Source organism: Euphorbia lathyris, chromosome 1, assembly GCF_963576675.1.
Source record: "Euphorbia lathyris chromosome 1, ddEupLath1.1, whole genome shotgun sequence".
NCBI classification, from domain to species: Eukaryota; Viridiplantae; Streptophyta; class Magnoliopsida; order Malpighiales; family Euphorbiaceae; genus Euphorbia; species Euphorbia lathyris.
This window is the reverse complement of record NC_088910.1, coordinates 15,764,850-15,836,938: the sequence shown is the minus strand read 5'-3', so window position 1 is coordinate 15,836,938 and position 72,089 is coordinate 15,764,850. Positions and strand designations below refer to the sequence as shown.

Here is a 72,089-nt window from a genome sequence, read left to right as displayed (position 1 = left end):
GTGATTATTAGTATTAGGGATAATGCGTCAAAATACCCTAACGTTTACGGTCAGAAATAATTTTATTTTTAATATTTAAAATGATGTAATTTTACTCATAATGTTGGTAGTTAAAAGCAATTTTATTCCTAACATTAGCAAGTTGTGTCAATTTCAGACATTATTATAAAACAAATATTTGTTCTTATTCTGCACCAATTACATATCAGTTTGTTTTGAAAAAAAGATTTCATATTTTCTGTGATTTAATAATAGAATTAGAGATTAATATTTATAAATTTGGTGAAATTTTTGATTTTTTTTCCAACTCGTACAAAAAAATAGTATTTTTTTATATTTTTTTCATGTCTAGTTATATGTTTATAATTTGTTACTACTGAGTGATAAAATGACTCATATATGAAGTGTAGATGGCAAGATTCACGACCGATGAGATAATTTGATGAATTATTTCTCGAATTGACTCAACTTGACAATGTTAGCGGTAAAATTGCTCTTGACTGCCAATATTAGGGTAAAACTACACCATTTTAGACGTTAGGAGTAAAATTACTTTAGACTTTAAACGTTAAGGGTATTCTTACACTTTATCTCTTAGTATTATTATTTGCAAAATGATATATATATATATATATATATGTATATATATATATATATATATAGTAGCTGTTTTGGCCTTGTACACCGTACAATAGTTCATGATGAAATTTACGGTGTATAAGGCCAAAACGATAAAATTTTACGATGTAGAAGGTCAAAATATTTTTTCCCAAGTCTAACGGGTTTGACTTTAAAAAAGCGCACCCAACTCCATAAAATTGACTCATCACTAGTCGTAGGACTAGAATTAGCCCCCATGTATTGATTCTTGGCTTCCCTATTGGGCTGAACGATTGTACATCTCTTTCATCTTCATTTGGGACTCTCGTGCTCGCTCCTTCATCTATAGGTTCAAATAAGAGTCTCGATTTATGGATTCTATTATTTGGTCTGAAGATTGATCAATATATCGTTTTTTGAACTCACAATTACTTCAAGTTAGAAATGTTAAGGATAAAATTTTATATTGGACAGATAAGTTTACAATTTCAGGAACAAATTTTGATCTTATCCGTATATTAATTATATATAGGTATAGCATGAAATTTGAAGAGGAAGAATTTGATTGCATGGAATGGGAGGTAGATATATATTATATAAATATAAAAGAGGGACACATGATGAAACATGGTGTGGGATAGCAAGATTTGTATAATACGAGAATTTATGCACTTTATTGTTCCCCTTCTATCCATTGTTCTCTTCCCTTCTCTTGCATTGAAACTCTGCGTTTTGCGTGATTTGGGAACTTCCAAATCAATGCTTACACACTCCAACAATCCCCAACACTTTTAACCGAATATATATATAATAGGTAATTGAATAATTAGCATTACTCACATATTAAAAACAATTAATGTGAATATATCACCAATCTACTTCAACTTGATAAAAAAAAACTAATTCAACCTCGAAACTAAGATGTTTTATTAATCCTCTGAATTCACTTAAAAATGACACGATTAGTGCTACGTGGTAGAGTAAGAGACGATTTTGTCGCTTATAACGCATGCATTGCGCGGTGAATGTGAAGAAGTAAACCATTATCTCGGCAATAATGAGCCAAGCTAGTATTTGCCGTGAATCCTCCTGTTGTGCAAAATTCCCACAGTTAAGTGTCCGAACTTCTGCTTAGTGAGATCCGGATATGTGTTCGTAACTGGGACAATCTTGGGTGATCAAATGTGCTAAGAGTTGTCTTCTTCGTTTAACCTGCAAAATAGAGTTTAGCCAGATCCTTGCACGAACTCTCTAATGCTGAAATCAGTTCTGGTCTAAGAGATATTAAAGGAGAAAATAAGAGAGTGTGGTTGCGTCATCTATATCTTTATGGAAGGAGTTGACAGTCTTTATCTATAAATGGGACCCCTAGTATAATTAGGATAAAAATGACTTTGATTCTATTAAGGAAGGAACTTTAGAAGAGGTAAACTTCCTTGTTTGGGTGACACTATCTATACGCATAAGGACTCCTACATAAGATAAAACAAAGTCTTCTTATATTCACAAAGGAAGAAGTTTCTGAAGCACATACTGACCATTCAGATGAAGGAGGAGAATTCAGTTAAGCCTCTGAGGCCGGATCTCCAAAATATTCACATTCATTAGTAGAAACCCCAAAATTCGAATCTAGCCTTTTAAGGCTAGAGCAGGATTCTCGATTCCCAAGATAGGGCACCATTTCGAGAAGGCTCTTCCTTCTATGAGAACAAAAGATTGTGTGCAAAAGGTATTTGGAAGTACGAAACATTCCCCGGACACTCTTTAAAACGATAGAACATGTAGGTGTATTTTCACATTTAGCCTTTTAATCTTCAACCTCTGGACTCTCAATTCTTTTGCGATTTTCTTCAGACTTCCATTTTCTGAAAAATAATGAGTCCTTTTATTTTCATTTCTTCACTCCACTCTCTTTATGAAATGGCTTCTTCCTCCTCAAAGACGAAGAACATTACCCCATGGGATCAAAACTATGGCTTCTGTAGTAACCCCGAGATTAATTGGACAAATTGAAAGAGAGACATCTTTAGTTGAATGACGGAAAATACATCATTCCTAAATGATGAGGGCATCTTAATGATCAACCCAACTAAAGGCTGAAACTGGACTATATGGCGTGTCACCTATTTAGTACGTCGTGTGAGCAATTGAGAGAAGGAAGAATTGTGAGGGAACATGCCACACGATGTGTGAGCCTCCCACACGTCGTGTGAAATGGCACTAGAGTATCTGCTTCTTTTTGGCCAATTCATATGACATGTCATTTAATCCACACATCGTGTGAGTTAAAACAAGGGCAACCCATAACTCTTATAGTAAGTGAGAAGAGCTTAGTCAGAGACGTGCCTCCAAATTTTTCCTTCAAAGAATCACAGAGATCTTTAGTCTGATACTCTTTTGAGAGATCATCATCCATAGCACTAACAAGGATGAGCCTAGCTTGAGAGTTTTTCTTCTTCCAGCCACATAAAGATCTCTGTCCTTCCTATGTCGAGCAATAGGTTCCTTCCTTAGGTTTGGCCATAACCGTCGCTAAGGTACTGAGAACATCATTGTCCTCAAGAAAATACTCAATCTTGATGCTCATCGCATCATAGTTCTCTCCATTAAGTTTGAGGTCCTTATTCAGTTCAACCACTAAGGTAGCTGAAGTCATTGTGATACAGATCTACACTGAAGTGAAAGTTGCACGACTTATTAAGAAGTTCTTATAATACACATTTAAGTCTAATATACAACCTATATCTAATCAATATCAACTTCACACTACCGTTCAATTCAAAAAAGAGACCTAGGTAGGCTCTAATCACCATTTAATTCTAATGTTCGGCTTTGATTAACTAGGTAACATGCATAGAGAACACTCATTATTTGTTTGGAATTAGCTTAACGTGTGTTAAGCTAATAATTGAAAGATTAATGGTTTATGTAGTGCTTTCATTTCTATCGTAAACAGTTATAATATATATATAACAGATAACATAATACATCAAACCATAATAGGAAGAACAAATTCTCACATTTCAATCAATCAATGAAACCAATAATCTCTATAGAAAACATGTATGGAAATAATATAAAAATAAAGACATATATCCAATTCATTTTTCTTTCTTTCCTTTTTTTTATATTAATATTTTCTGTGAATTTCAAATTTAGACCATTAAATGGACTTTTTTTATTTTATCATATTATAGAATATAAAATCTTTTGTCTACTGAATCAAAATGTTACATTTTGTTTGAAAAAAAATGCAAAATTCACCCTTCTTTTTTACTTTTTATTGTTAGGATTGGCATTTATATACACACATAAATATTTTTACCATATGAGAAAGAGACAGCCCCACAAACTCTTTTAAACATTATAATTTTCTGGAGTATAATTGGCTCATGAATAATAAAGTAAGTTATTAAAAATTCATTACTTTTAAAGTTTATAATCATTTCCTCACTATCATTATATATGTTTGGCTGTGAAATGATTTCATCATGCATATATATTATATTATAATTATACGAATAAAAATAAGATTTTAATATTTGCTAGTGACATGCCTTTATGAGTTAGATCTGTGTACGCATAAAATTAAATGTTCATTTTAAAAAGTCACATCTAATAAAAAAAAAATTGATCAAACCTTAAATTGATCAATAGGATTAAAAAAATATCAACTTCATATATATTGTCAGGATCTGATTATTAAATTTTCTTGTTAGCATGTTTATATTGACAAAATCTATCTAAATTCCATAGACTGGCAATATAAACATGTTCATATTTAAATAGATTTATCTAATTTTTTTTGGAAGTATTAGATAGTGTAACATATAAAAATTCACGGATTAATAAATTACTGAATGTCTTTAGTATAAAAGCAAATTTATAATATGTAGTTAACTAACATAATTAGGATGATTTTAAAATTGAGAGATTAATTTTTTTTGACAAATATAAAATTTAGGAACTATAAATATAAATATAGTAAGTTTTAAAAATTTGAGAACTCTGATTAGTAGTGTAACAATAAATTACTTACCTTTGAATATACATTTATCTAGCTAGCTTGTTTGAGTGTAATAGGTAGATATTAGTTGATTTTTTCAAAATAGCTAGTATATAAATATTTCTCAATTCTACTTAAACAGTTTATATTTACTGTTTCTAATAAAAAAAAATTACACAAAGGAGATCCAAACAACCAATAAACAAAAATAAGTACTAGTAATATCAGACAGATATAAACTCGTTACGTGGCACTTGAGAAACCTAGATTATCATCCGGGAAAAGAAAACACGTGTCACTATAACAAAACTGATCACTATGACTCCGTATCGAGGACCTTGGCTTGGGAAGTCTCAAAAGATTCAACCAAGGATTCACCCTTACAGCAATCACGGCCTAGTGGGCTTATGGGATACCTGGCATCGATATCCGAATGCATGCCCACCTATAATAGGTGACATGTAGCACGTCCCGCTCCTAAACTCCTAACCATTTTTTTACCGCTCATAGCTCAAAGTACAGTACTTCAGTCATTCATTAAACTTACATCTTAGATTTGGTTTACTGTTGTGTTCATCATCAAGTCTTACCTCAAACTGATTTATGCATCAAAGCTGGTCAGCCGGACAACGGCCCCCCTTTGACATTGTTTCTGTCCAATTGCAAATTTTCAAGTGGACTTACTGATTCAACCATATCAACTAGCAAGATAAATATTTGTTAATTCTAACTAAACACTTTATATTCACCGTTGGTAACAAAGATAAAAAAAACTACAGAAAGGAGAACCAAACACGCACGCGATAAGAAGGTTTGGTTGGATGTCTTTTTCTCTCATTAAAAGAAGCAGGAAGTAGAATTAGGACAGTGAGAAAGGATATGGGCAATTATTTAGAGGCAGATAGATGTTTGAAAGTAGATAGAAAGTACTTGTGTTAGTGTTACTATCTCATAATACACAAAAATCAAAATTTCTATTCACTTTGCAATTATATCTCTCAAGAAAACAGCTGTAAGGATAGCTACAGAAAGAAAGAAAGAGGCAGTACATACATACAGAAGCTAAGCTGCTCTTTCTTTCTTTAATATGTTGAATGGTCCACTTACTCAGATATGAAATCTCTGTATCAGACTCTTCAATATTCTTTGTTCCCATTACCTTAATTATGTCAAACATATTTAGATATTACCACTTTGATTCATATGTATAACCAAAATCGTCTTCCTGTTCAGATTAGTTGATGTTAAGTGTTTTGATAAAAAGAAAGAAAATAAAATTCGGCTATTGTCTCATAATATAAGTAAAGGGGTATTTACTTATTTATTTATTTATTTGTATTGCCATTAGAATATATTGTTAACAAAGCCTAATCCAAAAAAGTACTTCAAATGATTATGATTACATTACATATATAGTAGATTAGTAGATATTTAAAACATTTCAACTCATTTGAAGCGTGAAACTAATATTAATAGAGGAGAATTGCCTCATATATTTAAGGAACTGTAGAGTTTACTAATTACGTTACGTGAGATACTTACGCCTTTCATGTCCAATCTGTTTGGAGTGTGAAACTAATATTAGAGGACCCAAATATTGAACCATGATTTTGATATCTATCAATGAACAATTTGAAACAAAAGTTTAAGGTGATATAGTTAATGTCAAATAATAGTTTTTATTGTAATCTCTAACACAGCTCGTCCTAAAATGTGTTGAAATTCCGGTAATAATTGGAATTGTGATCAAGATTCGAACCATCGTCCACTTGATATAAAAGACACTGATACCATGTTAAGAAACCATTTGAATAAAAAGTTTAAATTTATAGTTAATATCTAATAATAGATTTTATATTAATATCTTACACGCCCCGCATGTGAATTTTCCTCAGCTTGAAGTGTACAAAACAAACTCATCTTACTATTATTAGACACTACGCCATTTTCCCTTTCACATAACACAAGATACATGACAGACATTTGTTTTCGTGTCGTCTGAATATTTTTCGTGACAGTATTTTAACTGTATGTCATCTGAAAGCGAAATAAAAAATGCGCTCAATTCTCAAATGACATTACGATTACAGAATCCTGTCATCCAAAGAAAATGCGCGTTTTCGTTAAATTTGATGCGCTCAACAGATGACACTTCTAATAAATGAATGTCATTGTATGCCGAAAACAAAAAAGCGGCAAATGAAATTTCACTTATGCGGTCATACCAAATTTTAGGCGCTCTATTGTTTGACTGAAATTTCAGCTGATATATAAACCCTCTCTCTAATCCCAAACCCCAGTTTAGGTTACACAAGAGCTTCACCCCTCTCATCACTCTCTATCTCCATGGCTGATTTGAACATGCAATCGCTAGGTGAGCTAGAAACACGGTACTGGTAAGTATCTATTGATTTTCATTGTTCCTTACTCTCTCTTTTCCTCATCCGATTTACTTTTGTGTATGTCGATTTCAGCAGCTGGAATAAGGATCTATTGATTTTCAGAGCTATGATTTAAAGGGTTAGATCTCTCGCTTAGATACTGATTTTATTGTATTCATTGTTAGATTCACCGCTGAAATTCTTGGGTCTTTATCTTTTTTAACCTAGGGCAATACAGTGCCGGTTGCTGAAGATGTTCTGATTTATTTTTATTTGAACATAATATTTACAGGGATAGTAAGAATGCTACATGCGAAGGCTGACTGAAGAGATTGTCAATCAGTTCTTGCGTTTAGCATATAGGAAGATTTCTTTAACTTATTAAGTATATATTGTTGTTATGTTGGTTTGAACTGATTGGTTGCATGTATGATGTTGTTGTGGGTGGTGCTGCTGAGATATGTTTGCAATATATCTTCCACTTGGATTGTTATCTGAATGAGTATGTGTATGTATATGAACATAGAACTCATTGATTTAGTAAAAACTAGCCTGATTTTGAGTATATATGCATTGTTATGTGGGTTTGAACTAAACGATTACATATATGCATGATGTTGTGGGTGATGATAAAATGAATGGTATGAACTGATTGGTTAGATATAACTGTTTAGGAAGCTAGGACTCATAGAGTTTGTGTATGAATGATCATTAAGCATGTGGCTGATTAGGCATACTCTAAAGCTTTGAATGTTCATTGTGATTGACAATACTCTTACACCTATGAGTTATACTGATAGAAGTGATTGAGTATGTGTACGTGTATGAAACATGTTTATGTTTGATGTTATGTTGATGTTTATGTTTGAGGTTCTGTATGAGTATGTGTACGATTGTTCATTTGGGCATGTAGCTTATTAATCATGCATCAAGTATTAGAGGAACATTGTAAAAGGGTCATTGAGCATATGTATGAAGCATGTATTAAAGGGTAAATGTAGGCTAATTGCATGTACTGATATGGCTTGCAAATGATAAGATATCACCATACTCTTTTTTATTTGAACATGACTTATGATGATAAGTAAGGAATAAGTTGTCTTGAATAAGTAAGGAATAGACATGCACGAATAAGTTGTCTACTTGTTATAGCATGTTCACTTGAATATACATGTCTACTTGAATAAGTTGTCTACTTGTTATAGCATGTTAGGCATACTCCTAAATCTCCATTATTATGTATCATATCACTTGGCTTGTTATGCTTATGGAAAAGTGTTTAACACGGTGATGAAGTTGTATGATTCTAACAACAGAAGTTTATGACTAAGCTTGTGGTGACAGTATCATACACTTCATCACCATGCTAACTTCATCATGAACTGTACAATCTAAGTGGCAGGTACATAATGGTGGCTTTATGATGCTATGAGAACAAGTTTTAGACATGCACGAATAAGTTGTCTATTTGTTATAACATGTTAGGCATACTCTTAAAGCTGAAAATGTTATGAAACCATTCAGGATGGTGATGAGATAAGTTTACAATATACCTTCCACTTGGCTTGTTATCTGATTGAAACCATTCAGGATGGTGATGGGTTTTCGATGCTATCAGCATAAGTTATGAACTTGATATTATGTTTAGGAAGGTAGCTGATCATGCATACTCTTAAAGCTGAAAATGATGAACTTGCCTGATTCTTTTCTATTTTAAAATGAGTTATGCTGATGAGACATATGTTTCATGTCAATTTAGCATGTTATGTGTTATGTGTCTATGTATAAAGCATGTTGACTTGTTTTATGTTCTGTTTATGAAGTAACTGATTCAGGAATAGACATATTTGTTAGGAAGTAGAACTGATTCAATTTAATAGACATAAACGAATAAGTTGACTACTTTGTTATAGCATGTTATGATCCACTTGAATATACATATATATGTCTACTTGAATAAGTTGTCTACTTTGTATTGCCTATCAAAAAAGGATAGTGTGCAAGGGGGGGCATTATGATGTGACGTGCGAATAACGTACAGAGGGGGCACGATGCGCGAATAGAAAGGAGATTTGGATGCTAAAGAAACACTAGAGCTGGATGGATGGAGTGGAGTACTGGAGGGGCATGGAGCCAACATTGAAGATCAGATTGATTACCAAGTGCATTTGTAATCAGTAATCATTCTGTTCTTCAAGAATGGCTTTATGCCCATCCAGTAGTCCACATAATCCAGCTCAGTGTTTTTTGGCATCCAAATCTCCTTTCTTCAAGAATGTGCAGATGGTAACCAAGGATATCGGGATGATGGGGAACCATTAGAGTTAAATGGCGTCGAATACTGGAGGGGCATGGAGCCAACATTGAAGATCAGATTGATTACCAAGTACATTTGTAATCAGTAATCATTCTGTTCTGCAAGATTGGCTCTATGCCCATCCAATAGTCCACACCATCTAACTTAATAGTTGCCCAGCATCCAAATTTCCTTGCTATTCGCACATCACGCCCCCTAGTACGGTATTCGTACGTCACATCATAATGCCCCCCTTGCTTCCTATTTGCACATCATATATCCACTGCATGCTCTTCAGTCCATCTCCTGGCAGTTGCTACATAACATGCCCTGTTGCTGATGTATCGTTCAGCAATTCGCTCTCGGCCAGGAAATGGCCCCTCAATGAAGGGCTCTACCAGCAGTCCATAAATATTCCACAGTAGCTATAAAATGCATAGATAAATTAAATTAGACCCCAAACATGAGTAGATAAACTACAACCCAAACATGAATAGATAAATTTACAGGTAAAAAATACATAGATTTATAGCATCATCTTACGGTGGCAATACTATGGGTAGGGCGATCAAGTAGCTGGGGCATAGAAACATGCCCCAAGGGACCGATATTAGGATGGTAAATTTTGGTCCTGAATATGACCTGCGAACAATAGTAATATCATGAGTGTATTTACAAATATATGAACTGATTTATGTGTGTTAACAAGTTTATGCATGTTCTTACAACTGGAGGTGTGGAGGGGAAATCGACAGGGAAGTCCATGTGGACTATGAATACACCTCCTTCATAAGGGGTGTTTGGAGGGCCTTTCATCACGACAGTCCATTGCCGCCGGTCAGGACCATATATATTGACAAGCCACTTGGGTGCCTCATATCGGAGTAGGGCAATCTGAAACTCAACATTACGATAAAGGTTCCTTACAAGTATATCCATGCTCGAAATAACAAACTGTAAATATAGTGTTAGGTTGCCCTGGGTGACTATTGAGAATTGGTAAACGCTTCCTATTTATAATGTGGGTGGGTAAGTGAAGGGTCTCAGGATGGGGAAAGGGTAAAAGGAGATTAATTAGGTCTATCTGTATACGGTACGTAATTAATGAGCATCATCAATTAGTTTTGCAGATATCAAGACTTTGGGGATTCTAGGAGATGATGACTTAGATATGCTTCAGTTCAAGTTAGATTTGGCTTTCCAATCAACACCACCACGCCTCTGAAAGATTGACTACATATTGAGAGATTTGGAGATGTACATTAATTGCTTATTTTTTTTTTACCTTACTACATTCAGAAATTTGTGTAGTTCAAATGTAAACAGATTATGAGCATTAGTCTCCAATAAAATTAAAATCATTGATATACAGAAATTCTTGTTCATTTGATTATTGTTCATTTCCAGAATCATTCGAAGAAGAAGGCAAGGAGTGACATTCGTTTAAAAAAAATATCATCTAAACAATAATAAAAAAACATTAAAATAAAAGAATCTGTCATCTAAAATAAATCTATTGACATGATTGATTAAGACCCATGCCATCTAATACAAGTTACTACGACAGAAATTATTATAAAAACTGTCACCGCGAATACCAATATGCCAATTTCCCATATAGCGACTTGACATTTTTAATTATTAGTATGTCATGTGATGACATTAAAAGTGACGTTAATAAATAAAAAGATGCATCGTAACAATGTTCATATGATAGTACGAAACTAGGCTGATGTCATGTATAGTATCTTCAAATGACAGAACCTACCCGTCGTCTGAAGGTGCAATAGACGGCAGTGAGTCTTGTGACAGATTTATATCTCGCGAGACGACGGTTTCTAACCGTCATCCGAAGGGGGTTTTAGCGTAGTGAGAGATAATAACAAAAGCTATTCTTAGGCCTAACTATCAACTTAAGCTTTTGGTTTCATTATTTTATTTGACATGGTATCAAAGTTTCTTAGACCAAGTGGTCAAGTGTTCGAATATCGGCAATCCAATTCCTTAATTTTACAACACATGGTAAGATAAGCAATTAGTTCAATTGGCTCTTTGACAACCATGTATTGAAAATCTTTTTATGAAAATAACTATACTTATAAATTTTTTTTGTAAATTTTTTTGGAAAAGTAGAGAAAAAGAAATACATACTTGATGAGGACATCCTTCACGGATCCCCCATTCAAACGTTACCTCGTGGATGCTCCACTTAAGGTAACTAGGGTCATAGGGCGAAGCTTGCAACTTAAGGGGCAGATGCAAAGTGTCGAAGCTTACACATGTGAATCCTTTCTTACCGGACACAGTGGTTTACTTCCTTGTGAAGGAGTCCAGCATTACTTCCTCTCTAAGCGAGACAAATCTGACAACCAGCCGGTTATGTCCTATTTACTGCTTCTGCCATTTAGTCATATTTTCCTTTTATGCCACTTACCATCTCTTCTCCATCTTACCCTTATTACACTCTTGTGTTGTAACCCTAGTAAGGGCATTTATGTCTATAGTCTTTGTTTTAGAGGAAGTATTTAAACACACTAGTTGTAAGGATGGTTAAATTTTATCAATCAAACACTATTTCTCTTTGAGAGCAAGGTTTTCATACATATATCCTTGATTAACTCCTACCAGTTTAGCTAGTGAAGAAACTTTTTGTTGATTTACAATCAAAATCATCAAGTTCGTCTTTAATCTCTATAGTTGGTATCGGAGCCAATCGTTTCCTGACACGAAACTTCTTTTGGAAATGGTTCAACCAAAGGCAACCTCAAAACTCTATGGAAGCTACTCGTCGAAAGTTTGAAGAAATGAGGGAGCTCATCATGGAACAGAATCGAGCTGAGATCGAATGACATAGGCATACAGGAGAGAAGCTTAGAAAAGTGAGAACCTCCATGGAAAGTTTCAAGCTCGACGTGTTAACCATGATGCGACCACCCGCTAGAGGTCCTAATTAGAGGGGAGAAGATATTCAAGAGCCCCAACCATGAAGACAACCCACATCACCACATTCGTCTCCACCAAGGCTGGACTTAGCGTATCCGCATCTTCCTCAAACGAATCTTAGGGATCATAAGGTAAGGAGACAGAACTATGTTTTTGTTCACATGATGTTAGCGATAGTGACGATTTTGATGATATTGCAGATGATGGAACCCTTAAAAATATTCGGAATGTGAGCAATGTTGGTCACTGTTAAGCCCAAAATATACCTAAAATATCATTAATATTTACATCAGTTTTGCTATGAATTTGTGCTGTTTATATCTATTTAGAGTACTTTTACGTCCGAATATGTTTCTTTCATGCAAGGTACGTAAATATTTGATAAAATCCAAATAGGAACGAAAAGAGGTCAAAAACGAAGGAAACCCCCTAAGTTAGGAGCCAAAAGACGAAGAAATCAGCACACCGATACGAGGAAGACGAGAACGAAGTCAGAAACGGGAGAATAATTCCTATTCTCGGTAGAGAATTGTGGGCCGCAACCGAGAATCCCAAATTCTCGGTCGGGACACGCTAAAGTCCAGCGCCTCTCTCCTTCGCTTCGAAGACCAAAAACTGCTCCCTCATTATCGGCCGAGAATTTTGACGCGGCCTCACGTGAATGAGGCCGTTCTTAGGGATAAGTGTACCTCGTCGTTATCAAGTAATAAATTTCTGGAAAGTCTAGGTATCGTCCACATGATTTATTTCTGCAAGTATCGAGCTACTTGGTTTCAGGTGTTATCTAGGCTTAGGGGGGATTTGAGTTTGTTTTTCTTAAATTAATCTACTCCTAGGTTGAATTATACTATTCCTAGCTAAGTTATCTGATTCTAACTGAGTTATTCTACGCCTAATTAAGTTACTCTACCCCTAATTAAGTTAAACTACTCCTAAATGATCTTTTACTAGTGCAATTACCCGAAGGAACATGAAAGGATACGATGATAATGAAAATAGGTTGTTTAGACAACGGATTTAAAACCTAATCTAAGTCACTTGTGTCCGAGGCGATTAACCCGACCTATCCTCCTAAAGTCCCTAGTTCGTGATTCCCTTGTAAGTCCGAAACTAGCTCTAAGGCTCAACAATTTGGGCTTAATCTTCTATAGGGTCGTCAATCCTATAGGCACTGACTAGGTCAGATTCAGCTCGCAATATGTGCCAACTTAATTTTGGGATTATCGAATGAGTTAAACCAATCAGACAAAGCGTAAGACAAAGATTAAAGCAATAAAACAATTGAAGAAACAAAACTATAATATATATCAAAGATGAAAAGTATTGTCACGAAGTTACAATGAGCCTAGGATTCATAACATGTATCAGAGGCTAGACAGAATATAAAAGAAGAAAAATCCCTTTCACGGAACCTGTCTACCAATGCAGGCGTCTTCCTAGGACTTAAGGATGGAGCTTGAGCAATCCTCGGTGAACGAAGCTTCAGAGGTGTCTTCAATGGAGGTTTGAAGGATATGGAGGAGGTGGAGAGGATTTCTCAAGGTGAAAGCTAAAGAAATTACAAGGATAAAAGATGCTAATTTACATTGGAAAAAATCCTATTTATAGGCGTGGCTCGGGCCCTTTTGATGACCTATTTCGTGTCCTTATGCAGGTAGGAAGTCGTGGGGCCGATTGTGAAGTTGTGGGGGCGAAATTGGTCTTTTTGACCAATTCCTGCAGGTCTGCTCGGCGAGCAGGGCAAGGTGCTCGGCGAGCAGGCCTCCAGAGGGCCTGCTCGGTGAGCTGGCCTAAAATAGGCCAGTTCGTCGAGCAGTCTTGCCCGATACGCCCCCGCGCGGTTGCCGAATGCCAACAATGTGTTTTTCGCCCGAACTTATCCCTGCGCATGCACAAAAACTCCAGATAACATTAGTCCAAAGGCTAAATTGACCCGCCAATCGCTTATTTTGAGCAAACGCTTCGTTTGGTGCGACTTTTGATGGATCAATTAGCTTCAAAAGATAACGTAATTATAATATGCATGCCATTTTGGCCGTATTTGCCTAAATTGATCATAAAACGAGCCTAAACAACGAAAAGTGAATAAAACATTTCCAATTTCTAACTAACTCATACAAAAGCATTTAAATGCGAGAATTGCTCGCTTATTAACTAAATAACGCTAAAACCCATCCTAAAACCGTACCCAAAGATAGGGTTTTTTTGACCCCTATCAAACCTCCTCGCACTTAAAACTTTACTTGTCCCTAAGTAAACTAAAAACTAAACCCGAAAATCACAAGCAAGCTAGAAAACCTCCCGGTTTGACTAGATGCTTGACACAATTTCGAGCATCTGTAATTACATGCATTCGGAAATACAAAGTAGAGACACGATATCCAAAAGCCGCATTTCAATTATCATAGGTCATATGTTTTAAGAAAAAGGACACATGTTCAATTAAACGAGCTTGAAGGGATCGCTAAGTAAAACACCTCACCATAGGTAGTTCACTCATTTCACACAATTTTGGTGGCTAAAGTGTTTACTCTCGGCTTATGTTCTTGTTTAGGATTACGTTGATTTTGCACGTTCATCCGAGTTCCTCTACTATGCTATATGACTCCGATGATATCAAAAACAGCCTCGAATTGGGGTTGTAATGTGGTTAGAGGGTTAAAGGTACAACAAGGGTTAATAGTTCTAGCGCTAGAAAAACAAAGTTAAAATGGCTTTAGCGAGTATGAAGTGACTGAGCTTTTTATTCATTATTATTTTTTTTTTCTTGAGACGTTTTGATTTTAAGAACTGGGGAATGAAGTTCTGCCCTTTTTGTTCGTCTCTTCTCTTTTCTTTTCTCTTTTTTTTTGTTTTTCTCTTTTTATTGGGATAGTGATGCTCATTCACTTCTTAGCCTTTTGGCTTGCTACTATGATGCCATAAACAAAGATAAAGCGCTAGAAACGACAAAGGCTCGATGTGAGCTTTGCAAAAACTTAGGGTTAGGTAGCAAACCAAGTGATGGTTTGCAAAAATTGGGTTAGAACGAAAGAAAAATCTATAAACTACAAAAATATAGGCTCAAAGGGGCTTCCTAGAGTGGTTGAAAAAGAGAAAATAAGGTAAAGAAAAGGGTTAATTCTAATAAGGCTGATTCATCGTTTATCATCTCAAATCATTGCATGTAGGTTCAACACAGTATTAGGTGCAAAATCTATAATCTTTCCACAAGTCAAAGCATTCACACAAAAATGTCAAGAAAAAGAGCTTTTTGATGTTCGCTCTTAGGCTCAAATTCAACTCACAATTCTTTGGGTTTCAATTTTGTGTTTACTAGTTCTCCCCAAACTCAAGTTTAACATCACATGCCTTCAATTCTTAAGTTATCTACCTAAGTAATGATTTTAGCATTTCTTCAAAAGTAGGGTCTAAATGCAAACTTTAGCTCATGCTTTTACAGATACAAGGATCGTGTCCTACACCTAAACTAGTTGTCATGCAATCTTAGATTCGGTTCTCAGCCCTCAAGGACAAATAATAAAGTTTAGATTCGAAGGAGGTTCACGGTTTTAGGTCCTAAACATGCAAAACATAAATAAAACCCGAAAAATGCAAAACTAAACTAGACACGACGCAACAAAAATTTAAAAATTATACAATTTTTGTAAGTTTGTCTACCCCTCCTCCTCACACTAAAAATATGCAATAAGTTCCAACATTGCATCACAAACCATAAAGAACAGGTGTAAAAAGTTAGGGTGGAGAAGACAACTTACTGATTGGCCGGAGGAGGTGGCCACTGCATGTTGTAGCGCTCACAGTAGTCTGCCGCTACATATTCAAGGCCCGTGAGCCTCCAGTCCATGTTCTGTTCGAAGGTAGTGAACCGTTGGTCCATTTGTTGAACAGTATTAAAGGTCCGAAGGTTACGGTCTCTCATTTCTGCCATCATGGTGTTAATGGCGTGGAATTGGGCCTCCGTCCCCGGCCCTTGGTGTTCCGTTGGTCATCTGCTGCTGCAGCTTCTTCTTCCTTAGGTTCGTCGTGCTCTCCCTCTCTTAGTCGTGGTAGGTTTCTTACCCGTTTTCTTGCCCTCCCACTTGAGCTTGCTCCTCCAGATGAGTTCCTGTTCAAAACTGAATGGAAAGTAGATTTTCCCAGAAATGTGGAGTTAAGCAAGGTGGGGTGGAAACCATCTTCCTGAATGTCCAAATCTTTGAATTGGCTATCAAGCAAGTTGGTAACCAAATGTCCAAGGCCAATGGACCCGCGTTTTCTACTTGTTTGGCTTGAAAAGCCTTCAAAGATGGCTTTGATACTATTAACGGGTTTATGGTTGGCCACACACCACAGTATGAGCAATTATGTCTTTGAGATCTTATTGCTCTCATTTTTGCCTAACAAGTTGTGAGCCACAAACTTGTGTACAAGGTTTAGCACTGGGTCTAAGAGGTGGATTGGGCTAGCAGTGCGGGAGTCAAATTTTGATAAGCCTGTTAATTGTTCCCAAGCTTTATCTTTTGTCATGGGTTCCTCAAAACCCGAGACTGCCTCTGGATGGTTATAGACTCACATCAAGGCTGCTAACGTAGTGTCACTGAGATGATAGGGTACACCGTTCAGTCTGAAAGAATGCTTACCACACCCCACAGGCAACTCCTTTTTCAAGGTGGTCAGAAATTCTACAGTGAAATTGTAATACACTAGGGTCCTTTTTGTGGCCAGTCTATGCCAACCGTGGAATTTTAGGATTTCATTGAAATCCTTTTCCAGACCTATAGATGCTAGATATTTCTGGTCAACAATGATTAGAGTGGCAAGTTCTTGCCTAGAAAACCAATGATACAATAGCCCCTCTCTCTCATCGACTAGCCCAAAAGGTGGGTTATACTTAGCTTGCAGAGCGTCACTGAATTCGATGTCAGAGTCGGCTTCATTGTCAACTGTGATCTTGGCCTTGCCTTTCCTTCCCATAGTGCCTGAGAGATAGAACAAACGGACTAGTTAGAATTTCTTTACAAACATAAACATAAACCTCCAAATAACCAATAAATAGGTAAAACCATAGTTTAGAAACTTAGGGACCAAAATCATAAGCTTTCAGTCCCTAAGTAATTTACTCGTAATTCTTAAATTCGTGCAAAATTAGAGATGCCCAGTGAGTAAAATGTGTTAAGAATGTGATATAGAATTCTATTGGCAAGTTGTCAACTACAAACTGAATAGTTGAACTTTGAGCTAAAATGGAGATTTTACTCAAAATGAGCAATTTCTCCAAATATTCACAAATTAAGAACAAAAATCATACCCAAACCACATATTGATCATAATGTAACTATATATTGCAAGAATATCAAGAAGTAAAAGCAAGTAAAAGGTTGTCTGAGAAAAAAGATAAAGAACCCAAAACTTAGGTTTTGTCCCAAAACTCAAAAATTAACACCCTAAACTAAAATCTAAACCTAGAAACATGTTAGAAATCAAAAATAGGTAAGAATACATACCTTAGTTGTTGAATTCGGGTTAGTATGAAGGATTTGGGGTTTAGGTTTTGTGAAAAAGAAAAAGAGAGAAGGAAAGAAAGAAGAGAATAAAAAAGAAAGAAAGAAAGAAAGAAAGAAGAAGGCAAGGAAGGGGATGATGAGTCATCCCCTATCCTTATCTTTATTCTTTTTTTTTTAGTTCGGGATTAAAATCCCGAACAGCCTGTGTCGGCCGACCAGCTTGGCGAGCAGGGCGTCAGTGCCCTGCTCGCCCGAACTGGGGCGTTTTTTTTTTTTAAATTTAGAAAGAGTATGGGGTGCAAAGCTTGAAAATATAATAAAAATACGAATTAAAAACTAACAACCAAATTTAATCAAAACAAAAAGAAAGGAAAAAAATGCAGAAATAATTGTTCAAGCTTTGAATTTAAACCGAGGAGAACTCGATTTCTTCCCCTTACTCAATCCTTTCTCAGGATCTTTGGATTCTTCTCCGTTGTGCTTGGGAGAGAACCCTGTGGCCTTTCCTGCCTGTCCCTATTGATCTGTGCTACCTGATTGCTCAGATCCTTGCAGAAAGCTTCATTGTTGGCAAGCCTAGCCGAGATCTCCTTTAAGAGAGTAACCACCTCGTCAGATTCCTTAGGAGGTTGCATTGGCCCTTGATTCTGCTGCTGATATGGGGGCATGCCAAGCCCCTGCTCTCTATGTTCCTGAACAAAACCGTTGGGAGGTCGAAGCACATTCTGATTTGAATTCCCGTAAGATAGGTTCGGGTGCTGAGGCCTCCTATAGTTGTTGTTGTTGTTGTTGTAGGAGTTGGGGTTGTTGGGGTTATAGTTATTATAGTTCTGGTTGTACCTCGGTTGCCCCCCAACATAATTGAACATCTCCACCCCATCTCCAGCGAAAGGGCTCCCTGCCTGACAGTCCTTTCCATGGTGGTCGCCGCCACAGTGCACACAGGTGGGAGGTTGGCTGAATTTAGCCAACAAGACGTCCATCTTCCTACTTATATCCGCAACACTTGGATTTTGTTCTTGTTCTTCCACAGCAAACACATGCTGCCTTGTGGGGCCAGCGAGTTTCTCCTCTTGCCACTGCACGCTCTTCCTAGCCAGTTCGTTAATCATGTCATACGCCTCTGTTGCTGTCTTTCTAAACAAATCTCCACCCACTGTGGAGTCTACAATAGCCCTGTTGGTGGGTGTCAATCCGTGATAGAAGACGCTCACCAATTGATGCTTGTGTATGTCATGATGAGGGCACATGCGCAGCATTTTTCTGAATCGGGTCCAAGATGTGTGGAGCGCTTCGTGCTCGGGTTGGTGGAAGGATGTGATCTCACCCCTGAGCATTGCTGTCTTCAAGGGAGGAAAGTAGTAGGACAAGAATTCCTTCTCCAATCCTACCCAAGTCGTGATTGATCCGGGCTCCAGTGTTCTCAGCCATTCCAAAGCTTGCCCAGTTAGAGAAAATGGGAACAACTTCAGCCTAGCAGCATCTTGGGGGACCCCATTTGTTCTTGCAGTGTCTGCGCACATTAGGAAGCGATCCAGATGATCATTCGGGCTCTCATGTGCTTCCCCTCCAAACAATCCGGTCTGTTGGATCAAGTGAATTATACCGGACTTGATTTCGTATGTATTGGCCAGAATATTCGGAGCGGCAATGCCGGACAAATGCTGGTGTCGGTGTGGTGCCAGGATCTCACTCATCAGACGAGTGTCATTTTCTGGCCCGGTGTTCTCAGTGTTCCGTTCATTGTTCAGTTCATTGTCAGTCATCTTGATAGGCTCGATGATCTCGTCTTGCTTCAGCTTTCCAATCTGTTTTCTCCTGCGAAGAGTACGTTCAAGTTCAGGGTTAAGAGGGACACACGGTATTCTTGCTGATCTTGTAGGCATATGCTGAGAAGAAATAAATACAAGAAATAAATGAAAGCGGAAATTTTTCTTATGAAAGAAAATTATACACATCATACAAGGTTGCACAGTTTTATACAAGTATTCTTATTATTGACAGATATAGATTGATGTACATGGTACAAACTAGTAGAGATAAACAAGTATGTATAAGTATGACACAGAATATGAACAAATATAAATATAAGAATGAACAAGTATAAAAGGTATAAACAAGCATAGATAGAAAAGTATAGATGAATTTAACAAGTATAGATACATGTTTGTATAAACAAGTATAAATAAGAATAGGTATGAACAACTACACATGTTATGAGAGAACACGGTAGATATAAACAAGTATAGAAAGGTCATATGTACTTTTAGGTATAAACGAACAAACAAGTATTTGTATACGTAAGTATGAATATAAACAAGTATAAAAATAAGTATAGATGTTATAAACAAAGATATCTACAATGAATGCCTAAACTAACAAATCGACCTTTGGTTCGATATTGCAGAAGAAATAAATCCCCGACAACGGCGCCAAAAACTTGACGCGGCCTCACGTGAATGAGGCCAATCTTAGGGATAAGTGTACCCCGTCGTTATCAAGTAATAAATTTCTGGAAAGTCCAGGTATCGTCCATAGGATTTATTTCTGCAAGTATCGAGCTACTTGGTTTCAGGTGTTATCTAGGCTTAGGGGGGATTTGAGTTTGTTTTTCTTAAATTAATCTACTCCTAGGTTGAATTATACTATTCCTAGCTAAGTTATCTGATTCTAACTGAGTTATTCTACGCCTAATTAAGTTACTCTACCCCTAATTAAGTTAAACTACTCCTAAGTGATCTTTTACCAGTGCAATTACCCGAAGGAACATGAAAGGATACGATGATAATGAAAATAGGTTGTTTAGACAACAGATTTAAAACCTAATCTAAGTCACTTGTGTCCGAGGCGATTAACCCGACCTATCCTCCTAAAGTCCCTAGTTCGTGATTCCCTTGTAAGGCCGAAACTAGCTCTAAGGCTCAGCAATTTGGGCTTAATCTTCTATAGGGTCGTCAATCCTATAGGCACTGACTAGGTCAGATTCAGCTCGCAATATGTGCCAACTTAATTTTAGGATTATCGAATGAGTTAAACCAATCAGACAAAGCGTAAGACAAATATTAAAGCAATAAAACAATTGAAGAAACAAAACTATAATATATATCAAAGATGAAAAGTATTGTCACGAAGTTACAATGAGCCTAGGATTCATAACATGTATCAGAGGCTAGACAGAATATAAAAGAAGAAAAATCCCTTTCAAGGAACCTGTCTACCAATGCAGGCGTCATCCTAGGACTTAAGGATGGAGCTTGAGCAATCCTCGGTGAACAGAGCTTCGGAGGTGTCTTCAATGGAGGTTTGAAGGAGGTGGAGAGGATTTCTCAAGGTGAAAGCTAAAGAAATTACAAAGATAAAAGATGCTAATTTACATTGGAAAAAGTCCTATTTATAGGCGTGGCTCGGGCCCTTTTGATGACCTATTTCGTGTCCTTATGCAGGTAGGAAGTCGTGGGGCCGATCGTGAAGTCGTGGGGGCGGAATTGGTCTTTTTGACCAATTCCCGCAGGTCTGCTCGGCGAGCAGGCCTCCAGAGCCTGCTCGCCCGAGCAGGCCCCTGAGGCCCTACTCGGCGAGCAGGCACAGCCTGCTCGGTGAGCTGGCCTACGAAGGCCAGCTCGTCGCGAGCTGGCCTAAAATAGGCCAGTTCGTCGAGCAGTCTTGCCCGATACGCCCCCGCGCGGTTGCCGAATGCCAACAATGTGTTTTTCGCCCGAACTTATCCCTGCGCATGCACAAAAACTCCAGATAACATTAGTCCAAAGGCTAAATTGACCCGTCAATCGCTTATTTTGAGCAAACGCTTCGTTTGGTGCGACTTTTGACGGATCAATTAGCTTCAAAAGATAACGGAATTATAATATGCATGCCATTTTGGCCGTATTTGCCTAAATTGATCATAAAACGAGCCTAAACAACGAAAAGTGAATAAAACATTTCCAATTTCTAACTAACTCACACAAAAGCATTTAAATGCGAGAATTGCTCGCCTATTAACTAAATAACGCTAAAACCCGTCCTAAAACCGTACCCAAAGATAGGGTTTTTTGACCCCTATCAAATTTCCATTCTTAGTAAGATCAGCAGCCTTTGCAGCACTAAATTCACATGTTTAAAATCCAAGAAACGCATTCGTTCAGGTGGATAGAAACGTCTCTTCACAACGGATACGTCTCTTCACAACGGATACGTCCATTCACAACGGACACGACACTTCAATCACGACTCTTCAATATCTATAAATAGAGAGTTGATTCAGAGTTGAGGATATATAGAGAGTAGATTTGTAAGATTAGTGTAGAGTTTATGCAGAAACTCTGACTCAGAAATGAGTCAGAGATTAGAAGTTCGATTTTGTAAAAAGCAATATGATATACACACATTGTTTATCAAATAATTACAAACACAGTAGCATTTAGATTTGTTCATATTAGTTTACATTTTGGTAGTAGATAGACCAATCTCTATTCCGAAGATTCGGCGAGAAGATTTAGTAGAGGATTCGCCCCGGAGCTTGACAAACTCTAATGAGGTTCAAGGAAAGGATTGACAAACCGTTCGCTTGAAAGTCGTCGAAAGCTTCCATACTTCTTGTTCTCTGTAAACTTGTATCAAATTCATACTTCATCTAATAAAGTTTATTCTATTCGATAGATTTTTATGTAGCACTTATGGTAAATGATCCGAAGTGAGTTCTGGTGTTTTCATTAAAACGTAGTTGAATTAAAAATCTTTACAAGGAAACTTTGTTGAACACTTAGGCAAATTGGTATCTTGGATAAAGTATCAATTCGGTTAAGGAAGCAATCTAACCAGTTAGGGGATTGTTGCGTTCAAGGCCTTTTAATTGAAGGAGTTTACGTTATTACATTTATTTAATTTATACAAAGTTTAAAGTTGTTTTCTTTTCTTAATGCAAACGAATACATTTATTCAATTTTCTATAAAGCACTAAACGTTTCTGTCTTGTAAATTCATCCTTAAATCAGAAGTGATTTCTAACATTCTTCATACTCTAATATAATTCTTATTCTATCAATTTCAAAGCCAAATCCAATTAAACGATTTTACATATTATAAACCTTGAAAGTAAATCAAACTGAATTAAAATAAGTTTTCGTTAAAAAGTGTTCCATGTGGGTTCGATATCTTTTATTACTACAAGCGTATACCGTGCACTTGCGGAAATCGCTCAACAGTCACATAGGTAACATGTAAGTGGGTGTTGCTAGGGAAACCCCGTATCTTAATAATAATCATATTAGGGAAGGGTACCTCGGGAACTTTGAGAGAGAGGATGCTTTCAAACTTAAGATTGATTTACCTTTGTTTGGGGGTGAGTTAGACATAGAGGGGTTCTTAGATTGGCTGTCTGAAGTTGAATGGTTCTTTCAATACGCTGGAATTTCGGATGAGAGGAAAGTGAGGTTGGCGGCGTATCATTTCAATGGAGGAGCGTCATTATGGTGGGATCAGTTGAGGGAAGAAATAAGAGGAGGAGGAAGGGATCCGATTAGATATTGTCTACGGATGAAGGCGATGTTTAGGGAGCGGTTATTGGCACCAGATTCTAAGTAGTATATTTATAGCTCCTATCAAGGATGCTCCCAAGGGAGTCAAAGTGTCCATGAGTATACCTCAGAATTCTTGAGACTTTCAACAAGGGCTAACCTGTCAGAAACCAAAAGTCAAAAGATGTCTACGTATCTTGAAGGGCTAAGATACAACATCCAGGATCGTATTGGCACACAGATGGTGATTCAAGTGTAAGACACCCAAAATTTAGCTCTCAAGGCCAAATCTCGATTGACTATTAGGATTCGGGATGGATCTCATAGATTCGGAGTAGACTGTTCGTTTGGAGGAAGAGATATCGTGAAACTATATGATAATGGCAAATACGCAGCAGGCGCTAGTGGGGCGAATGTCATTGGTGCAGGAAAGGCACCTAGGGGCGATACAAGACCCTATAGGGGGGACATCCACCTTATAGGAGCAACAATTCTTACGCCAGACTAGCGCCTTTCAATTGTTTTCGATGTAATGAATCGGGTTATAGGTCAAATGAGTGTCCTAAATGAAAGAGTGCCAATGTTGTGGCAAGGTCTGAAGATGATTACGAAGAGGGGGATGAGGTGTTTTGTGAACCCATGGAAGATAAGGAAGATGGAACATATGAGGATAAGCACGTCGTTCATATAGTGAGGCATTTGTTGGTCTCTAGCTGAGTAAAAGGAGACCAAAGGCACCAGTTGTTCAGGATCCACTATCTAGTGCAATAGGAGAAATGTAATGTCATTATAGACAGTGGAAGCTAGGAAAACATTGTGAGAAGCACCGCCGTTTGGAGATTATGATTGTTGGCTGAGGTGCATCCAGATCTATATAGAGTCGGATGGATCAAGAATGTTGTTGAGCTCAGGGTTGACCAGAGGTGCAAGGTACCCATCAAAATTGGAGATTATAGGGATGGAGTTTATTGTGACGTGGTTGATATGGATGCATATCACCTCTTACTAGACCGAACTTAGCAGTTTGATTAGATACAATCCACGTCGGATGGAGGAAACACTTACCGATTTATGAAAGATGGGGTGAAGTTTGTGCTTACACCAATGATGAAGTAGCCAAATGTCACAAAGAAGTCCACACTGGTAGTATGCCCTACATATAAGTCTTTCATTAGCGAATGTGAGGAGAGTCAGCCGGTCTATGTTGTGATGGTCAAGGCGAGTCGTGACTCGAGGGAGGAAGAAGGAAGAGAGATGTCGGATGATGTGACCCGTCTACTTAGAGAATATCAAGATTTGCTTCCTGAAGAACTGTCATACGGCTTGCCACCTTTGAGGGACATCTAACATCATATTGACTTAGTGTTTGGAGCTAGCTTGCCAAGTCTCCCGCATTATCGGATGAGTCCAAAAGAAAGTGATATCATACGGGAGAAGGTAGAAGAGCTCATTGAGGTGGGGTACGTGATGGAAAGCATGAGTCTTTGTGCCATCCTAGCCTTACTTACGCCCAAGAAGGATGAGTTGTGGCGGATGTGCATTGATAATAGGGCTATTAACAAGATCACCATTCGGTACAAATTCCCTATCCCGATTGGATGATATGCTTGATCAACTTGGCAGGTTCAAAGTATTCTTTAAGATTGATTTGAGAAACGGGTATCATCAGATAAGGATTCGGGATGGGGATGAATGGAAAACTGCCTTCAAGACCCCAGATGGGCTGTATGAGGGGCTAGTGATGCCATTTGGGATGACTAATTCTCTTGGTACATTCATGAGGCTGATCAATCAAGTGCTTCGCTCAGTGATTGGGAAGTTTGTGGTTGTATACTTTAATGATATATCGATTCACAGCCAGACATTAGAAGAGCATGTGGAGCATCTGAGGCTAGTATTTGACATGTTAAAGAAGCATCAGTTGTACGCCAACACCATAAATGTGACTTCAGCATGGAGAGTCTAGTCTTCCTTGGGTTTTTTGTTAGCGTAGATGGGATCCGAGTGGATAAGGTGAAGATGAGAGCTGTTGGGGAATGGCCTACCCCTAAGAATGGGGTAGCAACCTTCTATCGACGATCCATCAAAACTTCAACACCCTCGTAGCTCCAGTGACTGAATTCCCGAAGAAAGGAAAAGGATTCAAATGGGAAAGAGAGCAGGAAAATAGTTTCGATTTGATCAAGGAGAAATTGAGTACGACGCCAAAGTTGAGTGTGATGCCAGTGGGCTTGGGGTTGGGGGCGTCTTGATACAAGAGAAGAGGCCCATCGCCCATTTTTTTCAAAAGCTATATGAAGCAAGGCAGAAGTGGGCTACCTATGATCAGGAGTTCTATGTTGTGGTCAAGACTTTGAAAACATCAGAGAATTACCTAGTGGGAAAAGAATTTGTCATCTACACGGACCACCAAGCTCTTAAGTATTTAGGGAGTCAGAAGCATCTCTGAAGCTCCATGCATGCCCGATAGTCCGCATTCATAGATAAATTCCCCTATAAACTTATCCATAAGACTGAACAACAGAACAAAGTGGCGAACGCCTTAAGCAGAAGGGTCACACTTCCCCATCTTTGGAAACACCAAGGAAATTTGAGCAAAAGTAATTACTTGTGTGAGAGTGAAGTAAGGTGGTTTCAAATGAGACTAACGAGGCATAATTCTATAAGACCTAAGAACCAAATGATGTTCCAACCGTAACGAACATAACTATGAAAACCAAAATCATATTATATTGGTATTTGTGTGAGGTATATTATCGTTTACAAAAACGATAGAATAGTTTAAGAACATCATATGTAAATTAAATGTACTTTCACAACGGAAAGTTCAAATTGTTGCAAACCTATCATATGCAAATATCGAATGTAAAGAGTTATCACCAAATCGAATTCTTTTCGTTTCCAATTTCAGCAAAATTAACTTTAATAGTGAGATTATTTTCAAACTTTAACATCCAATCCAATCCCAATTCTTTAACCTATACAATGAAAATGACAAAGTGTGAAGCATATCTATTTCCATAAATTGTGTTATTAAAAATGTACAGATTAGTTTTAGTACATTTGTAGGATGAGTATGAAGTGAATACAGTAGTTGGAATTTACTATAAGAATTGCAGAGAATGGGATAAAACCATGTGGGGCTGAAGAAGAAGAGGGTAAACAGTGGGTTTGGTTGGGACAGTGTAGGAGAAGGTACTCAGAAGAGCCGACCAAGGCTCGCCCACCAAAGCTACTGCTGCCTTTCCTTGAGACTATTTGCTTCCCAATGTTTGCATTTTTCACCATTCTTATTCATATTACGACAAAACATCCCTCTATTTATTTATCTTCCAATCTTAATTTCAGATTTTGTCTTAATTTGATCACTTTTATATATTTGTTTCTTGGATAAAAACATCTTCACCTCCTTCGTATTTTAATATGAACAAGTAAAAGTTGTGATATCATATGAATATATTAATAATGGAGAGTTGTAGGATGTAAGAGAGTCTTGAAATCATACCGTATTGGAGTAAATAACCACCTGGATACATGTACTAATAAGATGTTTTCCGAATTTGCTTCCAAGTATGATTCTTAATCTACGTCTAGAATTTAGGATTACGGTTTGATATTACAAACTATCTAAATTACATATGTCAGGAGTCACATCCGTCCTCAAGAGAAGCTAGGATGCATGCACATCTTTCACCGAATAACAGATTTTCCTCTAGCTTCCTATAAATAGATCGTGACATTACAGTCAAGATACATATAGAAATCTATTGTAATTCTTATCCAATTGTTTAGTATTTATTTTTCTAAACTTTGCTAAATTAAGTATCGACGTATGATCGTCAGTCACCGGTTCCGTCTTGATCATTTTTTATCTTACTCCGGACGTAGAAAGGATTTCAGCCGTCATCAGAGCATTATCAACTTGTTTCATTTGTATCTAAAATTGTATTGTTTATTAAAATTAGAAATAATGTTTTTACACTTTCTCTAAAGTCATATCAAACATTAAAAAAAATCAAACTATTTCTTTTCTTAAACAAAATTCAAACGGTTAAAAATACATTGAAAAATGAATGAATAATGATATATATATAATCAATTTTTCTAGTTATTAATAATTTAATAGTGCAATTATAATTGATAAAAAAACTTAACATGTTAAATTAAAAGATTAAGATCTTAATCAACAAAAATTACGAATTTCTATACATTTCATTTGCACCTGAAAATACAATTCTTTGAATTGAAACTATTAATGTAATTCTAAATACGTATTGTATTTCTTATCCAATTGTTTAGTGTTCATCTTTCTAAACTTTGCTAAATTAAGTATCGATGATGTATGATTGTCAGTCACTGGTCCCGTCTTGATCCTTTTTTTTATCTCACTCCAGACGTAGAAAGGATTTCAACCGTCATCAGAGCATTATCAACTTGTTTCATTTTTATCTAAAATTGTACTATTGTTTATTAAAATTGGAAATAATGTTTTTACACTTTCTCTAAAATCATATCAAACATTAAAAAAAATCAAACTATTTCTTTTTTTAAACAAAATTCAAACGGTTAAATGAAATGAATAATGCTATATAATCAAGTTTTCTAGTTATTAACAATTTATGCAATTATAATTGATAAAAAAAATTAACATTTCAAATTAAAAGTTTAAAATCTCAATCAATACAAATTACAAATTTCTATACATTTCATTTGCATCTGAAAGTACGGCTCTTTGAATTTGAACTATTAATGTAATTCTAAATACGGATGAAATAAATAACAAATAACGCAATATTAATAAATGATATTCATAAGTTTACCAAAAAAAGATATTCATAATTAATTTTTTTACTAATTAAAAATTTAATTAGTAAATATAATTATAATTCACAAATAATTCTGTATGAAAATAAAAAATAAAAAATTCAACTAACAAAAATAGAAAAATACAAACCTCTGGATTTCTTTTCCTTTTTAGTAAACTTTTTTTTAATGCATATGGAATTACATACATAATACATTATATTATATATATTTTGTTTTTTTTCCCCATTTCACAATCTTTTCACACACTGTTCCATACGTATACCTTGTTCTTTCAAGTCCCAAGATTTAAACATTATCACCTCCACTTTCTCACCTTATGTTAATTTAATTTAATTTCTTCATTATTATTATTTTCCTCTCCTCTTTATATATTAAAATTGAACACAGATTTTTTAATAATTATTATATTTTTCTCCATTGTTTAGTCAGCCATCTTGTCTCTCCTTTTTAACTCAATTTGGGTTCACTTTACCAACCTTGATTCATCAATCTTCCTCTTCAATTCTTCAAACTTTTTCACTCAATTTCACTAACTTTCCCTTTTCTTCTCATCATCCTACTTGCAATCATCATGGCTGATCCCTATTCTAACCACTTCAATGGATGGTCTTATAACATTAACCATTTACATCACTTCTCTTCTTCTCCTTCTCCATCTCCATCTTCTTCCATTAATCCCTCTTTTTACTACAATCTTTACTCAAATTCTTTCCATCAATCATCACCTCCTTCCCCCCCTACAAGAGAGCCTCTGCAACTCCTCAGTTTAAGCCCCACAAGACATGAAGAACAGCAAGGAGAGTATTCTGAAATGGAAAAGGGGAAAAATCAAGGGTTTATGTTTGAAGATGAAGCTGTTTCTGTTGCTCTTCATTTAGGGTTACCTAGTTCTGCTGCTCATGATCTGATTTCAAGCTTTTCTAGCTCTACTGAGATATCATCATCAGATAAAGAAGAAGTTACAGTTGCTAATTCTGGGTATCAAAGTAGCAGTTTAAACAAGGGTCAGTATTGGATTCCTACTCCTGCTCAGATTCTGATTGGTCCTACTCAGTTTTCTTGCCCACTTTGCTTCAAAACCTTCAACAGATACAATAACATGCAGGTATTATTTTAGTTTTTTTATGAAATTAATGATTTTGAATTAACCCTATTATGATTGAAGGAAAAAAATAAAGATAAAGATGGAAACTTTTTCTTTCTCTTTTCTCTTCCTCTCCTATCCCTTTCTATGATTCTCCTTTTGATTTTTGCAGAAGAAAAAGTGAAAACTTCAACCCCATTCCTATCTAATCTAATCTAATCTATCCCTTTTGCTTGTACACTTTCCTTTCTGTGCTGGATTTCAACCAATTTTTCACTTTTGAAATAAGGAATGAAATGGGTCCTTCTGTTAGGGTTTTTCTTTTTCTTTTTCTTCTCCACTTAAATAACAGTATCAAAACGGATTATCGTGTCATAATCGTGTTATCTCAGGTATAATCTAAACTATCCATGATGGATTCAACCAATTTTTATGGGTCTTCTGGTTAGGGTTTATCTTTTCTTTCTTCGATACTTCAATAGGAGTATCAAAACGAGTCGTGTAAAGCGGATTGTTTCGGTAAATCGTGTTATCATGTTAGAAATGGATGGAAATATACTTTATTCTTTAGGAGACAATATCAGATATGTTTCCTTTTTGACTAATGGATTTTTCTTTGTAAATTAATTAAAAAATTAATTACTACTGTCATGATGATGATCATCTTCTTCTACTTCCTTCTTTTTGCATGATTTGTTGGCTTTGGGATTTAAAAAATAAGAATAAAAAAGTAAGATAAATCTACCTGGTCCAAAAATGAGAATAAGATCAGTAGCTCTCTTTATGTGATTGAACTACTCATCAGTCACACTGTGCTTTTTTTTTCACCTCGAAATTTGTGAATTTTTTTCACATTGGCTACTGTGTAAAACCACAATACATCGATCCCTTGGCTCAGATATTCATCTCACTTCTTCAAGAAAAATGCCCTAGCTAAGCTAAGCTACAATGCTACAACCAGTTTTTCTCAATTACCTGTAGATCAAAATCATACCCACATTTCAATTTTTTGCTCCTAATCAAGCTTTAATCTTTCTTGTTCAAGGCTTAATCAAGTATGTCTTTCATATGCCCTAATCAGCAGAGAAAAGTTTCTCAAATGGCATGTTTTACCTTGTATAGCTGAATCAATGATTAATATCATAAATTTACCATTGATTTAGGAGGTTTTCAATGTAAATATACATAGATTTTCTATGGATCTTGTATATTCTATACAACTTTTTTTATTTTATTTTTTCTGATTGATTTCGGATTCTAGCGCGAAAAAAAGGGTACGGGGAACTTCTATTGTACTCGCGGAGTAATATAACCGATCAATAAAAGAAAATGCATAAGATTTCATAGGAGATGATTTATGTTAAGAAATAAACATGTACTAATTCATAACATTAATTTATTAATCGAGTATACTGCTCCAAGAATATTGTAGCATTTCTCAAACCGAAATAATTGTTTATTTTTCCAACTCGGTTTTATTCAGTGGCTTAGTGCCCGTTCGATTCTCCTTTTTATAGTTTTTTTTATCTATTTTTGTTTAAACAATTTAGTTAATAGAGGTATAAATTGCATGCAATACATATACATGCAAAATCTTTACAAATGAAAATACCTAATTTCAAAATTCATTTCATACCATAACCCAAAATGTAAAAAATTGTAATTAGGGTACAAAGAATTAATGTAAAGTTGTTATCTTTTTCTCTTCTTTTCATTAGCAAATCAAATTGGTTCCTTTACTTAATTGCATAACCTCTTTCCTTTTTCTTTTCTTCTCTCTAATATGATTGGAAATATAATATATTTCCATTGTGTAGATGCATATGTGGGGGCATGGATCTCAATACAGAAAAGGGCCAGAATCACTAAGAGGAACTCAACCAACTGCAATGCTTAGACTTCCTTGTTATTGTTGTTCCCCAGGTTGTAGGAACAACATTGATCATCCAAGATCAAAGCCTCTCAAAGACTTTAGAACACTTCAAACTCATTACAAGAGAAAGCATGGAATTAAGCCATTTATGTGCAGAAAATGTGGCAAAGCTTTTGCTGTTAGAGGTGATTGGAGAACCCATGAGAAGAATTGTGGCAAACTTTGGTATTGCACTTGTGGTTCTGATTTTAAGCACAAAAGGTCTTTAAAAGATCATATCAAATCATTTGGACATGGCCATGCTGCTTATGGTATTGATTCTTTTGAAGAAGAAGATGATGATCCTGCCTCTGAAATTGAGCAAGATAATGAATCCACTAGATGATGGATTTTGCACTAGTGTCATGTAGAATTAGTAATTGAGAAAAGGGAATTAATTAAGGGTTAATTAGTGTTAATTACTGTGAACTTTGCTCTTTTTTCTCTCTTTAATTTCTATCAATGTTACTTAGATGTCTCCTCAAAGGTAAATGTAGACCAAGTTATAAATTTCATTTCTTTTCTCTACTAATAATTCATACATTTATGGTTTATGATTTATTATATATATACTAATAATGAATCAAAGTTATTAATGAAAAGATTGTGAAGTAATCTTATTGATTAAACTCAAGAAGCTATGGGTACATGGAGTTTGGTATTTTATACAAAATGAAAACACAAAAAAAAAAAAAAAAAAACGTATATGAAGAAGTAAAATGTAACTTTGCATCAAGCTAACAAATGGTGCCAAAACAACTAGGGTGAGTACGGTTCGGTACAATTTGGCGATTTGAAAATCTCTAGAATTGTATCTAATAAAGTGAACGGTACAATTCAGTTCGGTCCTAAAGATAGAGTCAGCTGTCCAATCCAATTCTTGATCTTTTTTTTCAGATATTCAATCTAGTTACAAAATCTCTAACATATTTACTTAATAATATTAGTAATTTGAAAATCTCTGTAATCGTATCCAATTAAATCAGCGTACAATTCGATTCGATCCTAAAGATAAAGTCAACGGTTCAATCCAACAATTTTGAATCTTTTTATTCAGGTATATGGTCTGGTTCAAGAATTTTCAAAATCCAATAATAGCTGAAATGAGAATCGCTTTATTAGGTTTAAGGAACAAGCAGTGATCATTTTCAGACGTGATGAACCCAAAACCAACAAGCTTGGAGGATAACACTCTTTGCCATTGTGTGTCATCCTCTTTCAGACCATATAGAGACTTGATCAGTTTACATACTTCCCCTTTGATGCCTTTGCATATCACTGAGGTGGCAAAAAATATATCTCATTATCCATAGTACCATGAAGTTATGCATTATTAACAACAATTGATGCATATTATCTTGGAGCATTACAATGACAAATAGGAAATGGCCTTAAAAAAGGAAAGTTCATCCTAATATATCTTGAATTTATTAAAGTATATTATAAGAGGAAAAATTTCTTGACTAAAAAGTATGACTCCTCTAATGATTTTGTATAACATCAGCTCATTGTTATCACCAAATCTTCTTTTCAACTCTCGACCACATGGTTAAAAGCCATGCGCTCTATCAGTTGAGCTAAAACGGCTTATGAGTAAAATTAAAGTATATTATAAGCGAAAAATTACCTTGACTGAAAAGTATGATTCCCCTAATGATTTGTATAACATCGACCCATTGTTATCACCAATAACTAACTCCTACCGAATGGGGTCTATCCCCTTTTAGCATCCAGTCAATACGCCTTATAAGCTATCTTGGAGCCCATAGTGTCCATAAAGTTTCACCCTATGGAAACCCCCTCCCCTTCATGATTGTTATCACCAAATCTTCTTTCACCCTATGGAAACCCCCTCCCCTTCATGATTGTTATCACCAAATCTTCTTTCCAACTGTTTCCGGCCAAAACCTCGTGTCGTGTGGCACCTAGGTTTCTCCAAGTCGGGAAAAAAATCATACGCCGTGTGTGGAAATCGAACCCACGACCACATGGTTAAAAGCCATGCGCTCTACCAACCGAGCTAAGACGGCTTACGAGTAAAATTAAAGTATATTATAAGAGAAAAATTACCAAATCTTCTTTCTAACTCTTTCCGGCCAAAACCTCGTGTGGCACCTAGGTTTCTCCAAGTCGGGAAAAAAAATCATACGCCGTCTGTGGGAATCGAACCCACGACCACATGGTTAAAAGCCATGCGCTCTACCAACTGAGCTAAGACGGCTTATGAGTAAAATTAAAGTATATTATAAGAGAAAAATTACCTTGACTGAAAAGTATGATTCCCCTAATGATTTGTATAACATCGACCCATTGTTATCACCAATAACCAACTCCTACCGAATGGGATCTATCCCCTTTTAGCATCCCGTCAATACGCCCTATAAGCTATCGGGAAAAAAAATCATACGCCGTCTGTGGGAATCAAACCCACGACCACATGGTTAAAAGCCATGTGCTCTACCAACTGAGCTAAGACAGCTTATGAGTAAAATTAAAGTATATTATAAGAGAAAAATTACCTTGACTAAAAAGTATGATTTTCCTAATGATTTGTATAACATCGACCCATTGTTATCACCAATAACCAACTCCTACCGAATGGGGTATTTCTTTTCAACTATTTCCGGCCAAAACCCCATACGACACTAAGGTTTTCTTCAAGTCTCGGACATCTAACTCCTACCGAAAGGGTCTATCCCCTTTTAGAATAAAAAACATACGCCGTCTGTGGGAATCGAACCCACGACCACATGGTTAAAAGCCATGCACTCTACCGGCTGAGCTAAGACGGCTTATGAGTAAAATTAAAGTATATTATAAGAGAAAAATTACCTTGACTAAAAAGTATGATTTTCCTAATGATTTGTATAACATCGACCCATTGTTATCACCAATAACCAACTCCTACCGAATGGGGTATTTCTTTTCAACTATTTCCGCCAAAACCCCATACGACACTAAGGTTTTCTTCAAGTCTCGGACATCTAACTCCTACCGAAAGGGTCTATCCCCTTTTAGAATAAAAAACATACGCCGTCTGTGGAAATCGAACCCACGACCACATGGTTAAAAGCCATGCGCTCTATCAACTGAGCTAAGACGGCTAATGAGTAACTCCTATTAATAACATTAAATTAAAAATAAAAAATAACAATATTTTTTTATCCATATACAATTTTCCTATTATGTTGTATTTCCTCACAAAGATTAGTTAAATTAAGTGGTACTAACTAACTATATGTGGATGAAGGAGAAGAAACAAGAAAATTTTCTACTTTAGGTAGCATAAAAACAGTAAATGAAAGAAAGAGCATAATATTTATTATATCCATGTGGATGTTTGTCAATAATTCATTCCTTTTGTTAAGAGTAACAAATGGACAATGAAAAGGATGTATCTATCTACCCTTACCCTTTACCCTACACCCATCTTCTGATCATACATTAAATTAAATTAAATAATTAAAACAGAATAATTTATATTTATTTCCATGAAAGGAGCTTTTCAATATGGTACAAATGTAACAGCTTTTTGTGATGCGATTTACCTTTGGTTAGTGGGTGCATGGAGAAGGTTTTCACTGATGGACATAACATTATATACTATACTATGTTTATTTATTTATTTACAATTTTAATTATTCAAATCAAATGATTAGCTATTTTTAGAGAGAGAGAGAAAATTAAATGGATTGAGTGACCACTTATTTTTCTGGATGTATAGTACATTTATTTATTTTATTAAGGTATTTAAAATGTTTTATGTTGACTAGGTAACTGTATATTAAATTTTACTAAAGTAAAAGCTTATAGACCAAAAGTTAAAACTTAGCTAGATATAGGGACAAAAAGTTATGTCTTGCAGGTTAAAAAGAAAAGGTAACTAATTTTTTTTTAAGTAGTTGATGTGTGAATTTTGAAAGATTAAATGGGTCATTGTATGGCGAAACTGCATCGATATCTGATATTGGAGGATAATCACAATCAGTAAACAAAACTATAATGTAAGTTTAATGGAAAGAAATGCATTTGTTTACCTCGAGTTAAGCTTACTCTACTTATAGTGATGTTAAGTTGTAGAAGCCGATTACAGATTGTGACGCGGGGTGGGCCACATGCCTCGTGTTGATTGAAGGAAGTGTGTCCAGATATCGAGACCTGTATCCCTCAAGGCCATTTGTCCCATGATTCATGAGATATGGTGTGATTATGGTAGCGACTCGATCCTTGACTATGTCTAGCGAGACTTTCCGAGTCAAGTTTCTGGTATGCAATCGTTTTATTGTATTTAGTTGAGGAGACGTTACATATTCTATTTTTTAAGAATAAGTTCGGGCTTCTGCAGTGCCACGCGGCAGAATTATATTTGCTTGATATCATATATCTCCCTCGGGTCTAATTTAGCGCTCTTTATGATGAGAAATCATTGGCTTTGGGAAGCGTGTACTTTGTCGTTTCTTGATAAGTTGATGGTGGGGGATTGATAAGGAGATTTTGCGGACTCCTCACAGTTGATTTGCCCCTCATCCAACGCTCATAAATGCAACTATCAGGGCATGTCTTTTTGTACTTTTGGACGCCTTTCGAGTTGATGGCAGTTTCTCCTTATGTGCCATGTGGAGCGGTATTACGATTTTTGTGGGTTCGTGCTAGAGGAATTTAATGCTTTTTTAATCGTTGTTAATAAGTAATCATAAGGCTCGTCGCTTCGGCTGTCTTTCCAACTGTATAAAATGGTAGAGTTTTGTTGAGAGTTTTTTTTTTTACTCATTGCTCTCTTTCTTGCCTCGTTTTTTTACTGGAACTTTCCCTGGTGATTTCCGATTTTAAGTGTAACTACTTTTTCTGTCTTTTTCTTTTTTTCTCCGTTTTCCTTTTCTAGTTATGGCTCCTAAAAAACAAAACCCTAAGAAAGCCTCTAAAGTCGATAGGTCCGCTGGGAAGAAAAAGGCGGAGAAGGTTTATTTGCATGCTGAAGAGTAGCCATATACGCTAACCGTGGTGAAGATTAAGTCATTCGTTGAAGGTTATCCCGATCTACAAAGGATGCACGTTTTTCCCCTACCCCAGCCTGTCGAGTAGGGTCTAGCCGCCGAGGTTACTTGTGTATTTATACCCAACATGTGGAGATGGGGCTACGACTTCCCCTTATGAGAAGTGTGGAGGATATTTTGACGGAATTCACACTTTGTCCTTCTTAGATCTCCCCCGAACTCCTAGGTGGGGTTTCTTGCTTTCGTCAAGGTTGCTTATGACTTTAATATTTAGTTGAATAGGGCCATATTTCGTCGCCTATATTATATAAGCCCAAGATGGGATTGTGGATGATCTCATTATCTGGGAAATGGATAGGAAACGAACCACCTTCTTGATCAAGATAAAGGATAGTTTTAAGAGTTTCAACATGAAGTGGTTTCTGATTGGTCCCAATAAGGATGGTTTGGATCGCCTTTATTCAGGTGGCTTTCCCTTCCGCATGGATTAGAATCCTATTCTTGGAGAACGCAGTGGATGGAGGGAGGAAATGGCTCTATCTAAGGTTGAGAATGAATCCATGGATTGGCTCGTCGATTTTGATTTGGCTTGGGATTATAAAAAAAACATTAAATCCCTTTTTTTATAACGAATTGTTATGCGATTGGTGTAGAATAAGGAACAAAAATATCTGTATTTTATAATAGTATTTAAAATTGACCAAATTTATCAACGTTAGGGATAAAATTGCTCTTGGCTTCCAACGTTAGGGGTAAAATTGCACGATTTTAAACGTTAGAGTAAAATTGGTCTTAACCTAAAATGTTAGGAGTATTTTTGCGTCTTAGCTTTTATATATATATATATATATATAAAAGTCTTTAATTACTTTATTTCACAAATGTTAAAACTAAAATGGTGTGTTTTGTAGGTAAGGTTAAATTAGCTCTTTAATAAAGAGGTAGGTTAAATTAGCTCTTTAATAAAGACATTGAGACTATGTTAGATACTTTATTCCATAAATTTATAGAAAAGAGAAGAGAATGAAGAGAGAGAAAGGTAGGGGAGGGAATGGATATAGTTGGGAAGATTGACAAGAATAGAGGAAAAAGGAAGAATTGGCAGTCAAAAGGAGGACTGAAATGTCAAATCATGGATACTATACAGTCAGAGTATATAAATAAATCACTCTTTCTTTCTTTGATCCATCCATCTTTCTCTCTCTCTCTAGCAAGAAATACACAGAAGAGTGGCAAATGAATTGTGATTCCTTTCTTGTTTTCTTTGTTGTCCAGTGACCTGTCTTTCATTTTTATTTTTTAATGGAAGAAAGAACACCAACTTGTTAACTAATAATGGACATTTGATGGATCCTTTTATGGTTTTTTGTAAACATTGATGCCCCCCTTCCTTTTCTTTTTTATTATTTTTCATTATCATAATATAATGATATAGTTTTGTAAATATTATATAATTTTAAGAAATACATCCATGTAAAAAAAAAAAAAAATCAAGTAGAGTAATTCGTATTGCATTGTTACATGATATATATATAGTTATATCTAGACATGTCAATTATCGTGTTCGTGTCGTATCACGTTATTTTCGGGTTCGTGTTAAAAAGAGTAAACTCAAATTCAAACCCAAAAACTTTTGTATCACAATCGTATTAACTTGTTCGGGTTAGTATCGATTTCGTGTCGTGTTTTCGGGTTATATGTAATTTTGTTATGCATATATTAATGACAACTTTTAAAAATATAAGAAGATATGATAATATTTTTAAATATTTTATGTCTTTTTTAGATTAGTATGTTAACACTGACCATCGAAAAGTCCGATAATATCATGTTAGAGTATTATGTAATGTGTTTATAGTAATTTAGGAGGTTTGAAACATATTTGCGAGTAATAATTATAATTTTATTATCTTTATTAATAAAGTGACATATAAATATACGAGCGAATATAATAATAATTTTAATTATTCGTGTCGTTTTCGGGTTAACATATCAACGTTTAACCCAATCCAAAATTTACATGTCAGATTAATGTCAATCCAAAAATGACACATTATCTACTAAGTTAAACCCAAAAACTAAAATTGCGTGTCGAGTTTGCCACCTCTAACTATATCTATTTATTTAGTTTTTAGTTTTTCTAATGAAAAGGATAATTTATTTATTTCTTTTGTTTTAATAAAAAAAAGGAAAATGTTTATTATATATATATATATAGGAAAAGAATTTATATAGTCAACCCTAATTTTATTTAAGATGATTCTATTTTTTTACTAAAAAGTGAAAAATTAGTCATTCATGTGGACTCTCTTTCAATGTCATTATCAATGTCATATATTCTTGCATAGCTTTATTAATGGATTTATTGTGTTTATGAGAATGAGGTATGGAGATTCCCAAATTGAGGTCTCATTTAGAGGAATATATATGGGAAATAAATAAAGCTTGAGGTAGAAGAAACAAATCATAAACATATGGATGGATAAATATTTGTGTATATGAGACATAGAGATATATGAAAGGGAAATTCTACTATTGCATGTTGAGTAGAATATAGTGGCATTGGTGAGGGAATGAAATAATTTAGGTTTTATTTGGTTTCTTTATGCTAATAGAAAATGACCTAATGAAACAACTTGAATTTTGTAACATCATATTCCACTTAATTATATGTGGTATCTCTTACTTTTATATATATGGATAATAATTGTAGCTAGTAGGATTTAGGATGTGTTTGTTTCTGCTATCCTTTTAAATAATCTATATATAATATAAAACAGTAACGATGGAGCTGATGTGTCACTTCCTCCTTTTTTACTGATAAAAAAATATAATATAATATATAATTTATTAATTTTAATTATATTATTATATTTATCTATAAAAAAATTATTTAAAATAAATGTGAAAATAAAATAATAATATTTAATTTATATAGCACCTTTATATCATTAATTATAATTATTATATTATATTTTTATTAATATTTATATGTTAAGATGAATCGGGCCAAAAACTAGTTTTTTTTATATATATTTAACAAAATAAGCATGGTGCCATTAATTGTTCTTTTTGTTGAAAACACATGTCTTGCACTATAGCTTTTGTGATGGTTTTATTTTCATATGGGTTAAGGTACAAAAATACTTCTAATGTTTTGAGTCAGGAGCAATTTCATTCCTAATGTCTAAAATTGTGCAATTTTACCCTTAACGTTGGAAGCAAATAGCAAATTTATCCCTAACATTGATAAACTGGATCAATTTCAAACACTATTATAAAACACAAATATTTTTGTTCATTATTATGCACCAATTGCATAATGATGTGTAGATGACAAGATTCATAACTGAGAAGACAGTTTGATGAATTATTTTTTAAATTGATACAATTTATCAACGTTAGAAATAAAATTGCTCTTGGTTTCCAATTTTAGAGATAACATTGGTATTTTTGCACCTTAACCCTTTTCATATAGTTAGATTTCTTCAATATTTTCTGTTTCCCAATACAAAATCATTTTAGTCTGACTCCTCACTTTACATTTTCACTAGCAGGTGGGGTTTTATTTTTTGTTAACTTTATAAAGACTACAATATATATTCAATATGTGATTATCAAATAAGTTCATCCTCTTCCCAATAAAGCTTTAATTGAAACTTTGTCCCCTATATTTTCTTTATCCTTTTACCTTTTCCTTTTCAATTTTATCATTGCCTTAGATTTGAATTCAACTTAGAAAATGACACTAACAACAGTAACATCTCAGATATAATTATAAAAAGCCACTCTTTGTGTTTTTTTTTTTTTTTGATTCCAAAGGAAATTACAGAACACAAACCCAGGAAAGAAAAACAAAAAAAAAACAAAGCCACTCTTTGTGTTTATACATTAGTTTAAACCTTTTTTTTTTTAAATACAGTATCAAGGCCTTTTAAATTAAGTAGTGGATTGTTCAAATTTTACATATTAAGGGTCCGTTCGGTTTATCTGCTGTTGTTGATATTTATTACCAACTGTTAGAAAAGCAGAGATTTTCTGGATTTTATAAAAAGCTATTTTTCATGTTTAATATGCAAATAGGGGGTGAAAATATTGTAAACAAACACCTCTAACTGTCGTGTATATATGACATATCCAATCTAAAGCCCACTTTTTCCATATGAAGCTAAGATTGGACTGGACAGTATTTACCTTTAATTAATCCCATGAATATGAATATGAATGTGTTTTATGGATACTTCTCTTTGCTGTATTCATATGAATTTTTATAAAGCTTAGTTTGAAGACTTTTCCATTGTAATGCTAATTTTAACCGTGTTAGAAGGGTGTATGAAATCGGTTATCAAATCACCTAATTTAATGTCAGATGTATCTAACACACTTAACATCGGACACGTAACTCCAATGTTTCAAATGTACCAGTGTCAATGTTAGAATAGTTACTGCAACTTTCTCAATTGCACCAACATCTGGCATTAAATCCACTAAGCTTTGTACACCGGTTCTGTATTATTTTGAGAAAGTTACGTTTATATGACATATGACACCCAAGATTAAAAAAGACGGTCCGGTGCACTATGCGTCCCTGCTAAACGAGGGTCCGGAGAGAGATCCCACCACAAGGGTGTATTAGGGACAAGCCTTCCCCCGTCAATTTTTTGGCAAGAAGTCACTCCTAAGACTCGAACCCGTGACCTCTTGGTCACACGACAACAACATTTACCGTTGCGCCAAGGATCACCCTCATCACACCCAAGATTAAATTCCTAAAATTGTTTTGATTTCTAAGGTTGGAATATTATAATGCATGTGAGACACAAAAGTTATTCCCCAAGACTGATTTAATTGTTACCTTTCTTATTTCCTTTTAGATGTCATTTCAAGATACATTTATTCTTGTACAGTCTATACAATATATGCATGAAAAGATTAGGTCTTGACCCCCAAAATAGATAATGAATAAAGTTCAACATATCTCTCAACTTTAAGGTTGTTCTAAATTAACTTCTTTTTCTGAACTAATCAGACCTCAAATCTTCACCATCCAATATATATCAAATAAAATAGAAGCTCAATGATCATTAATTTAATGAAGTTAAATCACATTAAGTTCATTCAAGGTACTAAGAATCAACCTTACATTATCACATTATTTGGTTGAGCTTAAAAAGAAAAAGTAAATTGGGGGGATACAATAGCTTTCACCTGACTCTAAATGACCGTTAGATCTAGGTTTATTAGAATCCTAAAGTGGAGATTCAAAGCATCCTAAGATTTAGATTTAACGGTTTGGTCATTTAGGGTCCAGGTGAAGACTATACTGGTTGGTTAACCATATTTTGAGGGTATACTAGGTCTTCTGATGAGATTAAAGGTTGAGATCATGTCAGATCAGAGTACTGTACAACATTGTGGTTGATCCAGTGGCTACAAACTCATATCCTTGGGTAAGCTGATTTCCAGGAAATATAGGCTGCACAAACACCACAAGTAAACATACTAGCACAACACATGACACAATAATAGGCAAAGTACAGCTTTGACCATACAAATCTGATGGACAAGAAAGATCTCACCAATCACTGTTGCCAAACATGAACAATTATGCTTCTGAGGGAAAATCCTCAAGTACCGGCCGGTCAAAGAGCGTATGGAACCGGTGTTCAAAACATTGCTTTTAAAAGCAAAGAACCCGGCGATTGTCTCACCGAGCAACATCTGATCAGAACAACTGTTGTAACTTGCCTAGTTGCAACAACATCTGAAACTGAACTTGGTGATTCAATCACCAGGTCCTTTACTTCCTAACCGGTGTTTTGAACACTAGTTTTCTACACACTCTGACAACAAAGACGAGCATTAGGCCCAGAAATTTTTTTAACCGGGCCTTAGTATTTTTCCTTTGAAACAACATTGTTTTTAGGAAAAATCCTTGAGGCCCCGAACTTTTTTTAAGTGAGCCATAAGTATTTTTCCTTTGAAACAACATTACTATGAGGAAAAATCCTTTCCATCTTATATCTAAGCAATGATACCATTCCATAACCAGAGGAGGACTGCAACCATAGAAATGTGAATGTTCAATTTCTTCTTATGTTGAAAATATAATGGGTAAATAATTTAAACCACCATGAGGTTTGACTAAAGAAACGAGGTCCTATTTTGGTTACGATTTCACTATAACACCTTTCGATCAGTTTTTACGTATATTCGACTTTAAAAAACACCTACTTTATTTGGTAAGATTTATTACCTTGCAGACATGAAGGCCATACCGAGGAATACAGCCTTAACAGCTTGCTTCTGCCCAGCATAATCAAAAGCCAATGGCAGCATTTCATGCAAAGTGAGGAAAGCCATTACTCCCCCAACTGCATATTTACATAAATTGGCAAGTTCAAATGTTACAATAAATTAGCTTTCTAACACATTAGAGATGCTGCTGAATAGCAAATGTTAGGGCAAACCTGATGCTAGCAAGCCCTCAAGGATTTCAGGATTCAAACTGCTTGGGAATAGATACGCTGCAGTTTAAACAAATATGTTCTTATTGTACAGAATACAAAGGCATCCATCGTTCAGACTTCAGCGATAAATGAAACAAGGGATAAGGTACCAAAATACCCCTATCGTTCTTAGCCAAGAGCCATTTTAATTTTACCCCTAACGCCATAAATGTTACAATTTAGGGTCTAACATTGGCAAGTTGGACTAATTTCAAACATCATTAACGAAACACTCTTCTCAGTCATGAATCTTGTTATTTTACGTTGGTAACAGATCAGAGACACGTGTATACGCATGACATCATTTGTGTCTCATTTTGTCCTTATTTTTATAACATGTCAAACAAAAAAAGTTAAAGAAACCCAAATATTATGTCAAACGTAAAGACATTCTATCTCCAAACCTACTTTGAATTTTATGTTTTTTTAAAACACAAGGCAAAATCTTTTTTTAAACAAACTGATATGAAACTAGTGCAGAACAAGTGAAAAAAATATTTAGGCTTTTTTAATAATGTCTGAAATTGGCTCAGTTTGCCAACATCAGCACGTTAGAGGTAAAATTACTCTTGACTAGCAATGACAAGGGTATTTTTGTACCTTACCCCAATGAAACAAAAATGAACGGCATACCTACAATCACAACACCGAGTGGTTCAGCAAAACCAGACAGTGTTGCCAATTTGAAAGCCTGCCACTTGCTGAGACATCCAAATAAAAATCAACAGTTAATTATTCATCTCAATATTATACATATTATTCTATTCAAATGGATGCACATGAATGTAGCTAAAGGTTGAAACGTAATTAGTATGGGAAGAACTGTAGTGAACAGATCTCACCACACAAATCAACCGGGCAAGGGGAAGTACTGCCGAATCCAGGAGCTGCTGTAAATATATGACAATAATAACTACACAATGATCTGAGAGCGATGACTACAGAAAACACAATTCACAAATTTCTTCATTACTAGAAGAAAAGAGGCAGTAAAATGAGGAGCTTTGGAGATGATTATAAGGGTAAAATACAACCAGGGTCCCTCAACTTCAGCCTTACGTTCTTTCTGGGCCCTCACCTTCAAAACCGGACATAGAAATCCTTGAATTTGACTTTGCCGTTTACTAACATAAAAGCCCCTTAACCTTTAACCACTACAATAAGGCATAACCCTCCATTATAGAGCCGGTGGAAATGATATTCTAAGCAATTGTAATTCTTGAACTTTTTGGTTTTGAGGTTATTTAAGTGTTCTTTGATTAGGAGAGAGAAAGTTGTTGTTAGAGAGAGAAAGATCCAAAAATGGTGATTTTGGAAAATAAAAAACATGCTTCATGGTAAATGTGGTTCTAAACAACGTTAATTCTTGGACTTTTCCATTTTGAGGTCGTCTTCGTCATTTTGAGCCCGTTTACTGTACTTTCACAAGGGACTTTTAATCTTTTTTATCAGTAAAAGGCAAAGCTCAGAGACTTTTATGTCAGGATTTAAAATCCAGGGACCATAAAGAAAGTAAGACCAAAGTTGAGGAGCCATGGATGTAATTTACCCACCATACAATTGGCATTCCCAAAATCATTTCATAAGAGATATTTAGTGCCCATTTGGTTCACCTTTTGTTGTTTTACTCCAAACATTGAATATAAGTGTTTGGTTAGGATTGACAAACATCTGCCGATAGCTATTTTGGAAGAAAACTTAGCTAATATATACCGGCAACAAAAAACAACTAACAGTAAACAGCAAACCAAATAGACCCTAAGTTTATGGTGTTAACTAGCTTCAGCTCTGCCCCAATTAGCAATCCAAAATCACTCAAACTTCCCATGCCACTAGCAAAACATCTAAGCAACAAATATTCTCTTCAGTAGTCCGCCTAGGGATGGCAACGGGTACCCTACCCGCGGGTACCCGGCACTACCCGGCCCTAATAGGACTACCCGTACCCTGTATAAAAGGGTATGGGATCAAAATCATTACCCGTTGGGTAATGGGACGGGTATGGAAAGACCCCCTAGGGTACCCGGTACCCGTTACCCGTCATAATTTTTTATATATTAAAAAATATTATTGTGTTTTAGATGTAAGATGTTGGCGCAACGGTAAAACGTTGTTGCCGTGTGACCAGAGGTCACGGGTTCGAGTCTTAGGAGCGGCCTCTTGCCAATTAAATTGGCAAGGGAAGGCTTGCCCCCAATACACCCTTGTGGTGGGACCCCTCCCCGGACCCTCGCTCAGCGACGACGCGTAATGCGACCGGGCCGCCCTTTTTTTTTTTTTTTTTAGATGTAAGATGTGAGATTTGAATACCAACATTTTGTTCTTCGACCATTAAGTGATAACACTAAGCTATTTTATTTTTATTGATTAAGGTTCAATTTGTTCATTTTTTAAATGAATACAACAACAACAACAACAAAGCCTTAGTCCCGAAATGATTCGGGGTCGGCTAACATGAACCATCATATAAAACCGTGAAAATCAAGTCGTGTCAGCGACACAGATTCGCTCCCTCGGTTAAATGAATGATTTATTAAATTTATACTTTGTTAAATTTGTAATATTTTTTGTTTTATTTAGTGATTCTTAACGGGTAAGGGTACCCGTGGGTACCCGTAAATTAAATGGACGGGTATGGGATGCAAAACATATACCCGTTAGGGTAATGGGAAGGGTACGGGTAATTAACAAATAAACGGGTAAGGGTTTGTGATTGGCACTACCCGCGGGTACCCTACCAGTTGCCATTGTCCGCCACCCCAACACGATATTTGATCAATAAAATACAAAAAATTCAGAAAGAAAATAAAGTTCAAAATTATCTAATATAATTAGTGTAGGAAAAAAAAAAGCATCATTCATGCTGATTAGTAAGGTAATCTTTTTAAGTTCCACACATATTTCAGCTCCAAGTCACTAAACAAATGATTAACTGAAACAGTTCTCCAAAGGATTCTTTCTCACCTTTCTGTTGCAAAATAAACAGGCAGCGCCACAGCAACACCCTATACAAATGTGCACATACAGATTATGAAAAAAAAAATTAAAAAATAAAAAGTAAAATCCACTAGAAATTAATCTATACTTCAAACACAACAATTTCCATTGTATTTATCTATCAGAAGTATTTGTCTGTTCTAAAGCAATGAAACTTAATACTCATTAACTTTTACAGTAACCAGATAAGTTCCCAATTTAAGTTCAGACAACGAAACAATCATATAATGAACTGCTAACTGCCAGAATAAAAGAATAGTCAGGAAATCAAAAGTTATACCTCCGGAATGTTGTGCAAAGCAATGGCCAAGGCCAAATTAACACCAACACGCAGGCCCTACAAAAGAAATGCAATACTTGTAAATAACAGAAATGAGTTGCAAAGAAATAAATACTGGTGCTTTTGGATCTCATGACCAGAAAATGACAGTAGTCACAACTAACTTCCAGTTGCCAATTGCATAAAGTTAGAGGTTACTGCACATTATTATTTATCTCCAGTAAAACATGTAGACATCGGTCCTATAAATTTCAGAAATACAGACTACTTTGGGTGAACTTTTGTTTGATTAGTAACAGTGCACAAGATGGACCCCAAAAAAAGGAGAGATGCATAACTTTATCAGTAGCTGAAAACCCACAAGTATTCGACTGAACGGAAATCAATATCAACTTAATAATACAGAGTAAGAGTTGCTAGGCTCCAATCTGTAAAAATATAATTCAGTAGAAGACTTATTTATAGTACTTGTTCTTCCACAAAATGCACGCAGTATTGTGAATGCAATACAAACAAGGATGAAGCTACCTTCATTGAGCCAAGAAACACTGCCATGCCCTCTGGAAAATTGTGCAAGCTTATGCCTAAAATTCATGAGACAAAAAATGCAGCATCCAATCAGCCCAGTTTAAGCATAAAGCAACCAAGTTTCAAACATGGAATTCAATAAAACGAGATCTGCATATAGCTTTCTACTATTATGAGGCTATATCTATACACTCTTAGCATCTTATGTCATGTTACAATATAACCATTTGATCCTAAATGGGTGGTGCTGGGGTGGAAGACTTGAGCAAGGAGTAGTCTCTAAATGATGGCCACGGGGAAAGAATAAACTGAATCCCACGTTGAAAATGGAGAGGTAGTGATCGAGTTATATTAGCAGGGTGTGTTTTCAATAAATTTACACGCATTTTAAAGTTGTGAGACCCAAGAAATGGTAATTGGGTGAAAGCAAACAACTACATGGTCTTGGACCATGTTGTTTCAATCAACACGGGTAGTGTAGTGCTGCTAATTCCCCCAAATCAAGACCAGAAGTTGATAGAATGAATAAATAGAATCAGAGATCAAGTAAACATACCAATAGCTGTAATAATCCCGCTGAAGAAAACTTGACGGCGATGCTTTTTCATGATGTCCTTTCCTCCACGCCCCTTCATTTGCTCCGAAGCACAAATGAAATCATCAGTATATTGTTTAAGATTCTAGCACATATCAGCTTGAGAAACTAAATAGTTTTATTGGATATGGGGTAGAAAATCTAAAACCTTTTTGCTTTTATCATCTGAACCAGGGATAACTGTTGGTTCTGGGATAAACTTTGTAATAATAGCAAAAAATACAACACCTCCAAAAAACTGCAATATAATCAAACAGACCTGAATAAATGATATCTGGAAGGAAATACTAGAATTCGAAATTTCAAAAGATATTGCTAACCCAAAGGTTGCCTTTTAAGAAGCCAATTGAATTAATAGCATTATGAGCCAGATCAAGGAATGATATGCTCAACATTAAACCTGCAGCAAAACCCTGCACACAATGGTCTAAACAGTGTTAATCCACAAACAACAACTGCACCGAAAAGAAAACAACGAAGAAGAAACAAGTAAATGTAAACTGGCTTATAGTTATTGGATTAGACCCGGAGGGGTTCAACCTCTCAGAATCACCTGTAAAAGCCCAAGCATCTTTAAGTTGGGAGTCTGATTAATAATTACAACAAGTGCACCTGTTGCATAACCAAACAGGTAAGATTAGCTTGCAGAACAAGACCCATCTTCCCGAAAAATTTCATCCAACTAGACACTAGAGACATATGAAGCACACAGCAAAAAAGTACTTTAAAAAAAAAGTTCAGAAAGTTTTGAAGGTTTCAAAAAGATGTGTGAAGTCATGGCACATTATTCTCATCAGTTACTGACATATTTCCTATCCTCATAGCAGCTTATTTACTTATAAATTTAGGAAAAAGAGCATTACAAACTGTCATGAAAAAATGGAGAGTTATTCCTAATCTTAAGAGTCTTTATACTTAAAATTTGAACTTCAATATCATCCCCAAAAGAAAACCTAACTTGCCTGTTATATCCTAACATATATCCAGTGAATAGCTTTCAACATCATAAACTAAACACTCGAGTTATCAAGCTACTTCTACCTTATCATCTATGAATATGATTTCTACGAAGCTCTCTTACTCCTAAATCCTAATAGTTTAATCAAAGTCAGTTTCCCTTCAACCCATTACTTATTTAATCAATTTAGAATCAAAATTCAATCCACAGACCAAAACAAAATAGAGAATTTCTCCTTTCCAGTCATGAAATTACTATATAAATCAGTCACATAAATTCACAATAGAGAGAGAGAGAGAGAGAGAAGGGTCTGTAACTGACCTATAGAAGTGCTGAGACCACCCACAAGAGAGAGAGCAAGTGCTACCAACAGTTGAGAGTCCATCGAAATGTTGTGAGCAAACTCCTGCTTAATTTCTCCCTCTATTAAGAGAAAACGAGTGGGTTTTTGAGGGTGAATTAAGGAGAAATTGAGTGAATTGGTGTTATGGGTACATTATATACAACAAGGAGCGAAAGGAAGAATAGAGCAGAGTAGAAATGGTTGAAGAAAGGGATGGTTTGATAGGGAAGTCGAAGTAATGAATAGGACAGACCCTGGAATAGTACGAAAATGACTTTCCTTCTTCCTCTTCCTCTGTGTTATACCTAACTTTCCACTGTCATCTCAAACAGACAACAAGTTTGTTAATGGGGGAGAAAGAGATGCCGTCCATTTCTTCTTCGCTAAATTGACGGGCCGGGCCGACCCGGATCGGAAACTGCAGACTTGATTGTAGGGGCGACGCCGGACTTTGTTTTGGTTGAATCCAAAATTTGAAAAATCTCCGATATTCACAAATTTTACAAATTGAGCATCTTTGATTATATATGAAATATATATATATATATATATATTGAATTATATTAAAAAAAAATATTTGTTTCATTTGATATTCCATGATGATGAGGAGTCTAGGTCCGTTTTCACTTACTATATGATCTGCCCTAGGAGCGGTCTCCTGAAGACACTCTGACATAGAGAGAAGTTACATTTATGATGCAAGGTCAACAATATTTATTGTTTTTGAGATAAAATGATTAATGACCAGAATGTCCATGAGGTTCAGGGGAGCCGTCAAAGGGTTGTCTTAAGGTTTTTTGGTCCAACGAGTTGTCCGATGTTGACGGCCAAAAGGCGCTGGGCTCAATGGAGTATTCGGAGTTTGGGCTACTTAGATACTTTATTAGATGCTCCATCTCCTCCGATGAGGATGAGCCACTAGGTGTGATACCTTCTTGTGGTGGGCGCTTGTTTTGTTGCGTTTTCGTTGGAGGAGCGGGTCAAAGACTTTTGTGCTTCGATTGAGATAGTGGTCTGTGAAGACCAGATGGATGTAAGGATAAGGCTACCACTGTTGCCTTTTGTTGAAAGGTTATGGGAGTTCAATTTTGCTCCGGCTCCGATTACTGGGAATGGATGGAGGATGATGGCAGTGATGTACTCCATGTTTCAAAAAGGCTGGTTATAGGCTGACATGTGTTGTATACTCCCAACATGTCAACTTTCAACATCCACATTTTAAGTCGTTTGGGGCCTAAAATCGTAGTCGTTTGAATGGCGCCATCGGTACATTAAGGTGAAGACTGCTGACCCGACTTTTCCTTTTCAAGTGCACTGGAATCCTAACCCCACTTATCCCATTACTTGGCCAGTCCCTCGGGATCTAACCGAGAGCGAAGAGGACCTGGTGCATTGGCTGAATGCGATTCCTATAGAGCCGAAGTTTGACTGTGAGAATTTGATTGAGGACTACTTAGACAACAAGTGGCCTAGCAACCCAACCCGTTTTGGGGGACTAATTGATTAGGAATATGGCCAGGTAAAGCCCATATACCCCTAACCGCACAGCATAAGCTAAGGCCCACAAGCTTACCACATCACACAATCACTCTATAAAGAGAACCCCAACTCCCAATAAACAGGGACTACTCTTAGCACGAGACGTAAAAGGGCCCACAAGCTTACCACATCACATAATCACTCTATTCAACTTGTTCCAGTCCGGATACTTCATGTCTTTGGACTTGGCTTATTCTCCTTCTATTGCTTCATGCATGTCTTTACAGTATAAAATATCCTCCATCATTGGCTTTCAAATTGACCAGTTTGAACCATTCAATTAATCATGGAAGTCGAAGAACCTTCCATTTACATTATACAACCACCTGTACGAAAATCTAGTTCTGGTAAGGATCTCGTAAATTAAATTGGTAATAATGTGATTTGTATAAATAAAAACGGGGTGATAATAAAATTATAAGGATAAAAATAAAGCAAAAAATAGACACAAATATTTACGTGGAAAACCCTTCTGTAAGGGAAAAACCACGGGACACCGAAAATAACTCCACTAATAATAATAATAATAGAAGTACATAAAAATAAAGCTCTCTCAACCACATCCAAACTTAAGGTATACAATTATTTAGGAGACCGTTGGAATACCCGTATTATAACCTTACACTCCATATTATAGTATTTTTCAAACTCTCAACTCCCCTTTTTATTTTTCTTACATTCTTTTTGCAGGAATTACTCTAAAAAAAAGAAAACATGTGCAAAGAAAAACTCAAGAAAATTAATATAAAAATGAGAGAACAGCAATTAGAATGCCTTCTTTTCATTTCCCATCTATATATTTTTACTTCAACATGTACATTTCTACTTAGTTTATTATTTAATTATATAATGTTTTCCTTTCAATATTTTTTAACTAACAATTAATGCCTACACCATTCAAAGTATATGATTTGCAATTGTAGTGAAGCAAGAGACTTGCCAAATCTTCGATTGTGATTACAAAATGCATAATAATAATAATAATAATTATAATAATAATTGTTAGAGATTATTTTAACCAAACATATTAAATTTAAACTCAACTACTTTAAATGATTTTTGCAATATAATAATAATTGATTTTGACTAAATCTTCCATTGTGGTTAAACTCAACCCATGTATGAAAAAAAACATTAATAGAAATAATACAGTATTATATAAATTAATTAAGGTGATTCAAATGGTTAAGAGCTTCAAATATTAGATAAGAATCCATTTAAAGAGTACCCGATAAACCTCAAACAGAAAAATTAGACAAAATTAATATTCAAAACATATTACATATTAAAATGATAAGGAGTTCTGCTTATTTTAAATAATTAGATAAAAAAAATTATGGATTACAGATTTTTTCCGACTTCTTTAATAATTTTTCTATTTAACTATATCATATTCTAATTATTTTTCATAACATTGCGAGATACGGAATAATTTTTTTTAACGAACTTAAATTGATTAAACAAAAGGAATTAAATCCTTATTGGTTACATCAACAAGCCATAATGGCAAGGAATCTGAAATAAAAGGAGTAGCAAGGAACGAGTTTGTCTAGTAACTACATAAGCAGATTCGTTCACCAATCTAGGAATACATGAGATAGAAAATCTCGGATTTGCTTGAATTAGACGGTGACAGTTTTGTATTATAAACCCAAAATCGGACCAATCTATACGACCAGAATTAACACTATATGTTAATAACATTCAAAAGATAACTATATTAAAATAATTGAGTATTCTCAATAAAAAAATAATAATATAATTGAGTATTCTTTATATTATTTCTTCCAAATATTTTTTCTCAAATTGCAGTAAGAGTATTTTTAGTAGGTGTTATTTATATGTAACTGTTGAACGTCTTTTTTTTTATGTGTGAATTGGATTGTGCCGAGCGAGCCAGAAAGTTTGTGGAAAACTTACAAAAATTAAAAATCTAACTTCTAGATCAAAAGATTGTGTAAAAGACTTAAAGGACATAAAAGAGTCTAAAGTTCGTCAATTATATTATGGATATCGAGATTAATTGAAGAAAACGATGCCGAAATTAAAATTGAGAATAAAAAGTAATGCTTGAATAATTGGAATTGAGATTCTGAAATTGAAAGAATTACAAATATAGGAATTGAATTGGAAGAACTTGAAATTTAAAATTGCAAGAAAGATTGTAGAACTAAAGCAATTGAAAATCGAAAGAGATTGACAAGATTGTTGTAGAGATTTTGCTAAAACTTTTGAGTCATTGTTGAGTTTTGTTAATTGTTTTGATTGTTGATTGAGTTGGATCCTTCTCTCTGCTACCAAAACTTGTATTTATACTGTAAATATAAGTAGGTAACTGTCCATCAAGTAAGTTCCACGTTTTAGTGAGAAAGTTTCAATAAGTTCCGTAACTGCTTTCATCCACTAACTGTTTTCTGCTGCTGAATTATACTTTTCCGCTGTAAAAAATATATTGGAAACTGCCCATCAAGAAAGTTCCACGTTTCAGCAAGTAAATTCCACGTTTTAGTGAGAAAGTTCTGTAACTGCTCAGCAAGGAAATTCCATAACTGCTTTCACCCACTATCTCCTATCTTTGCTCCACTACCTCCCCACTATCTCCACTACTCCACTTTCTAACTTCTTTGAACTTTGTGGTCACAACTGAAATATGGGTTGTCTCGAGGCTATACCCATGTGACCTTTAAATTATTAGGTTGTATCCATGTGAGCTTTGAAACAAAGTGACCTTTCAACTATAAATTCAACCATTTTCATTACATAACTCATCTCATTCTCTTTTATTTTTTTAGGGTTAATTACAAATAACTACCACGTGGTTTGACCGATTTACGATGTGGTACCTGTGGTATTTTTTTACAAACACAACCTCGAGGCTGTCACCGTTAGCAAAATCAAGGAGACGGCAGAAATTCTGTTAAATCACATGGGCAATTTGGGAAAGGAAAATTTTGACTTTTTTTCTGACTTTTTGGGTTGACTTCATCATCATCATCTTCTTCTTCTTCTCCTTCTTCTTCTTCTTCCTCCATTTCTTCTTCTTCTTCTTCTTCTTCCATTTTCTCATCTTCTTCCTTTCTTTTCTTCTTATTTTTCTTCCTTATTTCTTCTCTTCATCTTTCCTTCTTCTTTTTTTCTATTCTTCTTTTAATTCTGGAATTTCCAGACGTGAAGAACGTTTGGAATCCATACATTCTTCACGTCTGGAATTCCAGACGTGAAGAACGTTTGGAATCCAGACGTTCTTCACGTCTGGAAATTCCAGATTCTGGAATTTCCAGAATTCTTGAATTTTTAGAATTAAAAAAATGTGAAGAAAAAGAAAAAAATAGGAAGAAGAAGAAGAAATTAAAAAAAAAAAATAAAAAATCGAATTTCCTAAATTGCCCCTGTGACACGTCAGCTTTTTAACAGAATTCCGGCCGTCTCCTTTATTTGTATAACGGTGACAACCTCGAGGTTGTGTTTGTAAAAAAAATACCACAGGTACCACATTGCAAATCGGTCAAACCACATGATAATTATTTGTAATTAATCTTTTTTATTATTATATACTTCACCTTTTTTTACAATCACAAAACAAAAAATGTTATATGAGGACGAATACAACTTTTTCCAAAATAGAACGGATGTTGTTAAATATTTATGGGACGAAATAGATGAACAAATGAACATCCATTTCTTACAACAAGTAGCACAACCATCGCATCAACTCGCTGTAGAAAATATATGGGTCGAAATCGTCAAAGAGGCGTATAAAGACTACTTTGCTGACGAACAAATATCTGATGACCACTTTTTCCTCATAAAGTTTCAAATTAGTATACCGCTATTCTTATGTATAATGGAGACATTAAGGAATCACATAGTTAATTTCCAATAGAGAGGGTTGATGCTGTTGGAAAGAATCGAACAACGACCTCAATGTGTGGAACATATGGAAGTGAACTATCTATTTTATGACGAGTCCTCAATTACTAAAACTACATGCCGTTTAACGCGTAGAAAAACTATAGTCACCACTTGTCTTGAGTCTTCCTTGAAATTTCTAGTTAGCTGCCTCTGCTCATCGATCATGAATTAAAACCCCGCAAAGGAAAACCCCCAGCACCTACTTGTTGCCTGATAAGTGAAAATGGCCTTCCGCTCCTCCCTCCTCCGCCTCAGATCCCACCTTATTCCGACCACCACCACCACCACCACCACCACCAGCCGGCTGTTTCACTCAGGTTCTCCAATTCTCTTCACCGTCAAATCTGAACGCTTCATCTTCTCTCCCCTTTCCGATATCCGTTCGATCGCTTCGGAATATTCCTCACTCACCGGTCTCCGATTCTTCTCTACCTCTCGTCGCCAGCCGATCCGCTCTAAGAGCGTAGACATCGGAGCAAGAGCCCGTCAATTACAAGCGCGCCGCCTTTGGACCTATGCTTTGACATTCAGTTGCATCGCGGGTTTTATAGTAATCGTTCTGAACAACTTTCAAGATCAATTGGTGTTTTATGTGACTCCAACGGACGCTATGGAGAAATACAAAGCGAATCCAGAGAGGAACAAGTTCAGATTAGGTGGATTAGTCCTTGAAGGAAGCGTAGCTCAACCCGCTTCATCGCCTGAAATGGAGTTCGTGATTACAGATTTGATCACAGATATATTAGTACGGTATAAAGGATCGCTTCCGGACTTGTTCAGGGAAGGGCATTCGGTGGTGGTGGAGGGATTTGTTAAGCCATTCACGGAGGAGTTAAAGAAGGAGGTGGGAGTGAAGAATGTTTCTGGGAAGGCGAGGAGCGAGGAATGTTATTTTTCGGCTACAGAGGTTTTGGCCAAGCATGACGAGAAGTACATGCCTCCGGAGGTTGCGGCAGCGATTGAGAAGAATAAGAAGCTGATTGAGGCAGAGGCCAGTGAAGGAAAGGAAGAAGTCGTTGCAAGGACTAATTGATCGGTACCGATTACAATTTTGATTACCGGTTTCGATTCTATAGGCAAAGCAATGGACTAGGTATGATTTACATTTTTGTAATGTAGTGAAATTGCATTCTTTTGATACATATTTATATGAAATGGGAGTAATAGGCTGCTTAGAAATTGGTCTCACAATTGTGCGGGCCAGGTAATACTCATTGGTTTTGAGGGAGTGATAAATCTTTTGTATTTTGATAAATTTGGGGCATTTTTTCCAACTTTGGAGATTATAGGGATTGAACCCGCACCCCTACACTCTAATTGTTCATTCATTCATGAACAAACTTTGTAGTTAATTGAGCAATGAATACGTTTAATGAGGAATATGGTTAGAATTAGAACTGATGAATGAGATTTATTTTTCTTTAAATTTTGTGAAATTTAGTTCCATGAATGTGGTTTGATCTCCTTTTCCTTTTCCTTTTCAATGATATATTTTCTTTTCATACTAACGATTTGATTAGTGAGCTGATTGATGGACTGTTGTGGTCCTTGTGGATCTATTTGGTGAATGTTAGATTAATAGGGATTTAATTGACCTAACCTAACAACAGAGCTGCACTTGTCATCCCTGATCAGCTTCTCTCGTCTTTTTTCCCCGATTTTTTCATTTATATCTTAAGCTTCTAAGTTTCACATCTTCCATTGAAACATGGTAGGAATTAAATTCAATGAGATAAGTACATTGTGTCCTCTCTTTGGTTGCTTTTTCCTTCCATCTTTTTCCTTCTTGGGATTTGCTGTTTTTGTCTCTGGAATATCTATCTACAGAATGGTTTCTTCATGAGTGCGTAATTGCTGATGAGGTTGGGGCGAAAAACCTCAAAACTGCCATCCTGGCAAACAACTTGCAACAACGTAGCTGAGGGGCCAGTACTGAGAATGCATTTAGTGTTTCACAGTTTTTGGTGCACCCCTCTGAAAATGAGGGCTAGGACCTCTCTTTCTTCGTTTTCAAAATTTGTTCAACTCTTGAAAAACATGATAAAAAAGAAGAGCCATTGTGTTTCATGCCCAAAAAGAAAATGGGAATAAGTAAGTTGAGTAACATGTTCAAGCATAGAGTTTGCAAAATGAAGTAAATTTTAAGAGTTTTCAAGACTTCCCTAACTCTGCCATTTTAAACGGCTCTTAATTGTTTTTATACATGAGTCTTTTCATTATGTCTTAGGCAGGCAGGTGTCTCTAGATGTAGAGGACGGTGATGAGAAATATTAGTAAGAGGATGTTAGGAGTGTGAAACTGAACAGGTTACTTTGCTGTTCCTATTATAATGCACTGGAAATTCTATTGTTTGATATGGATATATACATTTGCATTCCAATGTGTAGATTTTTGGGTTTCCATAATCTGCTAGAGTTTGAGTGTAAATTTTGGTTTTGTATTTATTTAAAGATGCATGTTTGAACTGTTCTCTTGCTGAACAAGTGTCTGACCTTGTATCTACCACACGACAAAAACAATGAATGTTCATTCAAATTATGAAGGTGAAGATCAAAAGTATTTCTGATATGAAGCTGTTGGTTAACTTGCTGAACGTTTTCACTAGACTGATGAAGGACTTGTTATCTAGGTTTTGGAGGTAGAAAGCTTCTTTATGTCCTAGAGCTACAGCTTAGGTTGTCGGGAAGTAATTACATCCATGGTCCTTCCACACTATCAAAAATGAAATAGAAATGCCATAAATTTTCTTTTCTTAACGAGAAAATCGTCACTGTTTAACTTTGGTTTCACTTTAATAATTTAAATTTATGACATTTTTGTGATAGTTGGAGGACCATGGATATAATTACCCGATAGTTGGATGTAACTTAATCATTACTCCATTTACAGCTTCCCCTACCGATGAATCTTTGTATTGTTTACTCCATTCTGTAGCGGGTCAGCCATCTGGTCTACACTAGCATCAGTAGATGAAATCTAGAAAATTTGGTGAAGTGAGATTAGTTTCTGGGTGAAGAATATGTTCCTATGAAAGTTGTCTTAGTTTTAATTATATGATTCAAACATATGAATTATATTGCAAAACAAAAATAAAATTCATAACATGATTTCTTTGACTGCTGACAATGTCTAGTGCATTTTCGGAAGCTCAGTTTTGCCGGATTAAGCGGATACTGATATTTGTCCGCGTATTTGGTTCATTTTTGTCTCATTTTGCCTCTTTTGTCATTTGTTTTCAATTGTAACTTCTTAAAACTTTTATATAATCGACGCACACACAGACCTAAAACGAGAGTATAAATTTAAATACATCTATTTCTTCATTTTGCAAAGTTATGTTTTTTTATCAATGGAAATGATCAAACTTAACCAGAATATAAATATTGTTTGTTGTTGGAAATGATCAAACTTGTGTTGCTGTTAATCCTACCAAACCTTTCCTTTACTAACCCTCCTAGTCCTTCAAGAAACATTTACTTAGTGGTTGATTCTCAAGGAACTTGATAACAAGTTACCAAGTTGTTGAAATGGCGAGTTTCGACTACGAGTTAAAGCTCTGCTCGAAGGATCTTTCGATGACCTACTATAAACAGTTAATGTATAAGATTTAGGATGGTTTACAGTCCCAACTGATTTAATGAGTGATCGTTGGAGTGGTTGGCCCATCGGGAATGGGTAAGACAACCTTGTTGCGGTGGCCAACCAACAAACAGCTAGCTTACGGAGCTCGGTTTTGATCACATGGACCTTAATGGTCATGTAGTATTTAGTCATTCACCGTTAAATCAAGGTTTATTAGAATCCTAGGTTTGAGATTCAAAGCATCATAATGCTTGGATTTAACGGTTAATGATCAATTTCATTTGGTCATTAAGGTCCATGTAATTGGCTTCTCTTTCCCCACTGCGCGCTCATTCAAGGGGCGCGCAGGGCGTGCAGTGGGGAAAGAGAAGCCAATTACTTATATTTTTTTCCCCGTGTGTCGTTAATTTCTCTTATTTACTTGTAAACTATCATCTTACTGTTACTTGCAAATTCTAATTTTCTCAAGTTACAATCCATGAGCATGCACACTAGTAATCACAAATTCTAGTAAGATGAAAATTGAAGGATACATTATCAAAAGCTAAAAAGAAGGTATTCTTTCCAATGGTTAAAGAAATCAAATTTTCATAACTTTTAGCTTTTGCTTTAGTGAATGGGTAAATCATTTGGATAGCAATCTTTTCTCTAATTTTCTCCAGTGACAATTAATCCATGAGCATCCACACTAATTATAACATTTGTCTTACTTAATACAATGGTTGTACAAATGCCGCGACAATGTTAGTCTTTCCCATTCCCGATCAACTAGATCAACCAACCCAACGATCAACTTGCCCTTCAATAGTTATAATTATGAGCAATTTTATCTCTAACATCTAAAATGGTACAAATTTATCCTTAATGTTGGCAGCTAAGAGCAATTTTACCCTAACATTGATAAATTGGATCAATTTGAGAAATAATTTATTAAATTGTGTTCTTGATCATGAATTTTCTCATCTACACTTCGTATGTACGTCATTTTATCATTAATTAGTAACAAATCACAAACATATGATTAGACGTGAAACAAATAAAATAAAAATTAAAAAATATACTGTATTTTGTGCGAGTTGGACAAAAAAAAATCAAATATTTTATCAAATTTTAAAAAATTTAATCTCCAATTTTATCATTAAATCACAAAAAAAATTTGAAACATTTTTTTTAGAAACAATGGATTTACAATTAGTGCAGAATGAGGAACAAAATATATGTATTTTTATAAGGCTTAATACATCATTTACCCCCCTGAATTTGTCCAAAAAGCTTGATTGGCTCTCTGAACTTTCAAAGTGTCCCAATAGTTCCCTGAACTTGCATAAAATGTTCAATTAGCCCATTGAACTTGCGTAAAATGTAATCAATTGATCACTCGGTCGCAAAAAAGTAAGTTAAATGCGGAAGATGTCTCCCACGCATCTTAGAATGTTAATACATAATTAAAAAATAAATTAGAAATGAAGGTATTACTTGCTCAACTATACAATTTGTCTTCTCTAATATTAGAACTGCATACTCCGTTTTTGGTCGTTTTACTTGTTTAAGACTCGTACAATACATCTTCCACATTTAACTTACTTTTTTTGCGACCGATTGATCAATTGATTACATTTTACGCAAGTTCAGGGGGCTAACTGAACATTTTATGAAAGTTTAGGGGGCTATCGGAACACCTTAAAAGTTCAGGGGGCCAATCAAGCTTTTTGGACAAGTTATGGCTTTCTAAACCCTTCTCTCTTTCCAAAGTACTTTCTTAATTTAGTTTAGTCATATCATATCTTAGGAAATGATCCTAGTTTCTGGTCTCCTTGCAATAAAAGAACCATGTCGTGGCCATTAAGAGTGTAAGATGCCTTCGTTTCGGTGTGAATTGCAGGAGCTTCCAGTCGCTGGTATCAGAGCCAGGTTATATGTTGAGCGATTTCCGTAAGTGCACGGTATACGCTTGTAGTAATAAAAGATATCGAACCCACAGGGAACGCTTTTTAACTAAAACTTATTTTAATTCAATTTTATTCTCGACTTTAGGTTTAACTTAAGAAAATCGTTTAATTAATTGTATTGTTTTGTATTGGTTAGGATTAGATGAGAATTATATGTTGAACTTTAGAGAAAATTCTGTCTTGAGATTTGATTACAAGACAGAAACTTTCGTGTTTAGAATAAAAAGTGTATAAAACTTATTCGCATTAAGCAAAGAAAGCAACTATAACTTTGGTAAGATTATGAACATGTAATAATTCAAGAATTTACGCAATTAATGGGCTTTGAACCGTAGAAATCTCTCTGGATCGGAGCAGATTTCTACCTTAATCAAATTAGTATTTTATATCCGATAAGCCGCGCTCACGATCATGTCATCCATAAAAACTAATTCTTTCAAGTGTTCAACAAAGTTTCCTTGTAAATATAATTGTGTAAAATGTTTTAATGAAAACACCAGTTTATTACTTTGAAAATCATTTTGTCAAAATAACATCAAAATAACAACAAGAAGAATATATTGAATAAGATAAATGAATTATTAGTGAATTGTGAATCTTCACAAGTTAACAGAGAGGAAGAAACATGGATAGCATTTTGACGAAATCTTTGAGATCCGGGTTGTCAGTCTTTCCCTCAAACTCCGTAGGTTTGTCAGACCCTTTTGCGCTTCAGCCGTTAGTTCTTCTCGCTGAATCTTCGGAATAGAGACCGCTAGGTCCACTACCAAAATGAGAACTTGTCTTTGAACAATCTTTAAAACTAAACTAATCACTACTGTGTTTATAACTAATCTAAGAACAACTTGTGTACAACAAGTTTGCTTTTACAGAAATGTAAACTAATCTGACTCATTTCTAAGTCAGAGTTTCTTCAACATAATAACAACTCTCATAACCCACTTAAACAACTTAATCCACTCTTGAATTCTGAAATGAATCACTTATTTATAGTTGGTGAATGGTTGTAATTGAAGGGTCGTGTCCGCTGGTGAAAGGTCGTTTTTATCCAAACGAACAGACGCGTTTTTTGAATTTCTGACATGTGAAAGTTGTGCAGAATTCTTCGCTGTCTCAACTGAGATTCTGAGAATCTCAACCGAGACAGGGGGCAATGGAGAAAGCTGGAAAACTTCGATCTTCGGTGTTTGAGATTAGCGTGTCGCGGCTGAGATTCTGAGAATCTCAATCGCAATAGGGACGTTCTCCCCCGTCTATCGGCTGCTTCTCGTCTCCTTGAATCGGTCTTCTGATTAACACGTACTTTTGGCACATAACTTAGGTTTTTCCTCGTTTTTGCTCCGTTTTAGCTCCTATTTGGATTTAACCAAATAATTAAGTACCTTGCATCAAAGAAGTATATAAAGACGTAAAAGTAATCTAAATGAATATAATTAGCACGATTTCAATGTAAATTTAACGTATTTATATATGATATTTTAGGTATATTTTGGGCTTAACAAACTCCCACACTTAAGCTTTTGCTAGTCCCGAGCAAAATTTCACTGAATTTATTCTTTAATCAATCTCTTTATAAATAGAACATATATCCATATATTCCTCTTTTAAATTAGTTAAACCGAAAGAAAAACTTTTCATGGTAAATTTATACGCAAAGTATCAAACTAGCTAATTTAAAAGAGATATATCATTCGTCTTGTATCTCAATTTTTATATTGAAGTATTCGGGACGGTGTAAGTATGCATGTCTTTGAATCTTTCATCTCAAGGCATTTCAAAGCACAAAATTTCCTTTCCCAAACCTAAACTATTATATGAAATATATGAAATGAGTAAGTACTTGGATTAATTTATTTGCTTAGTTACGCCCGAGATAAGGATGGTCTCGATCGTAACTTTATATGCATTTATTTGCTTTGTGTTCGCTTAAGAGGTACCGACCATGCCATGGGTGGACGCAATCGTTACTTTAAACTATAAACACGCTTAATTTCTGCTTTAAACGTCCCTTCCATACCTCGATTGTGATAAGGGTGGTCGCAATCGTGGCCAAAAGTACCGTTTGTTTACTTTTTCTTTCCTTTCATACCTCGATTGTGATAAGGTTGGTCTCAATCGTGGCCAAAAGTTAAGAATACGACTACTTGATTTAATTAACATGTAAATAAAATTGGGAAAGGAAAATAGCACATTCATCCTATATTGACTTGAAATTCAACATGTATTATGGCTAAAGTTTCCTTAAAAACTTCAATTGGTTTTTAATGTAAGACGAAAATCATACCGAGCTAAAAAGCTAAAGTTGTTAGTTCGATTTATTCCTATAAACCTAATTGAAAATTGAAAATAAGATTTATATTTATCATGTACTCATGATATAAAATAGAGATTTGAAACTAAAGAAATTTACTTATATACATTTACTCGAGACGTTTTGATAAAAAGCGTTTCGGAGATTTATAAAAATATTTGTGAAAATATTGCCCGTATAGAAACATTATTTGTAACGATAATGATAACCTTAAAATATGTTAAACATTATTTTGAAAATTGAATTGTTGAAACATATGAAATATATACGTAATAAAAATTTATGTTTATGAAAAATGAATGTCATTGTTTTTGAAAAATGTTGCACAAAAAACTTTGCATTTCTGTTTATAAAAATGTTGCATTATATACATTACTTAAACATTAATAACAACATGCATTTATACTTAAATATATAGCATTCATTCGCATTCATTGCATTCATTCGTACTTAAAATTAAAACGAATATGAAATATCTCCTCCCACACTTAATTTGGACCATGTCCTCATTGGTGCAAAAAGCGATAAAACACGAAAAATAGTACGAAATTAAATCATACGAATGTGAATTAAAAAGATGGTACGATAACATTCAAACATAATAAGAAATATAAGTGTACCAAACATAAGTAAAATTATACCAAACATAAGTAGAAATAGTGTACCAAACGGAACACAACATAATAATAATAACGATAATGAGTTTAAAGAAAGAAAGGATAAAACCTATCAAGGTGAACTCGGTGGTGATGGCGTAGGCTCAACGCCTTGGCATCGGAAGAATGAGAGCAATCGGCGACGAGTAGACTTGTGCTCACGTCTCAAAGTAGTGATATTGGCATCCACCGTGTTTATCCTCGAACTCATTTCGGTATTGTTGACAACGAATTCATCTAACCGCAAATGCATTTGATGGTTATTCTCGTTCATTTATGTCAAAACACGTTGCCATCCAACTTGTTCTTCCATATTTGGTTCCTCATTTGCTTGCTCTTGGGCATTTGCATCAACATTCTCCTCCTCTTCCTCTTCATCAAATTCCTCATCATCCTCTTGGGCACCTAAACCTTGAGAATTGGAAGCTTCACCACCCATAGTAGCAAAAATACGTCTTGTACGATCCTCGTATGATATAAATGCGGGTGGTCCCAATTTTTTCAACAAATTAGCTCTTTGAAGTGCCGTGATATCCAAGGAAGGCAAACCAACATGAGGCATATTTTGATAATCCGCTAATTCACCCCGAGCACCCAAAATAATACCGGTAATTAAATTACGCATTGGCACTTGCTTATTACGGGAAGCGGAAGCTCGGACCAAATTAGTAAATATCATTCCAATACTATCTATGGTCAAATTCTTAAAAATACTATCCAACACAAACAAATCACGGACTTGCACCTTTGAACTTTCAACCCGACCAAATAAAGAAAAGGATAAAAATTTGTGAAAGAAAAAGATACAATTATCCTTAATTAACTTACTAGAAGTTTTCTTCGGATGAAAAACATCTAAGCTGGTCAAAGATTGCCAAACTGTGTGTGCATTGAAAGTCTTTGGTTTTGAATAAAAATCTCGAGTAGGAAAACCGAACCATGCTCCCATCGCCGCATACCCGACCTCAAAACGAATACCATTATTTCGAAAAGAAATAATACCACGGTTCTTGTCATAATTGAGAGTGACTAAAAACTCCACAATATGCGATGCATTACTAGGAAATCGCATACTAGCAAATTTTGTCCAACCAAGAACGGTTAAAAATTCATCAATACGTTCGGTAAAAGAAAATTCGTTTACCTTTTCAGTATCTATAAAAGGCATGTCGATGAATTCTATCTTGCTATTAGAAAAACGGCGAAATTTTCGGCCCTCCGCTTCCGTAGCAATATCGAACGGTGCGTCTGTAGACACCGGGGTCGGAGGACCGATGAAGAAAAATTATAAAAAGGGATCCAAATCAGTCGATTGAAATAAACGATGAGTCGGTAAAAATAATAAATAAAAAACATTGTTCGAAGGAACTGTCGAGACCGGCTTGATTGAATTCGAAAATTTAATCGAGCAACGGTCGAATCGGTTCCGCGAATGAAATCTTAAACCATCTCGCCGAGTTCGGAGTATTTCGTGCCATTTTCTTATTTCGGATCAATAAGGGTTTTGTTTTAGAACTCAAAAAATAAAAAGAGAGTTTTGCAAAAAAAAAACCGATTTTATAAAAGCTAATTTTATAAAATCGGTTTTGGATAAAAATCATTTTTGATAAAAATCATTTTTTAGTTTTGGTTATTTTAGGTGTATTTTATTTATTTAGTTTATTTATTTTTTTTTTACAAATGTGGTCCCGTCGGGGACCGCTATTTTCGTCACGGGCCGTTGAACGGCCGTGACGTGGGCTGGGCCGCCCAGGCCCAGCCCATGGCACTTGGCTTCGGCCAAGTGCATTTTTGCTGCACTTGGCCGAAGCCAAGTGCAAATTTTGGTATTTTATATATAAAAAAAAAATTAAAAGTAATTAAAATAAAAATGTTGGCAGCTTACCTTTGGCTCCAAGCCAAGGGTGAGCTGCCAACCTTTGCTTGGAGCCTACCTTGGCTCCAAGCAAAGGTAAATTACTTTTTTAGGGCTCCATTTGCCTATAAATAGGATGGAGCCCAAGACAATGAGGAAGGAGAAAAAAACCCGAACCCCTGGAGAAATTCGACGAGACCCGAATTCATACAAAAATCCAAAAAACCGACTCTAAAATACGATCAATCGACTAATTTGGAATCCGTTACCAATCAAGAGGTAACAATCTGAGGAACTAAACCCCTTTAATTCTTTGTTTATTTTGTTTATCATCCGGATTTATTTATTTCATTTTTGTTTTGTCTTTGAATAAGTATTTGGTTTTGGATTTGAAAATAAAAACTTCGTTTTGGATCCCAATACGAACCGTGACCCGATTTAAGGGTAGTTCGGGATCCAAACGTCGTAGATCCGTTCTTTATAAATGTTTTTAAACTTTTTTTTTGAATAAAACTTCGTTTTGGGATTCTCCATTACAAACCTTGACCCGATTTGGGTAGTTCGGGGATCAAAACGATGAAATAGAGTAGATCTAATAAGTTTTGACAAATTTGAAAAAGGGAGGGACTGATCTTAAATTTTGGTGTTTTAGTTATATTATGTATATATGTGTATATAGGCGTATAGGGGTGATTTAATGGCAAAATTTTATAACGGGTGGATTTAGTTGTAAATAGTATAGTTTAGTTCCATTTTTTTTAGTTTTTAAAAAAAACGAAATCAGGGACTGATCCTGACATTTTCCACTTTTTCAATTCACATTTATGTGAATGTCCGTGTATGTAGAGATGTGAGGTGGGTTGTATTATTCTGTTTCATTTTTTTATACATTAATGTGTATTGGTGTATATTTGTATATAGTGTTATATTAGATGGGTATTTGGGAGTTTATTTTTCATTATTTCATAAATCAGGGACGTGTTTGGTTATTTTCCATTTTGTTCTGTTTGTATATATATATACACGTAGGCGTAGGGTAGAGTTAGATTATAGAATTTTGGGTTTTATTTTTGTTGAGATATATTAGTATATATTGTTTATGTGTTATTAAGGTTTTAGTTATGTTGGGTATTTTGGGTCATTTTTCTGATTTGTTGTGAGAGCAGGGACTGTTTTGGACATTTTATACTTGAGTTTTTCTTTTATTTAATTTGTAGGATGTGTTTTAAGGATAAATTTATAGATAAGGGTATATTATAGTATTATTTTGTGTCTTAATCTTCTTTTGGGGGTTATACATATATACATACATATTTAATAGTGTGGATAGTATTGTTTTTGGGCATTTTTTTTCATTCTAATCACTTTTGGGGTTTGTTAATATTTAAGGAGTATTTAGTTGATTATTTTTAGCATATTTAATAGGCAAAAATATTTTTGGGGTTATTTTGAGGATAAATGGTAATATTTCTACTTATTAATATCAATTATTATTTTCAAACTATCTTTCCTTAAGTTATATATATATATAGTTATATTTTTACTTTTATTTATATGCATATATAAACAAAAGTACTTTCGTTCCCCTTATATCTAGTAGATATTTTCATTTACCTTAATATATGTATATTATTTTTGGTTATGATAGATTAGGTGTTTTTTTTCGGGTCAAATGTGTATTTATGGTGGTTATAATTGGTTTTAGTGAGAAAAAGGGGATAATTGTAAGGAGGAGAATTAATGGGTTAAACAAAGAGGTTTTAATTTGGTTTCTAACTTAAAGGTATTCAAATGCTTTCAAAGTGTAAATAAAACGTTTCGGTTTCGTTTTCTACTTCAAATGGTTTCTAAAATCCCACGTTTTAAAACCTTGATCCGTTCCAACGACGGATTTGAGCGAACATGTAAATTAAAAGCGTTTGGTGAATAAAGCTTTTTGAATATTTATCAAGTGTAAATAAAAGAGTTTTAAGTTGATCTTCTTTCAAAAAAACGATTTTGTACAAAAATAAAGGGACTTGTATGATTAATCACGTTTTTGGTGCAAAGCTTCTTACTTCACGTTTTCAAACGCTCGAACCGTTCCAACGACGATTCGAGTGGACGCCATGTAAAGTCACGGGGTTTTAAAACGTGCCTAAATCGTTCCAACGGCGGTTAAGGCACGAACCATGTAAATAAACTTGTTTTCGGGAGTGAGGATAGTTCAGAGTTAATATGTAAATTAAAGCACAAATCACACTAAATAAATCGATTCTTCCTTCTATCCCCCTCTCTCTCCTATACGCTTTAAATTCATGCAAAATGGGTGATTCTTTACCAAAATGGCTTTCAATGACATGCTCAAAACGGTTTTCAAAACGAGAAAGAAAAGGGTTTCAAATGAATTTTAAACTTAAAGAAATATACGATTAGTCCGTTATCGCCTAACACGCTGAGTAGGAGGCCGGTGGTTCATAACCGGGCGATGTCGGGGTGCCTAGTAGCCTTTCTCCGGAAAGGAGCTAGCCTTCTCGGCTCGTACCTAAGTTTTTCGAACCCTCACCGGTCTCCCGTAAGGGATCGGTGTTCATTTTCCCATTCGTGGGTGGCGACTCTTCCATACTCCGAGCTCCGATCCTGCCGAGCAGCTTGATTCCGCGATTGGTTGCTTTCGGCGCCAATCACCGCTTACGTCGCCATGAGGTGTGCACCCCCCCGGTTCGCCCGGGCGAGGCTGTTCGGCACCTTGTCTAACAAGTGGCGACTCTGCTGGGGAAGCGAGAAATTTGATTCCGGAAGGCGTGTATTAAGCCCTTAACGGGGACGGATCGTATTATTTCTTTTCGTATGCATCCATACGCATTATTGCAAACCTTTTGGGTGATTTCCGCGAAACCTCTAGCGAGAGTCCATTCGTCGCTCGAAAGAGGCTAGTGTAAGTTCCCCCTTACAGTAAGGCGCCAAAGGGTCCCCATCCATTCGTTAGGGGCGAATTTGTGCGGTCCTGTGAGGTCCCGCGATCAGCCGTGTCAGCATATAGTAGCCTTAGAAGTTGCCATAGGATTACCCGTTACCATTTTTGATGTGATAAATGAATCAGTTCGTGTTTTCAAATTGCCATGATACGTGTCTAATCCTAAAATATGTAAAGAAAATGAAACGATACATTAATATATACTCTTAAACCGATATACAAACTACCCCAAAACATCGAAACGATTCGAACTAAAGACGACTTAGTCATCTCGTATGAATGAACTTGTGCGACCCGCCTGGTCCCTTTCCGTGTCCTGAAGAAGGCACATGTTCAGGAAATACGTTATGACGTAAGCACGTATTAGTACAAATCGTTTTGATGTTAAGGATAGTTATATCTCGATTCAAAAGATTATATTAACGATAGCCGTTATTCACATTCTTTAAATACGTTGGGATAAAACGAAATTATGACGAAACGAAAACAAAGAACATTTCTGTTTTGAACGACCCCGTTGTAACGTAAAGACTTTTGCAAACATGGCTCGTCCCTTCCGAATAAAAGACAAACTCTTACGTTACGCCTTGTGTTGTTCTTAAGAGAAATGGATGTATCCGCAAAAGTGACTAAAGAAAATAAAAGAAAATAAACAAACGACCAAAGTCATTCTGTATCTACGATGAATATCCATCCCGAGGATAGTTAAAGAAAATGAACCAATGCCGTTAAATACGTGCCTCAAGCCGGTATATACGCCGTTTAAAATCATAAAGCCGAATTAAGCTAAACTGCATAATTGCGCCATATGGACGAGACTGTGGGTTTGACTAATGGCTCGATCATTTCGACCGTTACCAAAACCACAAGAAATATGGCCCGATTGGCGTGTTTGCTCAATTCGTGTCTAAATGAGGAGAGCGGTAATATCCCTGCTTCGAATAAGCATGCGATTCAATGAAACGTTGATTTTCTATAACCACGCTAGGATAGTATATCCCGTAAATTGGAAGAAATAAAAAGTTGTTAATAGCCGAAGGATTATCGTGCGCTCGAATAAGACTCGCCGTCTTTTTCACGTAGCCAAAACGAGCGAGCGGATCCTTGACGCTAAAAACAAACGCATTACGCGATGAGTCCGTTCCCTAAGGAAAAAATCCGAAAAGTGATTTCATCACTAAACAAACACGTGGTTACGTCTCTCGATAGATCCAAAAGATCCCGTCGTAATCCAAAAATCGAGACACGAACCCACGTGAATAAAAGGGAACGAGTCATTGTCAATAACGAATGATTGAACCAGAAGAATAACTCGTACCACGTCTAAAAACCGAGATGCGTTCAAAGGGTGTCAAAACCGGAATTGAAGCATCTCGCAAAAATAATGAGGGACGAGTTATTCGGAAGAACAATCCATTTGGTCGATATCTTAGTCGCTAAACGTTGATATGTCAAAACGAACTGTATTGTCTGGTGGATGATTTACTTTTTCCGCAATAATCGACGGCATCACGCGTCCCTTGGACCGCAATGTGAGCCCCAAACCAAAATCCTAAGAAAGAGGCTTGGACCATCGAGTGTGTGGAGGAATAAGGGTGGAAGAGAGATGTTGTGATACGTGTAATTAGACTGACGTTTGTTCTTCTTATCTTATATATCCGAAAATAATAAACGCACACACCACGACTCATGCATATAAATCATGCATACATACTGAAATGAGTGTTGCTTACGCAGACGTCACCATTAAGAAGTCTTGGTACCTCGAGAGTAGCCGGCTAGTTAGGCAGTTTGATCAGTTACAGATCGTCAGTCCCGAATCAGCAGTTGTGGCGTTCGAATCATCGTTGTCCGAATCAGCTCAGTCTTTGGTCAGTATGTCTACGCCAGATGAGAGAATATCAGGGTTAGAAAGAGTGGTAAACAACATCAATGATCAGTTAACCGCAATTTTAGTCCATCTAGATGAGCTTGCAATTGAGAGTAACAAGAGTGGCAGTAAACCAGCTGAGAACAGGGTGAGCACGGGTCCCCGTTTCGGAGATAACTATCAGGATTGCGTAACAAGCAGTTTGGGGAAGAGAAAGCAAAGGGAAGAGGAATGGAAGCAGCACATCACTCAGGAAGTGCATGATCTACGTGGGGTAGGCTCTGGAGGTCAGGACTTTTATGATTTGAAGAACTATTCGTCGGCAACTGCTTTGCCTTTGAAGTTTAGACTCCCTGACATGAAGAAGTTTGATGGAACTGGGGATCCTACCGCCCATGTGAACCAATATGTGGTAGCGATGAAGCACATAATTCTGACGGAGGAACAGATCCTAGGGTTGTTCAGTTCCTATCTGGAAGGAGTTGCCCTCGTGTGGTTTCATACATTGCCACTGGGAACGAAGAGAGATTGGAAAGAACTAGCGAAGGTATTCATCACCCAATATAGCTTCAACACTGTGTTTGAGGTTACTTTGAGGGAGCTAGAGAACACCAAGCAGCAGGCTGGGGAGTCTTTGTCTGACTTTGTGAGTAGGTGGAGAGCTAAGGCAGCAGTTATGAAACAGAAGCCATCGGAGCAGGATCAGATCCGGGTGGTAATCAGCAATACTTTGCCGTATGTTAAGAATGAGCTGCGGTGTATGCCTTTCACCGATTTTAATCAGATATATAGCTACGCTTTGACAGTTGAGGGGGATGGAAAGCCGAAAAGAGCTTATACTAAATGGACGAAGTCGGGGTATAGTGCCGGAGGGCCAAGTGCTAATGTAGAACCTGCTGCAGTAAAGGTGATTGAACTCAATGCTATCGGGAAAAGGCAGTTCGCCCAATTTGATCTGACCTATGTAAAAGTTTTCGAACGATTGCAGAAAAAGGAGTTGCTGAAAGCTCTTACTCCCAAGAACAAGACAGGGCCCACACCACGGATGATAACCAATGGGTATTGCGAGTTCCATAGTAAATACGGACACACCATTGAAAATTGTGAGAGGCTAAAGCATGAGATCCAGGATCTGATTGATAAAAAGAAAATAGTCGACCCATCGTCAGCAAGCCCTCCCTCTAAGTGCAATCCATCGCCTAGTCATAGGGTGAGCGCAATCGGATCTGGGTTGGAGGAGAGCTTCGTGGTGGATTCATTCTGTGAATTTAAGGAAGAGCTTTTGAGTTCCAAAGACAAGTTAAATGTGGGAAATGGATTGCATGTATCCGTCTTAGGAGGAGGAGTAACAGAGGAAGTGATAAATGACGAAGGAAAAGCCGAAGAGGTGTCATCTCAGAGGGTCAGGCCCATTGTGAGTTTGTTCAGTGGGGTAGAAGATCCCGAAGCCCATTTGTTCGAGTATGTGTGCGCTATGTTTAGAGAGCCATATGAGGTGGAAGATGTCGCTCCGTGGTTCTATCTATCGCTAGTGGGCGAACCTGTGAGGTGGTTTCAGTTGCTACCTGAATCGACTAAGCATGATTGGTCGCTGATGGCAAGCTTGATTTTGATAAAGTATAGAAAGGCCAAAGCACAGGTGGTGAAACATAGCGCGATGCAAATTGGGCCTATCAAACGCCCGTTTCCAGTTGTCAGCAAGTATAGTGAAGATAAGGATCCTATGGAACACCTGCATTTTTATCTGTCCACTATGGATCCTCTAGGCTTCAAAGAAGAGGAAATTATGAGTTTGTTTTGCAACTCGCTAATGATAGGGGTCAAAAACCCCTATCTTTGGGTACGGTTTTAGGACGGGTTTTAGTGTTATTTAGTTAATAAGCGAGCAATTCTCGCATTTAAATACTTTTGTGTGAGTTAGTTAGAAATTGGAAATGTTTTATTTACTTTTCGCTGTTTAGGCTCGTTTTGTGATCAATTTAGGCAAATACGGCCAAAATGGCATGCATATAATAATTCCGTTATCTTTTGAAGCTAATTGATCCGTCAAAAGTCGCACCAAACGAAGCGTTTGCTCAAAATAAGCGATTGACGGGTCAAATTAGCCTTTAGACTAATGTTATCTGGAGTTTTTGTGCATGCGCAAGGATAAATTCGGGCGAAAAGCGCATTGTTGGCGTTTGGCAATCGAGCGGAGGCGCTTCGGGCAAGACGGCTCGACGAACTGGTCTATTTTAGGCCAGCTCGCCGAGCTGGCTATGTCAGCTCGCCGAATAGGCCCTCAGGGGCCTGCTCGGGCGAGCTGGCGCGGCCAGCTCGCGGCGAGCTGGCCTTCGTAGGCCAGCTCGCCGAGCAGGCACCTGGAGGCCTGCTCGCCGAGCAGGCTGGCAGAGGCTTGCTCGCCGAGCAGGCTGTGCCTGCTCGCGACGAGCAGCGCCTGCTCGCCGAGCAGCTCGCCCTGCTCGGCGAGCAGACCTGCGGGAATTGGTCAAAAAGACCAATTCCACCCCCACGATGCCACGATGGACCCCACGACTTCCTACATCAATAAGGACACGAAATAGGTCAAGAAAAGGGCCCGAGCCGCGTCTATAAATAGGATTTTTCCAATGTAAATTAGGCATCTTTCATTATTTGTAAATTATCTTAGCTTTCCCCTTGAATTTCCTCTCCATCTCCTCCATCTTCTTCAACCTCCATTGAAGCTCCTTCAAAGCTGTTCGCGAGGAATATTCAAGGTCCGTCCTTAAGACCTAGGAAGCCGATTGCAGAGTAGACATGTTCCTTGAAAGGGATTTTCGTATCTCCTTTTACTTTTCCTTATTTTTACTCTTTGATACAGTCTATGAATCCTAGGCTAATTGTATCCTGTGACATTATCATTCATCTTTAATAATATTTTAGCTCTTATTTTGTTCTATGTTTAATTGTTTAATCTTTGTCTTACGCTTTATTCAATTGGTTTAACTCATTCAAAAGCCCCCAAATTGAGTAGGCATATATTGTGAGCTGAATCTGACCTAGTCAGAGCCTAGGAGATTGACGACCTCTTAGTTGATTAAGCCCAAATTGCTGAGCCTTAGACCTAGTTTCGGCCTTACAAGGGAATCACGCACTAGGAACTTCAGGAGGGTAAGTAGTGTTAATCGCCTTGAATACAAGTGACTTAGATTAGGTTTTTAACCAATAGACCTAATAACCTAACCT

The 72,089-nt window shown here is 36.0% G+C and overlaps 3 protein-coding genes and 4 non-coding genes across 7 annotated transcripts; 2 read left to right on the top strand and 5 right to left on the bottom strand.

Moving 5' to 3' along the window:
* The first annotated feature begins 28,444 nt into the window (after positions 1–28,444).
* Positions 28,445–31,583, top strand: LOC136222827 (zinc finger protein WIP2-like). The gene is made up of 2 exons (XM_066010534.1): positions 28,445–29,157; positions 30,954–31,583. Exons 1-2 carry the CDS (start codon positions 28,624–28,626, stop codon positions 31,392–31,394), a joined length of 975 nt encoding a protein of 324 aa, XP_065866606.1. The 5' UTR covers positions 28,445–28,623; the 3' UTR covers positions 31,395–31,583.
* Positions 31,584–33,196: 1,613 nt separating this feature from the next.
* TRNAK-UUU (transfer RNA lysine (anticodon UUU)) lies at positions 33,197–33,269 on the bottom strand. Its single transcript has one exon. It is a non-coding gene; the product is annotated as a tRNA-Lys (tRNA).
* A 185-nt stretch (positions 33,270–33,454) lies between these two features.
* TRNAK-UUU (transfer RNA lysine (anticodon UUU)) lies at positions 33,455–33,527 on the bottom strand. Its single transcript has one exon. It is a non-coding gene; the product is annotated as a tRNA-Lys (tRNA).
* Positions 33,528–33,767: 240 nt separating this feature from the next.
* On the bottom strand, positions 33,768–33,840 carry TRNAK-UUU (transfer RNA lysine (anticodon UUU)). The gene has a single exon. It is a non-coding gene; the product is annotated as a tRNA-Lys (tRNA).
* A 239-nt stretch (positions 33,841–34,079) lies between these two features.
* Positions 34,080–34,152, bottom strand: TRNAK-UUU (transfer RNA lysine (anticodon UUU)). Its single transcript has one exon. It is a non-coding gene; the product is annotated as a tRNA-Lys (tRNA).
* Positions 34,153–41,104: 6,952 nt separating this feature from the next.
* LOC136222817 (zinc transporter ZTP29) lies at positions 41,105–48,756 on the bottom strand. Its single transcript, XM_066010528.1, has 12 exons — positions 48,231–48,756; positions 47,505–47,563; positions 47,272–47,364; positions 47,100–47,189; positions 46,913–46,985; positions 46,357–46,412; positions 45,829–45,885; positions 45,516–45,556; positions 43,185–43,252; positions 42,513–42,569; positions 42,299–42,416; positions 41,105–41,518 (listed from the first exon to the last, which is right to left on the bottom strand). Exons 1-12 carry the CDS (start codon positions 48,292–48,294, stop codon positions 41,473–41,475), a joined length of 822 nt encoding a protein of 273 aa, XP_065866600.1. The 5' UTR covers positions 48,295–48,756; the 3' UTR covers positions 41,105–41,472.
* A 5,088-nt stretch (positions 48,757–53,844) lies between these two features.
* LOC136222807 (cytochrome c-type biogenesis protein CcmE homolog, mitochondrial) lies at positions 53,845–55,147 on the top strand. The gene has a single exon (XM_066010523.1). The coding sequence runs from the start codon at positions 53,927–53,929 to the stop codon at positions 54,734–54,736; it is 810 nt and encodes a 269-aa protein (XP_065866595.1). The 5' UTR covers positions 53,845–53,926; the 3' UTR covers positions 54,737–55,147.
* Positions 55,148–72,089: the final 16,942 nt, after the last annotated feature.

What these genes read in the sequence shown, in the direction of transcription:
- LOC136222827 (XM_066010534.1), top strand. Translation starts at nt 28,624, where the DNA reads ATGGCTGATCCCTATTCTAACCACTTCAATGGATGGTCTTATAACATT. An exon ending in ACAGATACAATAACATGCAG is followed by an intron (nt 29,158 to 30,953) that starts GTATTATTTTAG and finishes TCCATTGTGTAG; the next exon opens with ATGCATATGTGGGGGCATGG.
- LOC136222817 (XM_066010528.1), bottom strand. Translation starts at nt 48,294, where the DNA reads ATGGACTCTCAACTGTTGGTAGCACTTGCTCTCTCTCTTGTGGGTGGT. An exon ending in GTTTATTTTGCAACAGAAAG is followed by an intron (nt 43,253 to 45,515) that starts GTGAGAAAGAAT and finishes TGGATGTCTCAG; the next exon opens with CAAGTGGCAGGCTTTCAAAT. An exon ending in TGAGGGCTTGCTAGCATCAG is followed by an intron (nt 42,417 to 42,512) that starts GTTTGCCCTAAC and finishes GTAAATATGCAG; the next exon opens with TTGGGGGAGTAATGGCTTTC.
- LOC136222807 (XM_066010523.1), top strand. Translation starts at nt 53,927, where the DNA reads ATGGCCTTCCGCTCCTCCCTCCTCCGCCTCAGATCCCACCTTATTCCG.